The sequence below is a fragment of the Ascaphus truei genome, chromosome 16 (assembly GCF_040206685.1).
Source record: "Ascaphus truei isolate aAscTru1 chromosome 16, aAscTru1.hap1, whole genome shotgun sequence".
Taxonomy (NCBI): domain Eukaryota; kingdom Metazoa; phylum Chordata; class Amphibia; order Anura; family Ascaphidae; genus Ascaphus; species Ascaphus truei.
The window spans coordinates 28,465,846-28,537,934 of record NC_134498.1 but is presented as its reverse complement, the minus strand read 5'-3'; positions in this window follow the sequence as shown (position 1 = coordinate 28,537,934).

Genomic DNA, 72,089 nt, shown 5'->3' with positions numbered 1-72,089 from the left:
TCCATGTTTCTCTCTCCCCCCATCCTCCCTCCATGTTTCTCTCTCCCCCATGCTTCTCTCCCCCCATCCTCCCTCCATGCTTCTCTCCCCCCATGCTTCTCTCCCCCCCATGCTTCTCTCCATGTTTCTCTCCCCCCATGCTTCTCTCTCTCCCCCATGCTTCTCTCTCCCCCCCATGCTTCTCTCCCCCTCATCCTCCCTCCATGTTTCACTCTCACCCCATGCTTCTCTCCCCCAAAACTTATCTCTCTCCTCCCACCATGTTTCTCTTTCCCTCCCCATGTCTTTTTCATCCTCTGTAACAAACATGATTCTCTCTCCAGCATTTTCCTTTCATATCTTTCTAATTTCCTTCACCCCTCTTAAATATTGCTCTTTTCTCCTTTATTTTACCTTTCTATATATATTTCTCCCCTCTCATGTCGGTCTTCCTCCCCCCTGATCTGAGCCTCACTGCTCAACTCCCTGAGGCCCCGCCCCCACCGACGAGGCCCGATTTTCACTGCGCTACTCTAGGAGAACCCCACCCACTGTCTGAGGCCCCGCCCACTGTCTGAGACCCCGCTCCTCACTGCTCTACTCCAGGTGTCCCCGCCCACTGACTGAGGCCCCGCCCACTGATGGAGGCCCCGCCCATTCCATGTTCAGGAGACAGGAAGTGATTTCTCCCTGTGCTTCCTGCAGATAAGTGACTGTGGGAAGGGTCTTTAGGGGTTTGTCATATCGTATCGCAGGCAGTATAGTGGGTTCCTTGGGGGGACTGCACATTTATTAAAGCCCCAAACTCCACCTTAACATGAGGGGTATCGCTGTCACATATAGCTGGAGCTTTAGTCTGATGAGCAGACAATAAGATGTATTCACGGAAGAAATCTTTTCTAGCAGGGGCTGCTCAATGTACAAAAGGCTGGGAGTCCCTGGTCTAAGGCTGCGCTTATTGTGACGGCGACGTCAGGCTACGGTTGCTGGAAAAATCAAATTGAGATGACTTCCAGCGATCACGACCAAGCCGTCACGCCATCGCATCGCGCTTACTATAAGGGCACGCGATGGCGGCACTGCGTTTGTTTTGACACGGCGTCGCCGGCACTATAAGTGCAGCCTAAGCCAAGCCCTTTCATGCTGTCCATGCATACTGTGCATTTTACACGTACAAATGCTCACTGCTTTTGCAAGGCTGGTTTAGAATGTGACATTTTCCACATTTCAGCCATCGCCAATGAATCATACAATTACAAATCTGTTCCTATCTGAACCGTCTCACATAATTCCCTAACCAACTGTGAACAAAGTACTTACACACTTACAGTACTGCACTTTTTGTAAAGCTCTGATGTTGATGTTTTTCTAGGGTAACAATTTTAAAGTGACATTTACATAAGTGCCTAACTTGGGTTACTGGTGATAGGTTTAGTACACACCAGGTTCAAATCTGTAGCCATTTATTTGTGTCTGGAACTATTTCTATTACTTAACATACATCCAAAATCAACAGTGACCCCCCACAGCTGGTTTAGTTGTAATCCATGCTGGAAAGTTTTCCATGCCATAAAATGAAAACCGATAGAGAAATGGTAGTTTAGCAGTTAGCATACAGTAATAGTCACTTCTGATTTATTTATATGTATGCTTTTTTCCCCTCAATCCTATTCCATGTTTAGTGTTTGCAGCCTGAAGGTCCAGCAATAAATTGCTTTGTGCTGAGGACTCCGGAGGCTGAAACCAAGTGCAAAGCTCCTGCTGTGTTGACACTTTTGTTTTCTTTTTGGTTAGAACTTACTTTTATGATCTTTGTGGAAATATATAGTCTTAATAACCCCCTGCACAAGCAGAACGATTAAGAAGGGATGTGATGTATAATTCCAATCGATACTTCATCATTCAATCATTTACTTACAGAGTTGGGGCTCTGTGCATCAATAAGTGCGTCTGCCTTGACCCAGTTGCGTAATATTTTTTGCATATTCTGTCTGAAACGTGACATATTTATAAAGTGTATTTCTACTGAATTTGACGCTTGCTGCGCTTGTATACTGCGATAAAAAAGACTTACGCCATCTTTAAGGTGACGGAGAAAACCAACGCAGAAAACGCCAAGAAAAGTAACGCAAGCCGCAGATTTTTTAATGCATAGATCTGCCCTATATGTAAATGTAACCTAGCCCTAACTCTTCCCACTTGCTCCATAAATCCCTCATCTCATTGCAGGTGTCCCTGAAAATGGCACAACTAAGATTAATGCACAAACGCTGCCTGGCACAGGTATATTTCAGCGCACATTGCAAAATAGCTAATTTGTGCCAACATTTTGCCTTTGATACATAGAGGCCTTGTTATTTAGACTGGTTGGGTTATTTAATTATTTCTAAGGGACAAATAAACTAAAGTAAGTATCGTGTGAGAGGACACAGTTAAAATCAGATCAAATAAAAATGTTAGGCAAAGGAATGTGAATAGAGAAAGACAGAAGATATGCAGGATATTTGGACTTAATCTGTTTCCTATTTCGTCCCATTTGTTCCTATAGAAGTAATAACAATGTATCCTGTAGCATTAAATGCTCCTTTGGGTAAAATTCTTTTTAGGTGCTTGGAGATCCTGTTAAAAAAACAACTCATATCTACTGTAGGTTTTTTTATTCTAATAAAGAGAAAAGGTCCCTCTTCTATATGCACTCATTTATAGAACCTCCTTCTAAAATGTAACCTTTAATAATATAAAATATTGAGAAAACCAAAGAAAGGATTTAAAAAAAAAAACCTGTCTCAGAGGATCAAACAAGAGCTAGATCTCTTGACCGCAGAAGAAGTTCAGTTTGAGCGAAACGCGCGTCGGGTTTGTGATGTCACAAGCATGATCTATAGGCCACCCCACCTTGCTGCTAGTGTATGCATGATCTGACATTTCTGCAGCACTGTGAATGATTACTGACATTTAGAAATGTACCTCTCACACACTTTTTCTCTGACACAATTGGATGTTAACTTAAAATGTTATTAACTTTTTGGGGTCTAGGTCCAGTACATATGGATCTTGGGCTGTCTCTAGTCTATTCCTGTGGGTATTCCTGTTTTTTCGTCTTCATCTCAGGCGTGGCTGCCCCTGGGGAACATAGAATCTGGTTGAAATATTTTTGGTATCCCTCAAAGTCAGACAAGAGAAACAGATTAACAGAAGGTAAAAAGCAGGTAATCGTTTTGGAAATGGGATGCAAGGCTTTGGGATTTTGGCAAGCATAATTAGTGAGAGACACACACGTGCTCTCTCTTAAGCATTTGGACACCATTTCATCCGCTTTTAAATCATTCGGAGGAGCTTCATGGTGGCATTACGACAAGGCTTATTATCATGAGTTTTACATCCTCCACTTCATTGTGACCACAATGATATGGTCCTGCAGTTATCTGTAATGATGCCACAGTGTCAGTCATCGTTTCCTCGTGTGGACAGTGGCCTTCTGCAGTCAACGGAGCCGGGCAGTGTTAAAAATCCTACTGTATGTTCATGAAACGGGATACACGATGTCAGAGGATGACAATGTTTTTCTTAATGCTTGATGAGTGATGTCATAATATGGACAGTTTCCGGCATATAGCTGACAGCCTTTTCATGTTTCCAGCTAGTTTTCTTTTTTAAAGATCCCATTCAAATTCTTCATTGTATTTAGAACAGTATGTTAAAGCAACTCTTAACAGAAATAACCTTGCAGTTGCCCTCCTGCTGCACTGTTATGCATACAATCATCAAGTTAGATGAACAGGTGTTAAAACTGTGAAAAAAATATATTAAATGTAATGAAAAAATGTCATTCTCAATACAGTTACCGTTTTCCGTGTAACATGTCATCATTTGACATATAGTAAGAAACCTTACCTACCTCTCTCATCACAAACATCCATCTCATCCAGAGATGCTAGCGATTGTTTAATGAAACACTATGTTCAAGCCAAGCTGTGCAGAGTTACAGAACACTAACGCTCACATTACTCGTGCTCATATTCAAAGCCTCTCTGAGTAGAGGACTGAAAGGGCGAGACTGTGGGAACGATTTACATTGGTCTTTAAAGTAAAATATTTAAGCACTAAGTTTTCTTTTTTTTTTAATCTTTGGAAGTGGAAGGATTCTCATTCCTCAGTATGCAACAGTAAGGATTCCGACAAAAGGAAAATATTGCAAAGCAAACTCTGCAGGTAGCGAGTACCTAGAATACAAAGGTGTGTGATAATGTTTAATGGACCGATTAGTCGTTTGTTACAAATGTTTGTTGATTTGGGACAAATCCCATTCTTTTTGATAATTCCTTTAGGAATGTTCTTGTGGATATTTATGGATATCTTCACGTTCAGCAGCTTTGGAAAACAATGGTTGCCTCATGGGGCATCTAATATTTTTTTCACATTGCTGTATATGGGAAGTATACGTCACAAACACATACAGATGTAACAGGTATTATTTACCTTGTTAATGTGGGTTAACACACAAACACAGCAATAGATATCACGTGTTAGGGAGAGCGCTCGTGGTGCCAATGGCGCTGCGGTAAATCTTGCGGTAAATAATGTGTTTGCGTTAACGGGTGCAGTAATGTCTGCTACATCTGCAGCAGTTCTCTATACGAGCCTGATTAGCAGAATTATTATTAGTGTACAATTATATACAATATGCTCGCTGTCCCCAGTATGTGGTGGCTTTTCTGTGTTAGTCAATGAACGACTTGCATAAATCCCCTCTCTCACTGTGAACACAGGACACAATGATCTGTTCATAATTACCCATAAACCGGAATCATTCATGTTGTCTCAATATTAAGAAGGGAGCATAATGACACGGTTCAATGGTTCAATCCCTGGTATCGGCTCCTTGTGACCTTGGGCAAGTCACTTTATCTCCCTGTGCCTCAGGCACCAACAAATAGATTGTAAGCTCCACAGGGCAGGGACTGTGCCTGCAAAATGTCTCTGTAAAGCGCTACGTAAAACTAGCAACACTATACAAGAACATGCAATTATTATTATTAATGGTTAAAGTTCATCAAAATGGAATCCAAGTCAACTTTAGACAACTTTATTGCAGTCTGTGGCGCGCTACAGCGCGTGAAATAACACGATAACCCTGCCCCCCTCTCGTGCGATCCTATGGGTGCAGTGTATATGCGCCGCTGCAGCGCACCCACGAGTCGAATAACGTTAGCTACATCTGTACTTAAAATTGACCCGTTTGTGGCTGCAAAGATGCTTTGTAAACTTTTATTAAAAATATTTATTCAAGCAATATACTGTTACAATTGTAACTCTCCTTTCCCGGTTCATATATATATATATATATATATACACACACTGTACATTGCTTAGCTCGGTCTGTTGCCTCGTCGGGGTGTTGGTCCGCGCAGGCTGGGGGTGTATGCAGATGGAAATGAGGGGCGCCAGGAACTTTATAGTTGCAGAACAGGTATAATTTATTTACAGGAAGGAATGAAGGGGTTAATGGATTAACCAAGATTCCTATGTGCACTCTCTATGACCAATTCAGGGTTGGGAAATATTCAATCCTAGGGTGACCCCTAAATAGCCTCTCACTAATGTGTTAAAAACTTGCTTTATTAAACATGTATACAATGGACAACAATTACTCCATTAAAATAAACGGAGAAATTACTACAGTGGAGGATACAGTACCAACTCTTGTCTGTGAGCTAGTCTATGTCCTCTGTGCTGAGCTGTAAAGGGAGGAAGTAACCATTTACATAGGTACATGTACCTTGGAGGTATAATCTATTCCACTATCTCCTTCCCGTATGCACCCGATTGACATATACAATCCATTCATATATTAGGAGAGCGGCAGTATCTCTAATTTCTACATAATTTATTTACAGTCTGGGCATATACAGTATCTTCCCCAGATACATGCATTCCTAGGGAGGGGCTTTTCCAGAAACTTGGTTTGGTGCTATACTGTTACCTGCATTGGTGACCATCTTTAACGTCAAGTCCATGCCTCTCTGTACTTCCAGGGTCCCAGTTTGGGCTACCCTTCCTCACTAAATCTAGGGTATCATCATCCCTGCCCACTGGCCTGCGTTCCTGGTACTGTATAGTGCACTTCTTATCACTGTTAATCCAACTGTGTCCCATGGCAACTATTAAGCTACCCTTAACAGACACAGGCTTCCCCTATGGGAGCATATAATTTTCAATCCTGTCATGGCTATGGACTCTACCAATATGGGGATCTTCCCTGACTTCAAAACAACAAACAGGGATATCATTATATAATTCATCTATCCACTTACTGGGAACCTATTTACACTTCTGTACAAATGAGACTCCTCCACTCACACCTCCCAGGAACCTAACCTTCTAGAAGCCTCTTCCTTCTACATATACCCTGCCATGACATCACTATCGCTGCACAGAAAAGGGTGGGCTATGATTCTGCCTAGTTACCCAGCACCATGTGATGGGGAAGGGGTGTTACTCTGTGTGGGCCCACATAGTTAATCCCTTAAGGCCCCTAGTTATCCCAAAGGGGGTCACACAATTATAAAACATAGAAAGCCCCCCCCAAGCACCACTTCAAGAACCGTGCCCCCAAATGCCCCAAACTTTCAGGACCAAGCCCACAAACGCCACCGGACTTCTGAGACCGTGCACCATGGAAGTTCTGGAACCGAGCACCTGAATGGCGCCAGACTTCTGCAGTGATTACATGGTCGCAACGGCCTCCCCAGTAATGTGATTGGGGGGCTCTACTTCTGTTTCAATCCCATTCACCGCTGAACCAGATCAGCCCCTAGAAAACAAACTTTAATAACATGATTTACCCAGTATAGAAGTGGGAAAAGGATGGGCAGGTTCGCTGGTTTGGCATCCCAACTTTGAAGTCCAACTTCAGAAACAATTGTTCACATGTGTTTGATGAAGTGTTAAATGTTTGGCTTTATAAACAAAAAACCTGCGAACTATTGCTCAGAAGTTAGAATTTTTAATATTTTGAAAAAATAAATGATTACAAATGTCCTGCTTGGTGTTTTTATCCCAATCATTTTTTTTTAATAAATATAAACCAAGTTCTGGAAAAAAACCAACGCTAGACATATTTTAGAACCAAAACACCAGTGAAAGTGTGTTCCCTTCGTGAAAGCAGATATCAGTACAGTATTGTGAAGGGACATTCCAACAAAACATGCGGGGTAATCTGCTCCTTTATGGTTAGTTATTATTTTATTTATTATTAGTATAGTATTATCATTATTGTTATTATGTTAGCTGCTCATTAAATAGCTTGGATACAATTGACTTGTTTGTGTTTTTGCTGCAAAGATTAATTGTGTTTTTAGCTATGTACTAATTAATCTACATGGACAAATTAAGGGCTATTCTACTGAGAAATGCCTTGAATGTTCAAGGATAATAAAACATCCGTGGTTGGGAAATATATTGAGGTTAAAATAGGAAATTTCAGTTGCTGGCTTGGGTATTCATGTTGGTATACCCAAAACTCAATGGTATTCAGTTTTAACTATAAATACAATTTTTTTAAATGTGCTGAACTTGCTTAAAATAATTTTATTCACCAGCAGGCCAGTGATTGTATATTATAAATAGGGCATTGGGGCATAATCTATTTGGAACAATACATTTATATTGGGTAGTTACTATTTTTATTGAGTACAACAAAGACAGTTTGCTTGTTGATGCTAAGTGCATCTATTGCTAATTGTTCACTTCTACATGTAGCCCTCTTTCCCCCTGACTAGAGAGACTACTGGTACTGCCGTTACCTGATGGCTCACAGAAGGCCTATGCCTCCGCCTCTGTGAGCTTGGGGTATATATCGATCGCCTCGGTGCAGCGCCTCCACCTGTGAGGGATCCCAGCATAGTGGAAGGAGCCCCTCACAGGAACCAATCGTAATAGTAAACACACACAGTATATAATAACCACCTTTACTGACTGCACATGTAATGTAAAACTACCACACAGTATAGTGAACACCCCAACTCCACCAATGAGTGTCCCCGAAGTATATTGGGTGCTAGGCACCAATACCCTGATGTCCCTTTCCCAATGTCCGGGCCCACCCAAAAGTGTAGGGAGTAGTGCTACCCCGTGAGCTGCTAGTGCACTTTGTTGAGGTACCTGCCGAGTACTCCAGTACTCGGTGCGGCCGACTTAGCAATGAGGATCCGTCTGATCCAGCGACGTGGTCCTCCGCGATGGCGTCCGCCTCAGCTTTGCGTGGACTCCGGAAGGAGGGTCTCACCTTTTAAGAGTCTCTGATAACACTGTGGTGGTCTGGTCCCAGACCACAGGCCGCAATCACCGCATGGCGTCTGCCTTGTGTCCCTCACACTACAGTAAAATGGGGAAACGTCCCTATCTAGGGGCCTTCCCTGAAGCAGCACAAACTCCCTTGATTGGGGCCTAAGGGGGTTATCTGGCCTAGTCTGAGTGCCACTGACACTCAGACCCTACCTTCCCCTTCTCTGTCCTGGCTCCAACTGCCTACCTCGTGCTCTGTGCGCGCCAAATGTATCTTTCTCTGGTAGCCATGTTTCTCACAGCCCCATTGGCTGTGCTGCCCACATGATTCACTGCCCCTAAACAATATGGGGCTTGTAGTTCCCCTGCGGAGCATATTATAACAGCCCGGAGGTAAGAGGGGGACCTGGCTACATCCATTAAAACGTAGCATTTATTCCCTTCATGCCCCAACTGAAATACCCATTATATTGATAGAAGTGATATGTTCATATACCATGTTGTGCGTGGATTTGACATGACCTACCTGTATATGAAATCTGCACACCTTGCCAGGTACTTGAGCCTACAGTAAGTACGTCTCTAAATGTAGACACTGAGTGCTATCAGGTAACAGCTGCTGGCGAACATCTCAGACTTGGAAGAAGTCAGAGCAAACCAGTCTGAATAAATATAAGGTCCTGATGAAGGTGTAGGTTAATAAACCAAAACGTCAATTTGTTAAAAATAAATGCATTTTTATTTAGACTAGTGTGCTCCGATTTTTCATGAACACCAATGAAGCTGTATTCTACACTCAACTGGTAGCTCACTTTGATGCCTAAGTCTCCAAAAAGGATCTAAACTCTTAATACATCATACAATTGTATTTCAAATGTATTAACTGCTGTGCATTAGGCTTCTTAAAACAAAAACATTACCGTGCTTGGCAAAGGTCACTTCAAGGTGATGCATTCCTGAAATGAATTATTTGTAATCAGGTAGAGTGAAGGTGCAGGGTGCCCTGTTCTCACAGGTCAGCAAACTAACATTAACCATTTTTTTTCATTTATATGTTTGTCAATAATAACTAATGAAGAAAATATTACCCACAGATTCAGGAAAAAAACTTGCTCCCTTTTTGGGAGATTTCTATTATTTTGTATGGCCGCTCATCCCATGTGGAATAATCGCGAAAGATTAGCTTGGATAAGAGTTTAGAATTGGCCAGCCCTTAAGATTTTATTAACTTATATATACTTATACTGTACTACTGACATTGTATACAACGCATGCATACTTAAAATTATATTTAAAAAAGTGCATAATAAACTGATTTTAGATTACACTGTAAAATTATCTATTTAAAAAATCCACCAATCACTGATTCTCTGCTATTTGCAATTACCAAAACAGACAATATTTGTACGGTGACCACCCTTAATACACTGCCAAGCATAAGGGGAACATTTTTATTTTTTAACCATTTATTTTAGTTTGATTATGAGCCAAATGTTATCAAAGTACTGCACACCAGGTGAATGTTATAGTGAGCTTTAATAAGAATAGACTTATATATTTCCAAAAAAGAAGTTATTCACGGACACGCTACATGGAGTTAACTATAGCGCCTGCATGATGGACCACATGCAGCTAGAAACAGATATGCATACACATACAGAACTAATTATAATAGCTTCAGTGCTAGAGGGCCTTGCGTTGCAGGAATCTTCCGCAGTGGAGGGATTTAGGTCCTGCTATGAACAGTAGATTTGCTTTATAGAATATGTGAGCTTGATGTTTACAATTCCAGTACTTTCCATCCATATTGAGCACATCTATCCTTTAAGCAAATATTTTCTGCTGCTGACCAAATGCTGTGCGTGACATGTTTCCCCAGTCAAGATTAGTCTGCTAAATCCAGGCAAAGAAATCCATATGTTCTCATATTCCTGAGTCGCTGGCGGACTTACATTCTGACTGTAACCGTGGAGCTGCAGGATTTATCATTGTTACACAGCACAATGTAGATTTTTCATTCAATTTTAAATAGCTGAATTTGTTGTGTATCTGAATAGCAGATACCAAATGAAACATTAAAAGACCAACATTTCCGCAGTGTTTTGAAGGAAGTGTCCTTGTAAAAGCTCTCTAAATGAATTCACCCCGTTTACTCAACTTGTTCTTGTCGTGTCGCCAAAATATCAATTTCTCCTTTGAGTTTGTAAATGGTATTTTTTTTTTTAGCTTCACTGGAATGTGGAAAATACAGAATATGAGATATCAATGTATGCATCTTCCCTGCTCTTATTGGTTGCATTCTCTGATAATACTGAAATTCAGTCAATTCCAAAAGAGGAGCAGCATTTAATAGAACTACCACAATGTATCTCTCCAGCAGCACTTGTCGTGGTCTTAAAATCTCATGCACAACATTCTCGCTCCCTCTGAACTGGGGGTTCTTGTTGTGTAACTGTGTTCTTGGTTACGCTACCAAACATCCTGCCTTACCAAAAACTGGTTAGCGTCGGTTTTTAATGTGATGATATCTAGGACAAGCTAACAATATTTTATAGGGGGAGACACATCCTACATAGGACTGCAAAACATGAATGGGACCATTCTTTTAGTCTATGTCTCACGGTAGGGGGAAATTCACAGGATCCGATAAGGGGTACTGGAACTTGATTGGTGTTAACTATGGATCAAGCTCAGATATTCCCTAATCACTTCTTTGTGAATCCTGGCGTATGTCTCGTTCAAGTTCTAAGAAAAACAACCTTATCTCTGTATTTTTGCTGCAGAACAAAACCCATAAATCATAACTACAATGTATTTAATGTTCTATATAATCTGATATCAACCCACTCATTGAATCCTTGTGAATAACATGCATTAAATTGGCTTTAAAAGTTCCATGCAGAGTATCAATGGCTTAAAATTGAGTCATGCCAAATCACACCTGAGATTATTGGATGCTTAAACATTGGTGAAAAATAATATAGAAAAGACAAAATTGTTACATGCTATGGTAATATAGGCATTAAATATCTCCCCCTTAAATCTCCTTATTGTTCATTATAACCACTCCATGAGCCGCTTGCTGATGCATGTGAGATACTGTCAGAGACGAACTACTTAGTTTGATGTACTGACGTATTTTCACAAATACCAATCAACACCACGACCTTGGAGCAATCCCCCATCCCCTGTTAGCTCCCGAAATGTAACCCACATAGAACACTAGTTAGCCAATATTGGAGGTAAAATTGGGCAGCAGCTTTAATGATAAACAACAATTTGTTTAAACTAAATGGAGACAGAAACTGCCCCCCACCCTGCCAGCGTGTCATTACTGCCCCCACCCTGCCAGCGTGTCATTACTGCCCCCACCCTGCCAGCGTGTCCTTACCGCCCCCACCCTGCCAGGCTTCTTCTAGGCTTCTAGGCTTCTGGAGTACTCCACACACCCAGCCCAACCACCCCCACTCAAACTTAACCTCTCTCTACCACACCAGGAGTGGGAAAGAGGAGAAAAGGAGGGAAGGGGGTTGTCTGCGGGCCTAGGCCCGGCAGTAATGCTACCCGTTCCCTTATGGGTCACTGCTCCTAAATAGATAGTTTGGAACTTAGGGTTAAATCTGCAATAATATTTTCACATGCCCTTTTATTCAAGGAATATTTGACAGAAAGCCAGCTGAGTGTTTTCTTTTTGCATATATATATTAATAAGATATAATAATTTAGATGAATTATTAACATGTACATTGATTCTTGGGTTTAGACTGGACTCTTTCTACATTTATAGTGTAAAAACTTTTGTGTTTGCCGCCCGAGTTTATTTTGTTTATGATTATTTGTTTTTGGGTTTTTTTCAGATATTTTAGCTTTTCCTTTTCTGTCTGAACTAGTAGTTGTTTTCATTTTACTTTGAGAAAATGTATGTATATACATGCTTTATATATGCAAATACAGTTTTGTATAGAGCTATTAATGCACCTCTGATAATAACATATTATTAAATTGGGGATAACCTCCAGCTGTGAATCTGGTATTTTCTGCCTATGAGCTAGAAGAAGTGATTCCCTCGATGTCCGTATTACATTTCCATGTGGAGATGGTCCTGCCTGCTCACTACCCACATGCTGGGATTGTATATTTAATTAGGTACAATGCACAGCTCAGCTTTCATGTAAAAGATCCATGGAAAAATTACGTAACAAGTATTTAATTTTTTCTTCAATTAATTTTGAATAGAGATTGAAAGATCTGTTTCAAGTATGACTGTAATTTGAAGGAGTAAAACATCCAGGGGACTATCAGGCTGTCTTGTTTCCAATAATTATTAGCATATACTCAGCCCGGAATTGTAACTGTTTCACTCGCAGTACCTTGGTAATTGTGGATTGAAGTAGTGAGTAACTCATTTGCATTTACTATAATTGATGCAAATTTAGTTTTGTGGATATTATGCATATGAAACAGCTTATCTACATGGAAAACTAATTAATCCCTTTCCACTAACGTAAAAAGGATAATAGTTCTAGATATGTTTGTTTGGAGATGTTTTCCATTGATTGTAAGATGTACTACATTGTGAAAATGACCTTTATGTTCTACTTTCTGTACTTTGACCAAGTAGTGGTTGCCTTTGACTATTGCAAGGGTGCTCAACTCCAGTCCTCAAGACCCCCCCCCCCCCCCAACAGGTCAGATTTTCAGGATATCCCTGCTTCAGCACAGGTGGTGCAGTCGAAGACTGAGCCACTGATTAAGCCACCAGTGCTGAAGCAGGGATATCCTGAAAATCTGACCTGTTGGGGGGGGTCTTGAGGACTGGAGTTGAGCACCCATGTGCTACAGTATGTCTATGACCGATACGGTCATGTTATACAGATTAACCACAAACTGTCAGATATTTCTGCTGTGGCCAAAACAAGCCACAGAGGGTGATCGTGGCCATACTATACTATTGTGCCAGTGTCTGCTTCTCTCCTAAGGAAAGGGCAGACCACTTTTAAGCCTTCCTATCCCATTTGTCCTTATTTTCACTAGGGTTAGCTGGAATAACCCATAGTTGTTGTCACGCTGTGCTCACCACAAACGAGGCGGGACCACAGTGCTGAGGTGGGAATGGATATTATGCCACCCACAGCCACAAGGGCAAGTCTTGAGTGTAGAATACTCTGGATATCCGGGCCGGGGCAGGATAGGTACGGGTGGTAGAAGGTACTGTTAGCCAAGTCCGGGGTTAGAGAGAGGAACGTAGTCGTATTACCGTATGCCAACGTCAGGAGCGGAGAGAGCGCAGTAGTCGTATTGCCGTAAGCCAAGATCGGATGCCAGAGGTTCGGAGAAGTCGTATTGCAGTAAGCCAAGGTCGGGTGCAAGAGGTTCGAAGTAGTCGAGGAGGAAGCCGGTTCGGTACACAGGGTCAGGACTGAAAGACAAGACAGGACTAGGGAGGCAGAGAGTGATGAGAACAGCAACAGGTTCTATGCTCAGCCGAAGTGCCAGTGGCACAGCTGAGCATATGTAGGTGCAATGGTCCAATAGCAGAGCAGCAGTGTGGAGGTGTGTATCAGCGTGAGGCTGTGATAGGAGGCAGATTCCAGGTGAGCTCCCCGGGGTGGAGTTTGAGGGCAGAGTTAGCGCCTGTGCGCGCCTGATTTGCACGTGCCCGCCGCCCGGGACTTTGTGCCTTTAAGAGGCTGGAGCGGGTGCACGCGCGTGCGCGTGAGAGAGGCGTGCCGAGCGCCGGGGGAAGTGGCGGGACCCGCAGCGACAGGAGCGGGGATGGAGGCAGTGCAGGGAGCTGACGCTGGTGAGTGGGGAGCGCGCCGAGGGCGGCGTGGCTCCCCGAGCCTTACAGTTGCCTATTTTTTCGAAGCCTCGGTAATCTTCCCACTCGGACTGCTTCCTTGATTTGATATCACCTCTTTGGTAAGGTCACCTATCCGACTCCAGCTGAGACTGACCAAACATCAACAATAAGTATTCATTCCAATCCTATATTTGTAATGTAATTACCCCGGGACAATGCCGAACATGAGGTCAAAGTGCTCGCGAAGGTGTTTTTTTTAGTAGTTCTTGAGATATTTTCCGTTCAATCCAGGTAACATCTATATTTAAAGTCAAGACCCAAATGACTGTTACAATTAGCAAACTGGTGCAAGATCTTGATCTGCAGTATGAACTGTACGCTGAACCTGTGCTTTGTTTCATAGTCATATTTTTAAAATTGAGAATGAGAAGTTGGTGCATTAACCATTATACTCCTCACAAATATATAACACTTAACATATCAAACAATCATAAAAATCCATACATTGAACCAAATGCTTCAACTACAAAGCCACCAACATAATGAAAATAATACTGTTATTTAATAAACATGTTGTACTAAGGTTTTGCTCCACCATTAACCCATTCATTGTTTAACAAAAATTAGTTTCATTTTGTAAGGCACCGATGATGGTGGACTCGGCGACAGGGAGCGGATTTTGATGGCTGGATCAGGCAGAACTGGACGGAGCCCAAAGCATGGCCGTAGAGACGGGCTGAGCATCACAGAGTTGGTGAATGACAGGAAAATGCAAGACAAGAGGATAAGGCAGAAGCGAAGGTCAGGCAGGCTGTTATCAGGGCAGACGGCAGGCAGGCTCGAGGTTAAACAGGGCAGGCTGAGAGAGAGAGGAGACGACAGGTGGAGGGGGCGAGGATTATAGGGGTATGAGGCGGGAACAGGAGGGAGGGGGGAGGAAAAGAGTGAGGGGTAGGGAAGAAGGTGGGGTTGGAGAAGGGATCGGAGGGGTATGGTGGGACAGAGGGGGGGGGGAGAGAGAGAATAGAGAGGATGAATAGGTAAGAAGAGCCTGGGCAGAGGTTCAGCGGGCCTAAAGAGGGGAGAACATCCTGGCGAAAAAGAGAGCGGGCCTTACCTCTGCCAGGGGGACATGAGTGGAAGGGAGGTTGACAATATTCAGAGAGAGAGTTGAGTAGGAGGATAAGTAAGAAGACAAGACTGGAGGTGTTTCCCCCTCATGGAGTAATGCCATACATTTAACATGTCTCTCCAATCCCTACAGTCGAGATCTCCTGAGAGGAGGAGTGGGGGACTCGGGGCTGCACCGCTGAGAGGGGTGGTCGTCAGGAGGGTTATTGCCGCATACCGCCGCTGCTCTGGGACCGGAGACCATTCGCTCAAGGGTTCCAGACCAAGCTACACCCCCTTTATGGAGCCAAAGAGTCCGGTAGCAAGGGTTGGGAGGGGCGGGAGGGGGGGGGGGTAGGAGTGCTATGATTAAAAGATGTTTACAGGAGAGCTGGATGAGGCTACGGTCCGGGACTTATCTCAATCTTGACTCTCAGCTCTGGCAACACTAGGTTACACTTAATTTGAGGGGTTGTTTCCCCCCATGAGATGGTCCGTTGCAAAGGGGATAGGGGGGCTGCACACTGAGAACTCTGCTGAGACATTAAAATTTCCACCAAACATGTTGGGGGAAGGTACAAAGAAGGCCGGGGATGATGAAAAAGGCATGTTCAGTTTCACTGTTTCACTGTATATAGTTTCAGTAATATACACAATTTGGTTTGCTAAGGCACACAACTTATATATAAGAAAATTTTGCTTTGATGTATTTTGTAGAGGGTGCCGGTTTAGGGACCACCTGGGCCGGCCGCCTACGACTCAAGCTGTGCATGAATGGGTCATACCATCATGCACAGACAAGTCCCTCTGGCACCCAGCCACGGGAAGTGGTTGGGGTTTGGGAAGCCCCTTCTGGGCATTCCAGGGCACAAGGTTTGCCCGAGGGCCAAGGGAACGCTGCTGACCACGACCAGCTTCGGCCCCTCAAATGTTTTGTTTCCCCCTTTCCTTTCCTTCCTTTCCCATCCACCCCCCCCCTTGTGGTGTGGGCTCAAGCCCCGACTGAGGTAGCTGGGCCAGTGGGTTCACGGGTTCTAGGGGCCTACAATAGAGAGAGCAATTACAGCAGCAAAAACAACCCCGTTACCCAATGTCGTTGACCATAATCTCCCACAACACTAAAGGTTTAAATAGCCCGGGCAAACGTCGAGTAGCAATAGCGGATTACAAGCGCAAGCAGGCTGACGTAGTGTTTCTCCAGGAGACGCACTTTAGCAGCAAAAGTGCCCCCAAATACTGGGATAAGAGCTTTAAAAGGTTCTACCTTTCCTCAGCAAGGACGGAAAAGAAAAGAGGAGTGGCGATCCTGCTTCATAACAACATCCCCTTTATAGAAGAGGTGGTTAAGAGAGATAGGGAGGGTAGGTTCCTAGTCATAGTAGGCACTATACAAGCTCAGCCTATAACGTTGGCTACGATATATGCTCCGTGCGAGCAAGACCCCTCCTTCATTAAAAAGTTCTTCGATACACTGAGATCAGTTGCCAAAGGTGATATAATTGTGGCGGGCGATCTCAATGTGGCGATCAACCCAGGGATGGACAGGTCAGGCCCCCACAAATCTAACAAAAGATCATATATAGATGCCCTTCAGAAAGGTCTTCGGGATAGCCATCTAATAGACATTTGGAGGGAGATGCACCCGTTAGAAAGAGATTATACCTTCTTCTCGCACCCCCATTCATCTTATAGCAGAATCGATTACTTCTTTGTCTCTAGCAGACTGGTCCCGCAGATCCCCCATTCAGTGATCCATGATATTTCATGGTCGGATCATGCACCCATAGAGCTACGGTGTACCCAAAAATTTCTGGACAGGCCGGGAGCAAATTGGAAACTTAATGAGGCATTGCTGAAGGTACCAGGGACTGAACAGATAATTGGCAAGGAAATAGATCAATTCTTTCAAATTAATACTGGCAGTATACAGTCCCACTTAGTATTGTGGGAAGTGCACAAGGCAACCTTGAGAGGGACCCTAATTAAATTAGCAGCTAAAAGAAAAAGGGAAAGAAACAGGAAAATCACCACCCTACAAACAAAGCTTAGAGAACTCCTACTCAAGCATAAACGGGATCAGGGTCCGGCCCTACTTAAAGAAATCCAAAACACTAGAATCGAGCTTAATCTAGTCTTGGCCTCCCAGGCAGACAACACACTGAGTTGGTCCAAAAGGCTATTCTATGATAAGTCAAACAAACCAGATACCTTACTGGCTAACAAATTGAGGAATAGACAACCAAATTATAGTATCCGGGAGTTACGGCTAAAAACTGGAGCCAAGAGAGCTAATCCAAAACTTATAGTGGAGGAATTCAGGAGCTTTTATGAGGATCTTTATAATGGGGAAAAAGTGGCACATAATGGTAAAACCAAAAGAGTCATGAAGGATTTCCTGAAGGGCTCACACTTACCAAGATTGAATAGTTCGGAGAGGGAAGTTTTAGGAGCAGACTTCACTATAGAGGAACTTACCCAGATTATTCAGAGCCTCAAACCTTCCAAAGCACCTGGACCTGACGGGTTCTCCAACCTTAATTATAAAAAATAAATTGAACTCCTGGGGCCTCACCTCCTCAGAATGTTCAATGCGGTGCTGGATGGGGCCGTGTTCCCGGAACAGATGCTCCAAGCGTCCATCTCAGTAATCTATAAGCCTGGGAAAGACCCATTAGATTGTTCAAGCTACAGGCCCATTTCGCTCATCAACACTGATATCAAAATATATGCTAAATTACTGGCCAATAGATTAAGTCACATCCTGCCCAGACTCATACATCCAGATCCAGATCAAGTCGGGTTTATTAAGGGTCGACAAGCCGCAGACAACACACGACGGATCATTGATCTGATAGATATAGCCAATACACGTAAGATCCCAGTTATGATGCCAGTTATGATGCTGAGTCTGGATGCTGAAAAAGCTTTCGACAGGATTGACTGGCCGTACTTGAGGGCCACGCTTGGGGAGTTTGGACTGGGGGCGCGGGTGACCAATGCTATCCTGTCACTATACCAGGGTCCGGCCGCCAGGGTGATCCACCAGGGATTTCCGTTGGACCCTTTCCAAATTAGAAGTGGCACTAGACAGGGGTGCCCATTATCCCCCCTTTTATTTGCAATGTGCATGGAGCCCTTGGCAGCACAGATCAGAAATAATCCCGATGTTGGAGGCATTGAGACACATAAGATAGCGCTATACGCAGACGATGTCTTGCTAACAATCTCAAGGCCGCTCACTTCCTTACCGAACCTATTCAACTTGCTAGGGAAATTCCATGACATATAAGGCTTTAAGATCAACCAATCTAAGTCTGAAGCCCTGAATATAAGCCTCCCGAAAGAGACAGAAAAGTTGATACAGATCAATTTCAACTTTAATTGGCCAAAATATGGAGTGAAATACCTAGGGGTCATTATCCCCAAAGATTACAAAAGTATCTACCAAGCAAATTTCCCCAAATTGATCCACGATCTAAAGGAAGAGCTGAGAAAGTGGGCGTCTTTTAAAATTTCCTGGATCGGACGGATACATAGTATAAATGTATGTACATAGTATAAAGATGAATCTCCTCCCACGCATCCTTTATCTGTTTCAGACTTTGCCGGTGCCACTCAGACTGACGGACATACTCTCACTTCAGTCTGCTATATCCAAATTCATAAGGGAAGGGAAAAAGCCGAGAGTAAAGGGTATGATTCTAAAAAAAACAACATTGGAGGGGGGCCTGGCGGTACCTTGTCTGGTATCTTATTACAAAGCGGTACAATTACGCCAAATTTCCCAATGGCACATAAACCCGGATTCGAAAAGGTGGGTTGCATTGGAAAGTGAAGCTTGCTCCCCAATAGAGTTGAAAAGCTTGATATGGTTACCCAAAACAGCCTTGAAGCTGATGAATAAGCCGCTGGCCTCAGTGGCGAACTCACTGGCTATCTGGGAGGCCAATAAACTTAGGTGCAATCTGTTATCTAGAGGATCGCTGATGACCCCGCTCTGGGGCAACCCAGATTTTGCTCCAGGCCTGTAGAGAAAGGAATTTACAATTTGGAAGCAATTAGGCATACATAGGCTCCGAGATCTAGAGGGGGGCAAAGATATTAAGCCCTTTGCACAAATACGAGAGGAATCAAACATCCCCCCTCAGAAATATTTAGATTTCTCCAACTGCGAGCATTCTACATTAGCGTTACCCCACGACCCCCACTAACCAGGTTTGAAAAGCTCTGTCTAGTTGAGACGGATACCAGGGGACTCATATCGCTGTTGTACAGAGAAGTGATCGGTTCAGGAGTAAAGGTCGACCACAAACTGAGGTACATGGATCTATGGGAGAGAGATCTGGGTGAAATTTTAGTGGCAGAAGACTGGGCTAAAATAATTACGGCATCAGCTAAGAGCTCTATATGCACGACGTTAAGGGAAAACGCATATAAAGTTTTAATGCGATGGTATCACACTCCCATGAAATTATCTAAATTCGTACCAGTGTACTCCCCCCTGTGCCCTAGACAGTGCGGAGCAACAGCTGACCTGTTACATATGCTGTGGTCCTGCCCGAGGATTAGACCGCTTTGGCGAAAAATCAGAGATTGGCTTGAGAGGATTCTTAACCTCAAAATTCCTATGGACCCGTGGCGGTTTCTGTTGAACAGACCGTCTATGGGGTGGACTAAATCAAGTAATAAACTAGTTGCCTATTTCGCAACAGCAACTCGGGGCGAGATCACAGCATTATGGAAGCAACCCGAAATTCCCCCAATTTCCAAGATTCGGAACAGAATTTGGTTCGTATGCCAGATGGAAAAGTTAACGAGTTTAGTTAACGACACTGGCGAAATTTATCTAAAAACCTGGACACCTTGGCTGGCCCAGATGGACATCCCGGGAGTGGAAAGAGATACTATCCTTCTTTGATAGTAGTAGATGCGTTTTCCCTTGATTAATGCATAGTGTAGGAGTTACTAGGGACACGCGGTGACAAGAGCACCCTCGACAAGTACGCAGAGTGGGAGCCTAGAACCACGGCCAGACGAGATCGCCCGGAAGGGATTAGGACCTGGAAACCATCAGGAGATGAATCACCATGACACTATTAGTCCCGGTGGGAGTGAACCCCGCACCGCACCCCCCTCCCCCCCTTCTCTTTCCCCTCTTTCCCCTACGTTCCCCTTTTTTTCCCAATACCCGTTTTTGATAAATGTTAGTATGCAACAAAGTGTTTCTGTACAATGTATGCTGAAGTAATGGTTGTACATGTATTCTGCTGAAAAACTCAATAAAACTAAAGTTATAAAAAAACAAAACAGGGCAGGCTGAGGTCAACAGAGTATTCAGGCAGACCGGGGTCAGGGCAGGTGGGTGACCTGGCATGAAGCAGGTCAGATGAATTAGATACTCACACATAGCAAGGCTTGATACAATGGGAAAAACCACATTGATCTGGCAACCAGGAAGTGATCTGCTTATAAAGGAAGCCAGGGGAGTGTCCATGCATGGCAACAGGTGTGAGCAGTAAGAAGGTAGAGCTTCAAAAGTATCCTACTGCAGAGGAGTTATCCAGCAGCTGGTGTAAAAGTATCCTGCGGCAGAGGAGCTATCCAAGAGCTGGTGAAAAAGTATCCTGCGGCAGAGGATCTATCCTGCAGCTGGTATAAAAGTATGCTATGGCAGAGGAGCTCTACAGCAGCTGGTCTAAGTCACTAAATTCTGTTGGGCCTGACACATTTCCTAACCTGATTGTTATCCTTACTTTCTTTTCTTATTGCTCAGAAAGGGCAAGCACATGCAGGTGAGTTCACTTCTTCTCTGCTTCTGCTCTTCTAACATTCCCAGTCCCATTCAGCTCTATAAGATTCGGTACAGTTAGAGTCCATTATTAAAAGCAAACCGTTTATAATTTCGGTGAGCCTGGCGGGCCACTTTCTCTGATTGGCCTCGGACAGGTGTTGAGTGTCTTGGACGCTATGCCAATGGGGGAGCCACTAAGGCTGTGGGCCCACTAGGAATTTCCCAGTTGGGCCAGTCCAATCCTGTGTATTAATAATGTTATCTTATATCATTTTTATTCCTTCTTACATAGTGTTGACCATGTATGCAGCGCTGTACACAGCCATGGAGTTTATAATTAAAATTTGGTGCCGTAGGCACAGGAGATAAAGTGACATGCCTACGAGATTTGAAACATGGAAGTAGATTAACGTGACATTAAATCATGACATTAAATTGTTGATGTACTGTACATTATGGATAATTGTACAGTGTAATTAATGACTGTCACAGACACAGAAATCTCTATATCCCATCATAGTATGTGCAGTAAGAAACCCCTCTACAACTCCAAATTCCAGTTTAATGCACATGAGGCCAAATAGAAACTCCTTGACGTCAAATAAGAAGCACTTGGCCCACGTACCCTGGCCATTCTCCGCTCTGCTCTGAAATCTCACACCCTATAAGATCAGTTGGTTTCTTTCATATGTAGGAAGACCTTGTGTTTATGCCAAGCATTATTTTAATTCCATTACTATTTTAGTCTGTACCCCCTCCCCCCCAATTTGGTTATGGTTTCATGAATCCACCACCCTTTCTGTAAAGAATAACTTCTTCGCATGTCTCTGGCATCTCCAACTCTTTAGCTTCAAAACATGAAAATAGGTCAATAGTGCAGTGTAACTTGATACATTGATGCCAAAAGATACATGAGTAAATGCTACAAATCAAAAGGGCATTTAAGTCTCTTAAGTGCCCTCATAATAATAATAATAATAATAATAATAATAAATAAGTATATAAAGGATGGGCACTTTCACTTGTGTCTTCGTTTTAAGTAAATTATTGTTTTGGCTCTAAATGTTTTTTCATGTTTTGGTTATGGTACTGGTTTTGCCAAAATTCGATTTGTTTGGTTTGGAAATTCACCAATTTATGAAAACACTAACAATAAGCAAAAATATCATAATAATAATAAAGCATACTACTGATACATTAAAACCATAAAAATTAGGAAACTGAAAATCTTTTAATATAAATATATATTTATACATATATATTTTTTTAATGTCATGAACATCCCATGTTTTTATCGCCACTCCAAATAATTCTTGTGTGTTGGTTTTGTATTTGATTTTGGGATATTATGTTCTGGAAGGTTTCATTTCACACACCTGTTTTTTCCCATCTCTAGACTAAATAGTGTGATTTTAAATTCAGCAGCAGGTTCTAAAAAGCATTAGCACTAACATATGATAAGCTCTTTGACCGCCCTCAAATTTAGCACTTAATCAACTTGCCACATCAATTAAGTTCGCCTAGTTTTCTTCATCACATTGATTCTATCCAAAGGATATTACTTTCTTGTTAAACATCTCTTATGACCAGACCACATTAAACTCAATACTTATTCAAATGCACCTGAACACCTATTTCAGACATGACTAAACTATAAATAAGAGAAAAGAAATGCTTAACAAACCACAGTTTTAATGGATTGTTACCTAAACTAATACAATCTTTTTAATAAAACATTTTGAGCGAAGACGGGAATTGGGTTTTGCCATTTTAACATCCTTCTGTTCAGACTGGAAGGTGAGCCCGTGTTCTTTGTTACCAGCACAGATTTTGTTTATCTCCAGTACTAATTCACTTGTCAGCAAAACAAAGAAAAAGAACAAGGGGATCAGTCTATATTATCCAAAGCACCGAAAATCCCCTCCTTTGTACAAATGAAGGGGGGTATACAGAGGGTTGGGGTGTGATCAGACAATATAGAATTACCCCTGAGACTTTTTGTTTGTTTAATTTCAATTTGTTTTTAAAGTTTTAAATTATACTGAAAAGGTGAAGAAGAAGACACATACAGATGTAGCAGGCACCCGTTCCAGTGTGGCAAGACAATAAATGGTGACATTGGGCTCATAAATCACGCAAAGTTGTATTTCTTTGAATGGAGCTGTGGCTAATTCTATCACACAACTTGCAGCAACGGTAAAGTGTTATCGTGCGTGCAAAAAAAAATCTGCTTATCTGTATAAATACTGGTAAAACAGCCCTACTACATCAATGTTATTATAATAATATATGTTCTAATACAGTGTAATATTGTTCAATAATTACCATTGCATCCTATGGAAAATGTGGGTCATGTTTTACAGTATTATTCAATACATAGTGGCCACAGCCGACAGGTACAACACATCTCTGTTTATCCAACACTTTTGCAAAACTAAAAAACCTAACATGGAATACCAGGCAACTGAGTATGTGCAACAACAAAAAAGTAGTTTCTAATTTTTAATTGAAAACTATCCCCAGAGCTCTTCAATTAGTTTTCATAAGGGCCTGATGGGATAAAAAAAATTACTGGTAGAAGGGCAACAAGAATATTGTAATGTAATTTAAGATTATATTACAACACTCTTGTATTACATTTAAAAAGACTTCTAAATACTTGCAAAATATAAATACAGTATAGTCTTCTTTTAACATCCGTACCATATATATTGTGAGAGGAAATGTGGTGTTGTGGATGGCAGGTATATACTGTAAGGTCTGCTTTAGCAAATTCTACCTGTCCCTACGAAGAATTAAAAGTAAGGGGAGTATCCTGCTCCACAGCCTTACAAGCTGCCTTTAGGAATGCAGGCCAGGTCTTGCACAGAACAGTGGTGGTTCTGCAGGTGAAGCCAGTTGCAGATCACCTGGGCCTAATTAACAGTGTTTAAAAAGGCCAGGCTGGGCCAGTTCTCCACCTCTGCCATATAATAGCTAAGAGAGATGGATGCCACAAACAGACACTTGTCTGCAGCAATCTTGTTTGTGATACCTGTGTTTATATTGTTTGGTAAGTGGGGAAGACACCCAAAATATAGCTAGAGAACTTCTGTCTAGTTAGTGCTCAGATAGAGCAAGAATTTATTTTGATTCTTTTGTTGATCTTGTTTCATCTGCTGGAGTGTTAAAGAATATAAAAACACTTGAACTAGAGCTGGATCTGTCCTGTGTTGCGGTTTACCCTAGACGACAGTGGGTTTTAAGGATCCCAGACAAAAACCCTTCAGCCAAAAAGGGTATTTTGTCACAATATTTATATTAAGTTAGGTTAAATGTGAGCTGCAATATGAAAAATTTGTACCCGCCATTAAATGATCACATTGAGAAACTGGTGCACACACGGTACCCGGTATAACTGCCACCAGGGCTCAGAAACAGCAGTCCTGTATCCAAACATCAACCGCAGGCCATTCAGAAAACAAAAGCAGTGACACTCGCGTGGTCTTCAAAAAGAAGTTCAATGTCTGGATCTACTGTCCCTGGTGCTGAGTAAACCATTCAACGACCTACCCCCACCAATGAGTAGACTGGTCTCGGCAATTTTGACGGCGGCCAGATGCTCAAATAGCAGCAGCCTGGAAGCAGGTCAAAGCCCCGGCAAGAAACACGGTCATAAGATGGGTAGACGAGGTAATGTCAATGAAAAAACTAACCGCCATGCTATACAAAAAAATGCCGCAGTTCTGGAACACCTGGGACCCATGGATAGGCCCCTAAGGCGAGGGATAATGGGAGAATGCGAAAACTGGAATGAGGAGATGAGTCCAGAACCCAAAGGCGGGAGGACTGGATGAACCTCGGGGGACCACCCCCCTCAACTCCCCCACCCCCCATTTGTTTGTCTACCCCCCCCTATCTCCCACATTCACCCACACCCACCCACCTCTCTACCCTTACCCTACAATCTCAAAACAATAAGTTGGCCAATTTCCACTCAGTACAATCAAAGTTAAACAGTTATGTTGTTGACAAAAATGTACCTATACGTGTAAATGTCAATGCCAAAAAAAAAGATTGATACAAAAAAAAAGAAGTTCAATGTTATTGTGCAGAGGTTGACTTTCCATTCCGCTTACGAACCTTTATCAAGATGAAGAGAGTAAATAAAGCGTGCAATATATTCAGATTCATCTGGTACGCCCCATCATGTATGTTACCTAAAATACATAAGACCTTGATTAAACCACCTGGCAGGCCTATTATATTTGCGCGTGGGTTGTTGTGCCAGCAGCTGTCACAGTACATTGACTTCTGGCTAGAACTGCATGTCCTGACACTTAAAGGCTACCTTAGGGGTACTACCACCTTCCTAAATCTATGAGTCTTCGGCACTGTAAGCACCAACACTGAAGTTCCAACGACCATATTGGTTCCTGGCATCTTTTGCTCACTTCCACCCACACTGAAGCTACGTGTGTAGCCATCTTGGTTACTGGCGTCCTTCCTATAAAAAGGCCAGAAGTTGCCAGAGTGTGGTTTCAGTGAGAATCTTGCATTCCTGTTCATTTTCACCCTGGCTAGACCCCTGTAAGGATTCTGCTTGATCCGTGCCAGGTTTTACTGTGGATCAGGTTTTCCAAGTTGCCTGCCCTTTCTGCTCACTTTTCCATTTTGGGTACTGGCAGCCTGCTACAGTATATAAGGCTGCAGTTCCTAGTGGGAGTCGCCGAGCAAGGTTCTAACGTTTGCAGATTCTGTTGTCTACCCTGTCACGCCTTACCCTTGTGTCTGTTTGGATTCCCATGTTGCTGACCCCGACCTCTCTGCTTTCTGCCTGCCCTGACCTTTTGCCTGTTAACTGGACTTTGCATCAATGGCGCCAGCCCTGACCTCTGCCTGTTTCCTGGACTTTGCACCACTACCGCCAGTCTTGGCCTCTGCCTGCATACCAACTACGGATACTCTAACAGGACTCTGTCCCTGGGCTCTGGTCAGTTCATTTGCATCCCTACCTCAGCCCTCCATGTCCACTTCCTGATTGGAGATGAGCACCGTCACATTTTGCTCGGCCAAACATGGACACTGCTGACATAGCGTGAGCTTTATCTCTCCAAGGGAAACTACTCAGAGGTCATGAGACATGCCCCGCCCAGCAAAACCAACAGATTGCACTAATTTCTAGTCAACTTCAGGACATTATCATCTGGCTGGATACACTCCGGGTGAGTTCTTCCCCTGCACCGCCATTGCTGGCAGCATCTCCGGCGCTAGCTCCGTCATCCCCTATGCCCAGGGAACCATGGATCCCGATGCCTTTATGTTATGGAGGGGACCCTGTGACTTGTAGAGGATTTTTGAACCAATGTTTGATTCAGTTCGAACTCCAGCCCTCCATGTTCTGCACTTATCGATCCAGGGTAGCCTACGTAATTTCCCTACTCACAGACGAGACTTTGGCCTGGGCCTCCCCTCCCTGGGAAAAAGAATCCTCACTGGTAAACGACGCTGCTGCCTTTCTCCAAGCATGCATTCAAAAGAGTTTTTGGTGCCCCCAGTCGCAGGTCTTCTGCTTCGCTCCTTCGAATCCTGCAAGGAACCCGTACTGTTGGCCAGTATGCCATTGAATTCCGAACCCTTGCTGCTTAGACGGGCTGGAACAGTGAAGCTCTGCTGGCAGCATTTTGTCAGGGGCTTTCTGAGGGTTTAAAGGACAAACTGACTTGCCGGGACACCTCCAAGGATCTAGAAAAATTAATTTGTCTCTGTATCAGAATGGATCTCAGGATGCGAGAACGACAGACCGAGCGAGACCGGTCTTCAAAAACCCCAATAATCTGGCTTGCCGCCCACTTTCAGACCCCTCTTTCTACACCTCTTTCTGAGGAGGAACCGATGCAATTAGGTGATACCAAATTACCTGAGCAGGAGACAACTGGGAGACGTGTCAGGGGACTGTGTCTGTACTGTGGGCTCAAAGGTCATCTTGCCCAAAATTGTCCTAAATTGGGAAACTCCAATGCACAGTGAAGATAGAGAAATATTCTCTGGGCATTTCTTCTATTCCTTCTCCATGACAACCTTCATGGATGCTCCTGCCGGTTTCACTCTCCTGGGGACCAGCCTCCATTTTCACTCAGGCTTTTGTGGATTTAGGAGCTGCAGGGATTTTCATTGACCACGCATTTGCGGAACTCCACTCCCTTCCTCTCTGTACTAGGGAGATTCCATTAGCAGTAGTGGCCATTGATGGAAGACCTCTGATACCTGGAATCATCACCCTCGAGACTAATCCTTTGCTGGTTACGGTTGGGGCACTTCACAAAGAGACACTATCTCATTTGCCCACCCTCAACTCCAATGGTCCCAGGACTTCCCTGGTTGCGGCACCACAACCCAAAGATCGATTGGGCAACCAATCAAGTGACAGCCAGGGGACAACATTGCCATGGATCTTGTCTCGCACCATCTCCGAGGTTCGGCTACCTACTGAGATTCCTCGTCATGCCTTCCAGTTTCATACCAGAAGTTTGCCGATGTATTCGACAAAAAACAGGCAGAGGAGTTACCACCAAACTGACCTTATGATTCTGCAATCGATCTGCTCCCAGGGGCCATCCCTCCTCGAGGCCGCACTTACTCCCTTTCAGGAACCAGAAACCAAGGCTATGCGGCAATACATTTTGGAGAACCTTCAGAGTGGGTTTAGTCACAAATCAAGCTCTCCCGCTGGTACGGGTTTCTTCTTTGTTTCCAAAAAAGACGTCTCTCTCAGGCCATGTATCGACTACAGAGGCCTAAATAAAATCACAGTAAAAAATCAGTATCCTCTACCCCTCATTCCTGAACTGTTCGACCACTTACGAAAGGCTACGATCTGCACCAAACTGGATATTTGAGGAGCTTACAATTTAATTCGGATCAGAGAGGTGATGAGTGGAAGAAAGCCTTTAATACCCGTGACGGCCACTACGAATATCTAGTCATGCCATTCAGCTTATGCACCGCACCGGCTGTATTTCAAAATTTCCTCAATGAGATTTTCCGGGATCTACTTGACCAATTTCTCGTGGTATATCTAGATGATATCCTTATTTTCTCCAGTTCTTTGTCTGAACATTGGGCATAGGTTAAACTGGTCCTCCAAAGACTTCGGGACCACTCCCTCTTTGCCAAGCTTGAGAAATGTCAGTTTGAACAGAAGAAGATTTCCTTATTTCATCTCTTCTCTTGGCTTTGAGATGGATCGTGCAAAAGTATCGGCAGTGCTGGATTGGCCTTTACTGACAGGCATCAAACTAACTCAATGATTTCTTGGGTTTGCCAACAACTACCGACATTTTATCAGGAACTTCTCCAAGGTGGTTGCACTCATTACGACTCTTACTAAGAAAGGGCGAACCCTAAGATATGGCCCTCTGAGGTCTTCTAGCTTTTGAGAAGCTCAAGTCCGCACCTGTGGGTAATTCCAAGACATCCAGAAATTAGTCTTATTTTTTCATAGATATTAAAAGATATTAATAAGGAATTTTGAACATAACACTGAATCTTTAATTGGCACTGTACTTTAAGAGATAGACAAACAACACACACACACACACACACACACACACACACACACACACACACACACACACACACACACACACACACACACACACACACACACACACACACACACACACACACACACACACACACTTGTGTGAAAAAGAAAGTACACCCTCTTTGAATTCTCTGGTTTTACATATCAGGACATAATAACAATCATCTGTTCCTTAGCAGGTCTAAAAATTAGGTAAATACAACCTCAGATGAACAAAAACACATGACATATTGCACCGTGTCATGATTTATTTAACAAAAATAAAGCCAAAATGGAGAAGCTATGTGTGAAAAGCTAAGTACACCCTTACTGCTTCCATAGGAATAAGATGCTAAGTAGCAGACAGGTGCTGCTAATCAAATGCCCTTGATTAATTGATCACCAGCAAGTGTGACCACCTCTATGAAAGCCAAAGGTTTAGCAGTTTGCTGGTCTGGAGCATTCAGGTGTGTGTTAACACAATGCCAAGGAGGAAAGACATCAACAATGATCTAAGAGAAGCTATTGTTGCTGCCCATCAATCTGGGAAGGGTTATAAGGCCATTTACAAACAATTTAAAGTCCATCATTCTACAGTGAGAAAGATTATTCAAAAGTGGAAAACATTCAAGACAGTTGCCAATCTTCCCAGGAGTGGACGTCCCAGCAAATTCACCTCAAGGTCAGACCGTGCAATGCTCAGAGAAATTGCAAAAAAACAAGAGTTACATCTCAGACTCTACAGGCCTTAGTTAGCAGGTTAAATGTTAAAGTTCATGACAGTACAATTAGAAAAAGACTGAACAAGTATGGTTTGTTTGGAAGGGTTGCAAGGAGAAAACCTCTTCTCTCTAAAAGAACATGGCAGCACGGCTTAGGTTTGCAAAGTGGCATCAGAACAAACCACAGGACTTCTGGAACAAAGTCCTTTGGATAGACGAGACCAAAGTGGAGATGTTCGGCCATAATGCACAGCGCCACGTTTGGCGAAAACCAAACACAGCATATCAGCACAAACACCTCATACCAACTGTCAAGCACTGTGGTGGAGGGGTGATGATTTGGGCTTGTTTTGCAGCCACGGGACCTGGGAACCTTGCAGTCATTGAGTGGACCATGAACTCCTCTGTATACCAAAGTATTCTAGAGTCAAATGTGAGGCCATCTGTCCGACAGCTAAAGCTTGGCCGAAATTGGGTCATGCAACAGGACAATGATCCCAAGCACACCAGCAAATCTACAACAGAATGCCTGAAAAAGAAAAGAATCAAGGTGTTGCAATGGCCCAGTCAAAGTCCAGACCTCAACCCGATTGAAATGCTGTGGCTGGACCTTAAGAGAGCTGTGCATAAACAAATACCCAATGAACTGAAGCAACGTTGTAAAGAAGAGTGCGCCAAAATTCCTCCACAACGATGTGAGAGACTGATAAAGTCATACAGAAAACGATTACTTCAAGTTATTGCTGCTACAAGCTATTGAATCATAAGGTGTACTTAGTTTTTCACACATGGCTTCTCCATTTTGGCTTTATTTTTGTTAAATAAATCATGACACGGTGTAATATGTCGTGTTGTTCATCTGAGGTTGTATTTACCTAGTTTTAAGACCTGCTAAGGAACAGATGATGGTTATTATGGCCTGATATGTAAAACCATAAAATTCAAAGAAGGTGTACTTTCTTTTTCACACAACTGTATATATATATAGCACCACCCTGAGGAAGTTCCTACGGGGACCGAAACATTGGTCATGTTTGTGCTGGTTTTTCACATTTAATACAAGTTTTTTCACTTACCCTTGAGTGCTGTCCATTGTCTGCTCTTGCGAGGGTTGACTGCTTTGTGTATTTATCTCTATAGGATAAGCACCTCACATTTTTTCCTGTATTTGGAGTGCCAGCTGCCCCCCATTTCTGTATATATATATATATATATATATATATATATATATATATATGTGTGTGTGTGTGTTCAGGCTATAATACATTAAGCTATATTACTCTTAACTATTAATTATCAATGCCTATAAGCTGCATAGCTGTTTATAATCCTCAACTGAAGCTTATTCGTTATTCAGTGTTTTCAGTAGTTACCATATGTGTTTCCTTGCTGACTTTTGTATTTTTGGATGTCATTTTCCTGTGTTAGTTCCTTGCTTATTTTTTCTGCAGATGGGCCCCTCTCACTTACATACGTAGTGTCAGTCACGCATGATTTTGCATAATTTGTCACTGTTTAAAATATGCCTAATACTGCTCCGTATTTAGTTGCCTTTGGCTTGTTTGATCTGTTTGTAATATAGCTTATTATAAAGGCTAGAAAGGAGATAGATGACAAACACTTTAGTTTAATTTCTGATATAACATACAAAAAACTTATTGGGCCAAATTCATAACCATTTGGATTCCTCCAATGTGGAATATAACCCATTGGAAACATCTGTATGTATCTCCCTAAACTTTAGGTTAATACAGATTTGTATTTCTTGATAAATACAATTTTCCAATGAAAATGTCAAGTAAGTGCCACATGGATGAATAAATACATTTCTTTACTTGCCCATTGGCTGAAAGGTGCTTATGAAAAAACGACTTCGCTGTCTGTTTGTATTAAGTTTTGAGCACCACCTGTGAGTACTTCTGTTGTTATCCATGAGCATTGAAATGGGATCTTGTGCAGAGACTTTTGAAGTTCCTTCACATTTGCCTGTTCTTCCTCAAAGACACATGCAGTATGGAACTATGTAACCGTGAGTTCAAGACGATTAAAGTACATTCCCATGGGATTTCAGCATGAATGTTTTTGGATGCTCAGCTAAAGTACTGTAAGGCTCAGAGCTACATGCTGTCTAGTTTGTAGAGACCACAACCACTTCTAATCTTCTTGTCAACGCAATGGTGGTTGGCCGTCAATATTTTGGCAGTGCAGAAGCGAATACTGTAACATTGCCACCAGCAAATGACTTAGCCCAGGGGTTCCAAATGTCAGTCCTTTTCAGGATATTCCTGCTTCAGCACCGGTGGCTCAGTCAAAGACTAAGCCACTGACTGAGACACCTGTGCTGAAGCAGGGAGATCCTTAAAACCTGACCTGTTGGGGAGTCTCGAGGACTGGAGTTGAAATCCCTTGACTTAGCCCATTTAAATTCATCCAAGTGTTAAAGCAGCACTCCATGCTGCTCAATTTATTTTTTATATTTATATTTTATTTTATTTTTAACGCCCTTTAATCAGGAGGAGGGGGGGATCCCCTGAAGCTGCTCTGTTGTCCCCCATATCTGGGGACTTCCCGGTTTCCACAGTGGTGGCACAGGCAAAAATATTTGCCTGCCGGAAACAAAATGGCTGCGGGGTCAGAGCTCGCTTCAGGAGATAAAAGAAAGCCACAACACCATAGTCTTGCAATTGGTGACCTTGGCGGCCATGTTTGTTTAAGAAACGTCAAAAAAGTTTGGCCGAAATTCACAAACGCATGTGAAATGTTTGCGCGTCTCTAATACGGAGGTGGAACTAGCAGCAGTCAGTAAACTTGGGGTAGCAGGAAGCCTTGTTATTTAGTCGATCATACAGTATTTACCTAAACATATTCATGCTTTGTAATAGAAAGAAGTTAAAGTATTTATTCTATGGACTAGGATAGTTAATACCAATCATTTATTAAACTATCACATATATTATTGTGGCCCTTTTTTGTGCTGTGGACTGCTAAGTAGCACTTTGCTAAGAACTTTTTGGTGTGAATGGGTTTAATATGTATACAACATTATATTTCTTATTAAAATAAGCTTATTATGGATTTATACGTTTCAGTTCATGTGCCTTCAAACCGTTTTGCTCCAATTATGACATCACCTACTTAACCTATTTTAGTTCTAAATGTTGCTGGTACATAATATGTAATTGCATTCGACCTGTTAGTTGCGCATGTTCCATTTCAGGTATTTTGTGGCATTAAAACAGTGGATAAAGAGTTTAACTTTAATATGTGCAAATCAATATGTTTCAGCAAATGGGTTCGTGTAACATCGGGGCTGCAGCCAGCACGGTGGAAGACTTGCAATACTACACATTTCAGTAGACTTACTTCTGTTGGTAATCTGTGATTACTGCTCTTGCTCTATTTCTTCCCTCACATTATCCACTGTCATTCCCCAACCACACAGGCCCTGCATTATAATAACTGATCAAATCAATTTAGAAAGATAAAAGGTCACACTGTGATCCACACAATATTTAATTTATATATACTTTAAAAAGGTTAAGAATTATATTTGACTAAAATATACTCCAACCTCAACCTTTGTACCACGCAGATAAAATGCTGCAGGTTGACAAATCTTTTGAATTGCCCACAGCTAATTCAATCATAGAACGATAAAATATTAATCATATTTTCTTACTTTCACAAAATGAATAAGGCACCATAATGTGTCTTATGCAAATCTTGTTAAAATAACCAGGAAACAATTGAAAAGATATCTCTTTGGATATATTTCCATTTTTATTTTATTTTCTCAACACAGCTCGCCCTCCTGTTATATGAATACAGTACAGTAAGCCTCTGTCAGAAATACGAGGTAGGTACATGCAGCAAAACGACTTAAAGTCTTAACGTCTTTGGCTATTTATATAACAGAACAATTGTTCTGCAGTGCAGACAGAAGACTTGGTGGTGGGTTTGAGTTCTGAGCTTGCGTGTGTTTGAAAAGACATGCCTACATTCATTTGAATCTAATAGAGTGCATGGTAGGAATTTAATTTCACCCTCTATACTTCTATAACCTATATAGGTTGCTATTGATACATAAATTAAAAATATACACTACAGTACTACCAAAACTGTGCAATCTCTGTGATTTTCACTAGCTTGGGTTTCCAGCCTTAAGCTGTCAGAGGCAAGGCCATTTTTCAATGCCATACGCATTCTATTCAAACCCCAGTATGACCACGTTTTATACGCCATCCTGTACCGCTTCATTGCTGCAGATGTCCTTTACATCTGGCAAGAGCCATTTCTCTACATGTCAACAATAATTCAGTTTAACAGCTGTCTCTTTTGACAAGCTTAGTGTCAGACTCTAAAATGACAGGGTGACAGTTTTCCTTTTCTTTAACAGAACATAGTGCAAATTAACCATTTGAATGCAGGATTACTGAATAAATTTAAAGCAACACATTTTTTTCTCTCTGTTGAGCTGAATAGGATTAAGGACTTGTTTGTGTTTTAACTAGAGCTGGGAGCTATGGATTCTATCATCAGTCTCAGGCACTGTTCGCATTATGTAAATGCGCACCCACATTCACAAAGCTAAAGACCTTCTGCTTGAATTCAAATGTATTATATTTGCAGAGCACAGCGAGGCTTCAATATGTTATTTCACAAGCATACATTGATCTGCCTTAATACAAAAAAATAAATTAATATAAAATGCGTGGACGGCGCATTTCAAATAAGAGCAATTTCTCAGACCGTTGTAACAGTTTTCCCCTGTTGCAAAATGTACCATTATTTTAGCAAAGTAAACTCGTCTTTCGGTGAATTATCCTGCCATTCTACAATGGACCAACTGGCACAGCATTGAAGATAAGCATTCAGAAGCAAACGGGGACAAGTTAAACAAGTACGTGCATATGCACATTTCTATGCATCTGCTTCATGGAAACATATTTTCAATGAAAATAGAAATGCAATGTTGATATGTGCGTTCAGCAACATGGCAAAGTAAACTACATATGGAAGAGCCATCTTCATCCACACAGTGCTGGTATACTCCAGATAAGGTCAACCCTCGTATTTAGGTTGGGATATCATGGGCTATGGTGCGTAACGATAACGATGAGTAATCCAGGCAGTCCTCGCTTTTGAATTGAGAGGGGAGATTTAACATCCTGGAGAAGCCACCAGCTTAAGCTTTTATATTTACCAACCTCATTTAAAATAGATCTAGATCAGGGGATGCCAACTCCAGTCCTCAAGGGCCACCAACAGGTCTGGTTTTTAGGATATATCCCTGGTTCACCACAGGTGGCTCAATCAAAGACTGAGCCTCTTATTGAGCCACCTGTGCTGACGCAGGGACTGATTGACCCACCTGTGCTGGAGCAGGGATGTCCAGAAACCCTGTCCTGTTGATGGCCCTTGAGGACAGGAGTTGGCCATCCCTGCTCTAGATCCAGTTATGTCACAGTGACCAGTTGACAACTGTACCTTGAAAAGTAAGTGAAAACAAAAATGAGTATAGCCAGAGATAGTTCCCAGGTCACAGAAATACTCCGGATTACTTCACAGATCAGTTTGTAGTATTATCGCATCCCATGTAAGGTAAACTGCAAAGTGTAATCAGCGTGCCTATTTATTTTGATTAAACAAATTATTCTGTGATCAATGTAATTACATTTGTTATCATTAAGTGACTTGCATGCAATTCCTATTGAGTTTGGGGCATATTTTAGAGATTTGTAGCAAAATGGCGAAAATAACTTTTTTCCACTGAAAACATCGTATCATCACAGCCTTTTTATGGTGCTGAATCTCGATAGCAAGATGGGAAATACTGTATGACAAAGAAACATGATATCATTTGCCAGGCAATGATTTGCTAATCTTTACCTAAAATCCCTCCAGCAGAGAAGTTCAAAAAGGAGAGCTATTGAGAGTATACATATGCCACGCTCAATAGCTCTCCTTTTTGACACTTATATGCATATATATTTTGTGGGGGCTCAGGGGTTCCCAAAAAGAGCTTGCTGGGGTTTTGTGTGTTTTGTTAACCTAAAATCCTTCCACACAGATTAAGCAATCCAATGTTTTAGTTTTGGTTCTAAATTTTTTTGGAGGGTTTTGGTTCTGGTTTTTGCCACAACTCACTTTATCTTATGTTTTGTGATGTTTACCAAATTATGGGAAAAAAACTCAAATCAAGCAGGAACATTTTAAAATAGCATAACGAAGCATGACAGACCCTTAAAATAAGTACATCATACAAGCAACTAGGAAATGAAAATAACAATAACTGAAAAACTTAAAATAATGTAAATAGATCTGGTGAGAAACACTTGGACTGGTGTTCTGGTTTTGGTTCTTTGTAGTTTTGGGGTTTTTGGTGCTAAACATTTTAGGAGATCTGGTTTTGGAATGTTAGGTTCTGATGTCACACACCCGGTTCTGGAATGTTAGGTTCTGATGTCACACACCCGGTTTTAGAATGTTAGGTTCTGATGTCACACCACCGGTTTTGGAATGTTAGGTTCTGATGTCACACCACCGGTTTTGTCGACCATATATTTGAGTATGCTTTGGACTGTGTAATTGAGGCTGCTGAACCTCAACAGTACAATGCACCTTGTAGACAACAGTGTTTGTGCACAAAACATTTTCCAATAAGAACACAGTCACAGAGACATGAGCTGCCAAATGCAACCGATGGGATTGCTTGCAGACTCATTGTATTTGTAGGGAGATGTTACCATTTTAATTAATTCTCTTATTTACATTCATTTAAAACTCTACTGCTGATTTTGCTTAGATTTTTCTAAAAAAAAAAAAATTGTTACAAAATGCACCAATACATACCATGTTCAATAACTGTTTCACCTAACCACCGTGAGGACCAACATATTTGTGTCTGTTAAATGTAATTTATCAGCATGTATGGGCTGCATGTCTGTTTTGTGTTGAGTTCAGGTGATAATTACAATTCTTGCTAGCCCCTGTGATATGCAGCTAACCTATTTGGGTCGACAAAACATCAAAGATTTTTGGATGCAAAAAAAGATACTTAGCACATTAAAAACATTCTGTCACTGAGCAATAGTACTGGTATCTATCTAGCTAGGTGAGCTGTATATACAGTCTATGCTCAAATAGTAGGGTCGTTGCTAGATTTATACAGAGTGAGTCTTGCTATGGGGTTATAGTCTATCACAGTAGCCCCTATATTATAGACAGACTGAGAAGGTGAGTTTTCATCCGTGGTGCTGTAGTGTAGGATACAATTAGCACACTCCATGCTGAGTTGTAATAGTAAATAAGGTGTAGATACAATGTATCTGGAACCTTCCATGGGCTTGAACTGCGTCATTGGGAAACATTTCAGCTATAAGAGGTTTTCTTACTGACAAATCAAGGAAGTTCCTTAATAGGGTTTCAGATGAAAGGTGTAAATGATTAATAGTGCAGTTTGAATGTATTGCACCCAGGTAACAGTCACCAGATAACCATGTACAGACAGACTTGTAAATGTAACTTTTATTTGTATAGAATAAATCATTGTGGTCCAGATCCACAAAGTTCAGTTAAGTCACTTAAAGCAGCAATCCTGCCTTCCTATAAAAAAATGTTTGAAGCAGGGCGTCTCCGGAGCTGAACTGTGTTAATTTCAGCTCCCGGATCCCCTGCTTCCTGAGATATTCACTTCCGTAGAAGGTGCCGGTGGCAGCTCTGGCTGGCCTGTGTGGGGATAATAATGGCGGCTTTAATATCATGTGGGCCAGTAGGAAGCCGTGATGTCATCCCTTGCAGTTTCTTATTGGTCCACGTGACCAGGGTGTCAGCGTGTGTTGCTGTTCGCTGATGTTTGGTAATGTTAAAGCTGCTCTATTGCAATCCGAAACTCACCAGCCATCTCATCCCCTGTCCCCATTATTTCAACTTACCCTGCCTATAGATTGTATGCTCCTTGAGGCAGGGCTTCTTCTAACATATTGCAGGCCTATCCTAACTCTCTTCTAATACATTGCTGGCCTATCCTACCTCTCCTAACCCATTGCTGGCCTATCCTACATCTTCTAACACATTGCTGGCCTATCCTACCTCGTCTAACACATTGCTGGCCTGTCCTACCTCTTCTAACACATTGCAGGCCTATCCTACCTCTCCTAACACATTGCAGACCGATCCTACCTCTCTAACACATTGCTGGCCTATCCTACCTCTTCTAACACATTGCAGGCCTATCCTACCTCTCTAACACATTGCAGGTCTATCCTACCTCTTCTAACACATTGCTGGCCTATCCTACCTCCTCTAACACATTGCTGGCCTATCCTACCTCCTCTAACACATTGCTAGCCTACCCTACCTCCTCTAACACATTGTAGGCCTATCCTACCTCTTCTAACACATTGCTGGCATATCCTACCTCCTCTAACACATCGCAGGCCTATTCTACCTCTTCTAACACATTGCAGGCCTATCCTACCTCCTCTAACACATTGCTGGCCTATCCTACCTCTTCTAACACATTGCAGGCCTATCCTACCTCTTCTAACACATTGCTGGCCTATCCTACCTCTTCTAACACATTGCTAGCCTATCCTACCTCTTCTAACACATTGCTGGCCTGTCCTGCCTCTTCTAACACATTGCTGGCCTGTCCTACCTCTTCTAACACACTGCAGGTCTATCCTACCTCTCTAACACATTGCAGGCCTATCCTACCTCTTTTAACACATTACTGGCCTATCCTACCTCTCCTAACACTTTGATGGCCTATCCTACCTCTCCTAACACATCGCAGTCTATCCTACCTCTTTTAACACATTACTTGCCTATCCTACCTCTTCTAACACATCGCAGCCTATCCTACCTCCCCTAACACATTGCTGGCCTGTCCTACCTCTTCTAACACATTGCAGACCGATCCTACCTCTTCTAACACATTACAGGCCTATCCTACCTCTTCTAACACATTGCAGGCCTATCCTACCTCTCTAACACATTGCTGGTCTATCCTACCTCTTCTAACACATTGCAGACCGATCCCACCTCTTCTAACACATTGCAGGCCTATCCTACCTCTCTAACACATTGCTGGTCTATCCTACCTCTTCTAACACATTGCTAGCCTATCCTACCTCTTCTAACACATTGCTGGCCTGTCCTACCTCTTCTAACACACTGCAGGTCTATCCTACCTCTCTAACACATTGCAGGCCTATCCTACCTCTTTTAACACATTACTGGCCTATCCTACCTCTCCTAACACTTTGATGGCCTATCCTACCTCTCCTAACACATCGCAGTCTATCCTACCTCTTTTAACACATTACTTGCCTATCCTACCTCTTCTAACACATCGCAGCCTATCCTACCTCCCCTAACACATTGCTGGCCTGTCCTACCTCTTCTAACACATTGCAGACCGATCCTACCTCTTCTAACACATTACAGGCCTATCCTACCTCTTCTAACACATTGCAGGCCTATCCTACCTCTCTAACACATTGCTGGTCTATCCTACCTCTTCTAACACATTGCTAGCCTATCCTACCTCTTCTAACACATTGCTGGCCTGTCCTACCTCTTCTAACACACTGCAGGTCTATCCTACCTCTCTAACACATTGCAGGCCTATCCTACCTCTTTTAACACATTACTGGCCTATCCTACCTCTCCTAACACTTTGATGGCCTATCCTACCTCTCCTAACACATCGCAGTCTATCCTACCTCTTTTAACACATTACTTGCCTATCCTACCTCTTCTAACACATCGCAGCCTATCCTACCTCCCCTAACACATTGCTGGCCTGTCCTACCTCTTCTAACACATTGCAGACCGATCCTACCTCTTCTAACACATTACAGGCCTATCCTACCTCTTCTAACACATTGCAGGCCTATCCTACCTCTCTAACACATTGCTGGTCTATCCTACCTCTTCTAACACATTGCTAGCCTATCCTACCTCTTCTAACACATTGCTGGCCTGTCCTACCTCTTCTAACACACTGCAGGTCTATCCTACCTCTCTAACACATTGCAGGCCTATCCTACCTCTTTTAACACATTACTGGCCTATCCTACCTCTCCTAACACTTTGATGGCCTATCCTACCTCTCCTAACACATCGCAGTCTATCCTACCTCTTTTAACACATTACTTGCCTATCCTACCTCTCCTAACACATCGCAGCCTATCCTACCTCCCCTAACACATTGCTGGCCTGTCCTACCTCTTCTAACACATTGCAGACCGATCCTACCTCTTCTAACACATTACAGGCCTATCCTACCTCCCCTAACACATTGCAGGCCTATCCTACCTCTTCTAACACATTACTTGCCTATCCTACCTCTCCTAACACATCGCAGCCTATCCTACCTCTTTTCCTGTCTAATTCTTGTGTAACATAATAACTGGATTTTCATTGGAGATGTTCTCAAACTGCCGGTAAAGCATTGCGATGCCCCTTTAGGTGGAGGCGAGTTATTGCTTACACATAAAATGATAAGGACAATAACGTAATGCTGTCATGTTTTTATCCTGTAAAGAGCATTATGTGACTATAACAGCCATTAGTTGACGCCGTGTTGGTGACGTGACCAAAAGCCGTCTGAGTCCCAGTAAGTTGAGATTGCAGAGGCCTGGCACGGTCACCCGGCATTTAATTTAAATGCCTCAGGGAAGAGTGCGGGACCTCTGCAACCGCCTGCGCGACCTCCCCCCCCCCAGAAAAATCCTGGGCCCTCCCTGTTTGCGCACCCCATGATTAGTTCATTCAATATGGTTCATTCTTGTTATACAGCTTATTTCCCTCTCCTCATCGTGGGTTGGAGACTTTCTTCTCGGTCAGGATGGGAGTAACTCTAGGACGTACTTGACGTCATGTTATTGAAAGATAAAACAAGGTTGTGCCTAAATAACGTGCGGGTAAGCCCCTGCTAATAACATGGAGAATGACTGTAGTGGTTTTTGCATAGAATTCGCTTTGTAGACTCCACTCCGCAAGGGCCACCAACAGGTCAGGTTTTAAGGCTATCCCTGCTTCAGCACAGGTGGTGCAGTCTTCGACTGAGCCACCTGTGCATGAAGTAGGGATATCCATGTTGGCCCTTGAGGACTGGAGCTGCCCACCCCTGCATTATACTCAGGGAATATATACTGCAACCTAGCTCTAACGTTATGGAGCTTTGTGGATGTAAGTGTAACTCTGCACGGTTACATACGTGAACGTATATGTGTACATTTCTGTTACGGATTGTCACGCCAACTCTACACTAAAACGTGAACATACTCTTTTTGGCTTTCCACATTTGCGCAGAAATCTTCTCTGCTTCCTTAAACTTTCATCAAATCAGCATTGTACAAGCTGCTAAAATTCAGTGTGAAAAAGGTTTTCATGGAAGCAGCAGAATATTCCTCTTGTGATTGTGAAGGAGAGGTGGTAATGGGGATGCTTGTGCATTTCATGGAAATGCTTAAAGTATTCTGTTTAAATCATTTAAATAAAACACAAGCTTTGCTGATGTTTAATGTTCTTTTTTTTTTTACCCCATTACGATGTCTTCACTGCTTTACTTGATTAATTGATTAGTAGTTTTTCATTAGTATGTTTAATGATCGGTGCATACAGACTACATCATGAAATAAAACATGTTAAACTATTCTTAGCAATGTATTACAAGCCTGCGTGGCAGTGAACATTGCGTTGTTTGAAAGGTGCAATTTCCCTGCTTGATTTAAAAGAAAATGTTTTCTGAAAAGCTTCGTCGGTGGAAAAGAAAGTGTTGTTTACAGGGATTCTTTCCTTCCATGTGACCTTGGGCAAGTCACTTTATCTCCCTGTGCCTCAGGCACCAAAAACATAGATTGTAAGCTCCACGGGGCAGGGACCTGTCCCTGCAAAATGTCTCTAAAGCGCTAAGTAAAACTAGCAGCGCTATACAAGAATATGCTATTATTATTATTATTGCTGGACCACAGCAGAGAGGTCTACTTTGAAATTCGTATATTTTTAAAATTGGTGTATTTTCCAGAGATTGGCCAGCCATTAAATCTATGGCCCTTACACTATACAGTACATTGTGATAGAGCCGATCCAGCGCTGACTTCAATGGGGCTTTCCATGTGATAGCCCTGTATCAGTATTATGTCACGTTATACAATAAAGGACCACATTGATTTTTCAAAGAATTAAGCAAAGATCTTTAAAAGCACTAGATTCACTTTGTGACATTCTCTACAAATCGCTACTTTTGCATAGTGCGGATACTATAAGCAGGACACAGGCACCATGTCTCACTCACTGGCTGCCGATTATTTCACCGAAAGCTTATTGATTTGGGGACAATTATTAGCCATTTCAGGCTTTCCCAAAACACTTTGCAATTAATCGAATTTGGGAAAAATGCTAAAAAGTTTGTGACTGTATTGTGGACTGTTTAGCACATTTCTGGTCATTTCATCCCATTAGACGAATGATAATTGAAGTTTTTGTTGAGAACTGGAAAAACAAGAATTCTGTATACTATTAGGAGTTGTTTTCAGCATTTTCCAGATTTGTTGTAATAGATAACATCACTCTTATATGAACTGTGATTTATTTTCCCTTTTCAAACATGAACCTTTTATGGTCCGATGAACAGATTCATATTACATACCTCTAGTCTAAAACCAATACCAAATACACCCCAATTGCGCATGGTTTACACATCATGCAATTAAGGCCCATATTTACTGCTGTGCTATTGCAAGAAACCTATTGGAGCACAAAGACTTCATTCAAGAAATGAGTAAAGATGGCCCTTAATCTTTACCACGTCTTAAAAACTGAAATACTCTTGCTTCTCCGTTTCATTTCATAGTCTCTGGATGAAAAACGTTGTGCCCATTGTACCAATCAGCAGTTCATGTGGAACTTAAAGGGACAACAATTCTCCACAACATACAGTAACACAAAATCTATACTTTGTGGCAAAGATCACACAACAGGCACACTCATTTCTCTTTACATCTTCAGGGCTGCTGGGTGTGACCAATACACGCAAAGCCAGTGCAGCATTATGCTAATACTCCTTGCTATTTAGGAATGAAATAAAGACTGTAATCAACTGAAAATATTCACTTTTTCTGTTTCTTAAGTCACTGTAAAACAAAGCTATTTTAGTTACATCTTCTGGTCTTCTGGTTAAAGGCACCTCACCAAGAAAATAACCATTAAACAAGATTTATATTTTATGTTAAAAGTCTTGAATCCGAGTTTAGTAAAATCTTGAAGCAGAAACACTTGGTAATCGTTTGACATCCTTCTTTTACTGTGTTTTCCGGTAGGGCTTCCATGCGCTGCAATAATACATCAAATATTCACACTGCGTACAGAGAAGCCTAAAGTCATTACTTTATTACATACACATTGTTTCTGCATATAGAGTTTATAATGACCTTTCATCTGATATAAAATAATTAACCCCAGAAGTGAGAGGGGTTAAACCTTAGGCCTGGGACATAGTAAGCACTTTTGTGCTGCTGCTGCTCGCTCTCGCTTGCTGCCGCTCGCTCTACCAGGAGCTTTTTGCTGTCCTGACAGAGGAGACAGCAAGCGTGCTTGGGAGGCGGGTATCACTGTGTGTGTGTGTGTCACTTGGTAGCTGTCAGTGTGTGTGTGTGTGTGTCACTTTGAAGTGGTCTGAGTGTTTGTGTGTCACTGGGGAACCTGTGTGTGTGTATATGTGTGTGTGTGTGTATATTATATAATATTTAAAAAAAAGACATGTTGTGAGAATAAATTATTTATTAACATTGTGCAACTTTGATAAATATATTCACGCACGCGAACACACACACACACACACACACACACACACACACACACACACACACACACACACACACACACACACACACACACACATATATATAATCACACACACACACCACCTTGCTGCCACCACTGCTCCGGGACACAACCCCTTCCTCTCCACCCCCCTCCCCCCCAGCGGCCGTGCAACCCCCCTCCATCTCCCGCGTGGGCAGGGATGCAGCTACGGTGATCCGGGCAGAAGGGGGACAGATCACCCGCTCCCCCCTTCCCCCCCCCCCCCACAGGGGCAGCGCAAAACTCCTGCATCTCCCGCATGGGCAGGGAGACAGGCACAAGGATCGGGGGAGAAGGGGGACACATCACCCGCTCCCCCCCCCTCCAACATACACACACACACACCTCTGTGCTGCCTCTGTCTGGTCTGGTGGCTCTGTAGGACCGGCTGCAGCCCCATTGGATGGGAGCGGTCACGTGACCGCTCCTCCGCTTCCCCGAGCAGTAAATTTCAAACTTGCCTGTCTCGGGGAAGTTTCTCAGCCTCCGCACGCATCAGCAAGCATGCGGAGGGAGAAACTATAGCCGCGCTGATAACAGATGCAGGGGCTTTGTGCATCTGTTCAGCGCGGCTCAGCCCGGCTCAGCAACGCTGAGTGCACTATGTCCTAGGCCTTATTCGCAAAGCCAGGGAACTTTTTTAGTTGGACGCATTTTATATTCATTATATGATGGTTTGTGGGGGGTACAGAATGAAGAAGTCAGGGTGATGGGAATATGTGAAGTACATATTCATACATGTACAAGAGTCTACAACGCACTTGAGAGCAACATAGTACAGGAATTCCTTTGGTGTTTACTTTGTTTCCTATAGTCCTTAATCTAAGGCAGGGGTACTCAACACTAGCCCTCATGCCCCCACCAAAACGTCAGGTTTTCAGGATATCCTTGCTTCAGCACAGGTGGCTCAATCAGTCAATGCGTCAACACAGGTGGCTCAATCAGTGGTCTGATTGAGCCACTGGTGCTGAAGCAGGGATATCCTAAAAACCTGATCAGTTTGGGGGTATGAGGACTGGAGTTGAGCACCCCAGATCTAAGGGACAGCAGTTCAAATATATCGTTCCGTCTAGAGTCAGATACTAGCCTTTTGCTTTTTTTATTGCTGTGTGTGGGTCGTATCTGCCTTATTCTTTGACTGAGTATATGGACACACGTTATATTGTTGTTCTTAATTAATTTACATCCATTACAAAACATACTGTACAGTATATTTTCAAACCCGTAAACTATTTATATCCCTATTACTGCCCTCAGAATTGGATAAGCATGCAATGTATGACAATAGTGTTAATACTTTGCTAATACTCCCGTCTTCCTCTCTGTACTCCTCCCCCTTCATATGTACATTGCCTTTGTGAAGCGAGCATCAATAAATAGTAATCAGCACGATACGCACTAACTCCTTTTCTAATGCAGTAATCAGATATCTTAATGCTAAAGACTATTATTTCCTTTGCCTCTGTAAATAACATGGTTGTTTTTAACACGTGCATTCATTTCTTGAGCAGAACTAGGTTAGATTACAGCGATAAAACCCTCATTTTCACCTATACTTCAGCGAGAGACATTGGGTGTATTAACTAATATCAGACTTGCATTTTTGTTTTGTGCGTCAAATTTTCAGTGCTTAAAAATATCACGAACCTTTATAAAACGTGCATCGTAAGGAGTCATACATTTGACGCATAATTCATTGTTTGAAATGTATCTTGACGCATTGTATCTTGTTAAGCAGAGAACGTGGAAGGTAGAGCACTGCAGATAAAGGCAGGGGCTGGAGGCAAAAAACGTTAAACTATTTATTAGGCATATTAGCCAAAAATAAGGACACCGTTCTAAAAATACTCTGACGCGTTTCCCACCGTGGAGGCGCTTTATCAAATATCAGGTCAAAAAGAGTATATTGGTGAAGCAAAGACACTAAACTAACGTTTCGGTCCGCCAGAGGGACCTTTCTCAAGGTGTTTCACCAATATACTCTTTTTGACCTGATATTTGAGTGCTGCCCTTGTGATTTCGTCTAAACAACGGTATCGTATTTCCTATATATATTTGTTTTACATTTTCTGTTGGACCAAATTAAATCCCTAGCAGCACGCTTCCAGTGGGCACCATTATTAGGGTGTGAATAATGTATTTAGCCAATCCACCTGTAACTGCTTGTTGAGCAGCTTGTGGGAGGCCAGCCCCTCCTTTTCAAGCTATATAATCTCCCAGTAAGGTCCCTGTAAATTCACTTTTCACTTTACTTGCATACATGTAAGTATCTTCACTGGTATATACCAGTTTTTAACTGCACTTAGTTCCTTAACTTATGCTTAGTGTATTAACCCATTCAGGGTATATTTCACAGAACATTTGTATGCATTTAGCATAGGGACCTGCTACTGAGACTTACCTTGACGTTGGTTAGCAGGCTTGTCATTATTTGATCAAAGGATGTAACCAAAAGTCTCCTTTGTATTACAGACTTAGGTTTCACTATGTATATTTATTACCCCATTTATTGTTAGCCCAATGGGAGAAGTGCAGGGATTCACTTTCTGTTTTTTCACATATGTCTGGGCAATCTTTTCACCAGCAGCATGCTCCTTACACGGAGGAGCACGGTGAATATATATATATATATATATATATATATATATTTGTTAAATATCTGACTGATACAATTTAAATGAAAAGAGAACTATGTATATTTTTTATTTATAACTAGCATCAGTAAATATAAATCATTACTGTCATATTATTTATAATAGCCATACTGTGAAAATACTACATTTTGTTAACCACCTACTGTATTTCAGGGGTGACCAACTCCAGTCCTCGAGCCACCAACAGGTCAGGTATTAGGGATATCCCTGCTTCAGCACAGGTTGCTCAATCAGTGGCTCAGTCATAATGATGAAGCCACTGAATAGCCACCTGTGCTGAAGCAGGGATATCCTTCAAACGTGGCTCATTGGTGGCCCTTGAGGACTGCAGTTGGCCGCCCCTGCCCTATATAAAGAACATATCCGCGCTGCATCCAATACATTTTTGGTTGATAATTAGCAACTTCATCTCACGCTAACACTATTACAGACTTTTTAGGGTTTACGCGAAGGGGAACCTGGAGTCCGATTTTGAAGCGCGTTCTCTTTTTGGCGAACACGAACATTCTCCGATCTGTGTGGTTTGTTGGACTATTTTACCTGTCATTAATGTACATGGAATATAGGATATGTTTGCATTTTTTTTCTCAATATTATGTAGTCATAAATCACATTAGGAAATGAATAGAAAGTTATATTATAGTGTGTTTTGGAATTGGACCATGTAAAGGCATTCTCAATTTCTTTTTCTGTTTGAGACTTTATACTTATACGTTGTGTTCTTACAGTGGCTTTGTAGGTTCCTTGTCCCGCTAATATCCCAGCCTAGCACAAGTACTGTTATTAAAGGATTGGTGCAATATAATTGGTCAATTAAATGGATATCTGAAAAACCCTGTGTGTTATTTTTACTGTTCAGACTAATAGTCCTCTAATGCGGGGGGCGCAAACGGTGGGGGTCACAACATTTTCATGGGGAGCGCGGCGCTTACAGAGGCCCTGTGCTCTTCCCCACAACATTTACAGTAAATAAAATGCCGGGGGACTGCTCGAGGCCTCTGTATGTCTCTTACCTTCTCCCCGGCAGCTTCTGGCGACACGTCACCATGAGGACGTAGAGTCAAACGATGCTGCGGGGTCGCATGGCAACAGGGGGGGGGGAGGAGAGAAGGCAGGGGGGCGCAAAAAAACCCGTTTGTGCACCCCTGCACTAATGCATTCATGACATTTACAGCACACAAGGGGTTGATGTCACTTTATGGCTGACAGACAAAATATGTAATTAAATGTGTTGTGTGTAATCTTTTATCTCCTTTTCCATGTTGGTTTAGCTTATGTTGCCTACAGTATGTATGTAATGGCCATTATAGCCTTATCATAGTTTGACGACTCCAGGCCATCGCTTTAAAATCGTACAAGAAAAAAAGTGCGGACCTCGTCCTGTTACTATTGCATCTTTATTGCACTAAGTGGAACTGCACCATTAGTGTTTATTTTCTATACCAAGATACCATGCAGTGCAGGTCGCCCCATTAAAGATATGCCTGTGCTGTCTTTATAACAGTATAAAGATACATACAGAGCAATATTCTTTGTAGGGAAAAAGAAATAGGCATACAGTTACTGTGTGGCTAAACATTAAATACGTGATGTTGTTACATCATTCATGCCCCAACCTTCACATCAAATCAGGATATAACTTCATATTCTTCTAATTTCACTTATTAAGGTAAAAACCTCCCCCTACATTTTAGAATATACTTATTTCTACTTAAAAGAACTATATGCCACAAACTAGTGATGTACAATGACAGCATCATTAATCATCCTTATGCAGGGCACAGAACTAATTTTAAAATTAGACCAATATGTGCATACTCATTGAAATGAGATCTGCTTTTTTTATGTTACGGGAAATTTTGAATCATTCCTACATTTGACATTGAGGTTTCGGGCCATTTAGAAGGTTTTATAATCTGCTCTGGGCATAAAAGGTAACGTTATACTGTCAAGTTCCATATCTCTCATGAAATGCAAATACTTTGCTCTTTGGAGTTCAGTCAATCAGTCTGATTTATAAACCCTGGCTATCTTTGAAAGAGACTTTGGGGGAGATGTGTGAACAGCAGGAAAGTGGAAATAGAAGTTTGTTTTGACGCACGGCTCCATTTTCTGCTCGCGTTTGCGCCAAACGCATCAAAGTGTTTCTTACATCTGACGCAAATTGTTCGGCAGAAAAGTTTACGCCACCTTAGACCTGGCGGATTTTTTTGACACAAATACAAGATACAAAAGTGACGCACGGAGACGCAGAAGGAAAAACATCTCATTATAATCTGTGCGTCATGCAACGCCTCCCTAACTCCTCCTATTCTCAGTCCCCAAATCACAGGCTGGCGCAAATAGCGCAAAACTTGGATAAAAAAACATGATACATTGACGCAGAGAGACGCAAGATGGAAATGACGCAATTTGCGTAAATTTTGCACCACATTTACTATGATACATCTCCCCCTTTGTTGTGTTAAAAGCTGTGACGCACTCATTTCCTGTCCTGTCTATTAGAGCTGCGTGAAACTTTCGCATGAGATTGCGAATCACGTGAAATGTGACTTTTTTTACCAGCTAAACATTTTGCGGCTTAGTCAGAGTACGCAAGCAATATGCCAAATATTACGCCAATGTGCAGAGCAATTTTGTTGAATATGCTAATTTGCTAAATTGTCTAAAATCAGCATGTTATTTACAGTCTATATATCAAGTTCATGAGAAGGCACTAACGCCCCGTTTCAGTCTGCATTTAACCTATGAAATTATTAACAAGGTTTCTGGTACTTTGTGCAGCAAGACTCTCCTCACCCTGTGGTTATATTCAAGTCAGAGAAAAAGAAAAAATAGCACCATGATTATATATGGGTGTAATATAATTCTTCTCTCTGGCTTCCTTTTTACCATGTACCTGCTTCCCAAATCAATCATTGACATAATGGGGAAACATTGTTTGATTATTGCTCCTGAGATACACAATCAAAATGATTATTTTAGCATTCATTGAACTGCAAAAATGACTTTCTTAAATACATTATGAGCTTGGTATGAAAGCCCCAGAGGCAATTAGCCATAGGGCAACATGGGACTGGCGAGGGACTCCGATTCACCTCAGTCAGAGGGGCTGAAAGGTGATTGGTTAATGAGAAGCTGGTGAATTTAGTCAGGAAATGGTGTAGGTTGTCACCAGGCAGAGATAAGTCAGGTGTTTCGGGATTGGTTGAAGATGTGTTGCTAGGCTACGGGGAAGAGTGAAATCATTGGCTGAAGAGCGGTAGGCAGGGAGGAGTTACACTTGGTCAGGAATTTGGGGTATAAATAATGGACAGAAGCAAAGTATTATCACTCACCTGTGCGGAAGATTCACACCCTTTCCTCCCCTGCCTGCTTTGAATACATATGTTTATATGTTATATTTATACAAATAAAATAAAGTGATTTATTTGTTGCAGCACAAGGTTGGAAAATAATTATTTGTGAGCATGGTCTCAAGAACGGTTACATTGCTGGGGGGTTATTTCTGAGCACAGTCTCAGGAATGGTTACATTGTTGGTTTGGTTGTGAGAGTAATTTAGGTTCCTGGCTGGGGGGGCAGAGCCATTGTTATTTATGAAATGTTTCTCTGGCTGAGATGCAAAAGGTTAACTTCATTATATGGTTTGAGTGTCCAGGGGGTTAAAATGGGGCTCGCCTTAGAGCCCAGTGTGTCTAAAGGTTACCACGGTAACCTCAGAAGCCAAAGATTAAGAAAATAGTACTTTATAACACTAGAAATTGTTGTTGGTTTTTAAAAAAACAAAATACCAGGACATGCTCAGGGGGGCAAGATACAAACTTTATATGAGGTGAACCCATATTGGCGTCTGGGGGTACTGCTGCTTCAATACACCCCTTAGCTGATAAATATGTGAGACTTAGGGGCACAGGACTGGAAAAGTACATTTTAATATCACAATTCTATTAAACAAGCTTAATAGGCTGTTCGAATCTACATAAAAAGGTAAATAAATTAAACTGTTGTTAGGGACCAGAAGGGATGATGGATTTTACAGTATTGTTACAGTCGTGATGTACAGAGGATGAGAAAATATTAGTTGGAGCTAACACAACTAGAAAGTGTCCTCTTTCCTATACAGGACATTACATAAGACTACCTGGTGTGGGTTTTTCATCATGCTACAGCTGCCAAGACTGTGATGAACATGAGCTTTCAAGTGCAGAAAGTTCCACCACCTCCTGGCTCCCTCATATTGTGAAGTCATGGCCCAAATGTTACAATAACAGTTGTTGGAATATTTTGTGTGCATTTCATTCTAATTAATAACCACTCCTGATTATGGGGAACAGATGATGAGCGTTACATTTGGAAGCTAAAAAGAAAAACCTTGTGAAGTGTAAATAATCTCGTATGTTTCGGCTGCTCCAGTTTCCCCTGTTTATTTGTACTTGTATTCCTTCAATTTCTTGTTTTTATAACAAGAAATGTATGTTTTGCCCCCACCCCCAGAAGATGAACACACTGCTATTTAAAGTATTGTTACACCATTCCCAAAAGTCTGAAGTTGCTTACACAGATCAAAAAGAACCCCAACACATTGTGCGTGGCTTCCATCAACAGCATCTAATCCCTCCCTGCCAGGTGGCTTCTAAACCATTGCATTGGCTTTGCTGTTGCTTGTGGGTTAAAACATAGGATGAAGGGGCCAAAAATCAAAGACCCATTCTAAGAGACCTGTGCAGAGGTATACTCGGGAGAACGATTTTTGGGGGAAATTATACATGGCTTTATTTAGCCTGTCACTTTAAACAGCAGTTTAAGGCAAAACATAATACAAAGATTCAAACACCTATCCCTGTGTAAGGGCTAACTTACTTCCCCAGTCCCTATCTGCAAGGCTGGGGGGCGGGGGAAGCCCCTTACCCACCTATCACCGCAAAGTCTCAAGAGGTCTGGGTGGGTGTCTGTTGAGGGCCAGCATCTGGCAGGTTCCTGGGTCCTCTGTGTCCAGGAAAATAGGGCTGGTGCCTTGTTATCAGCACAGCTTTGTTCTCAAGACTTCATCTCCCTATGTCAGAACAGTATGTCTGTGCCAAGGAGTCTCCGGGTCTGTCCCCAGAAGGTGGGTTTTACCCTCCTCTGATTACCCAGGTGGAGCAGGTTAATTGACTGGCTGCAATTAACCAGCTCTCTGCTGGATTTCTCAGACCACTAGAGGCAGCTTTATTTAAACAGGGATAAGTCCCTGTTACAGCCATATTTACTAAACAGGGCTATTCCTATGTATAGTCAGAAACCCGCACACTGACAATTCAAGTGAATGGACCATAAATTGCCTTTTGGCACCGGAAGGTGCCATATGGAATAGCATTGCTTAGTAAATATGGCCCGAATCAGAATCTCAGTCAGGGTTCAGTTCCGCCCATTTTGTCTCCTTTAAGATTCTTTCAAGATGCAGGAAATGTGAGGGATTTGTTTGTGGAGAAATACCAAGGCCCAGAATGTATTTTTCCCCTTATGAGATATCATTGGATGATATGACTGGGGTATTTTGTTTGCCTTCCTCTGGATCAATAAGTAAGTATAGATATAGGATAAAGTATCTGTCGTCTAAATTTAGAATAGGTTGAACTTGATGGCCGTACGTCTTTTTTCAACTTCATCTACTATGTAACTATGTAACTAAGAGTACGAAGATTTAGCACACCCTTTGCATTCATTGGATTGAGACATAAAAGCGAAGCATCATTTAGTGAATCTGGGCCTAAGAATCATTATCATTTACCAAAGTGCAAATACATGGGCCTCCACAGGCTTGGTCTGAGAACTAGTTTATTTTAATCATGTTTTCTTCCTAATCAAATTATGCTGGAGTTTGGTAATCAATTTATATTAGTGTAAAGAAAGCTCCTTTAATTCAGCAGTCTGTTGAGCTCACGTTGAGCTCACGTGTCACTGGGTCATCTCGCGTCTCTGGGTCATTTATCAAGGTCTTTGTGCTTGAGCTTGCGACTTACGTACTAGCAATGGGAGGAGTTAAGCAAGAGTTGCATGTCATGGCAAATTCTGCATCTGTGTACATCACTTTTTATCTTCCTTTGTGTGTCTTACTTTGTGCTATGGAAAAGCCTCCGCACTGGGAGCCTGGGGTATATATATATATTGACAATACTCGTGGTGCAATGCCTCCACCTGAGAGGGATCCCGACAGAGCGGTATGGGCCCCTCACAGGACACCACCCAATAATACACACTTGGTATAATAAAACAAGAATAACCTTTACTAAACATATACTTATCACCAGTGGTTGACAAATCACCAAAAAATCTACTCGCCACACAAAAAAATCTACTCGCCACCTAGTACCAAACGTGTGCTGCTTGGGCCAATATTTACTCGCCCGGGGGTTAAATCCACTCGCCGGGGGCGAGCAAATGTATAGGTTTGTCGAACACTGCTTATCACTATATCATCTTATCACTGTAAGGTGCATGAGGATATATCAAACCCGTTCCCACTAATAGCACAACTAGCCAAAGCGCCACGCAGGGCGCGACCCTCCACCATGTTCCCACACCGTGTCCAATGTCCCACACCCAAATCCCAAGTTTGTGGTGACCGCGCGGCCCACTAGTAGGAGAATGTTATAGGTGGTGCACTTGTTGTAGGGTTACCTGCTGAGCGCTCCTAGTCCCAGACCTCTCCTCAGGGAGTGCAGAGTCCATTGTATCCCTAAACTATCTAGGCAGCTCTAATGGGGCAGGTTCCCTATCCTAGGGCCCGTCCCTACAGCAGCCAAAAACTGAAAGGTGTCTCAGGGCCCTAACTGGGGCCTAGGGGGATTCTGGCCTAGTGCAGCGGGTCACTGACCCCTGCACACTCACCACCTAGCCTCTCCTGTTGCCGACTGCCAAACATGCTCCCCTGTCAGCCCTTTCCTCACTTCCCTAAAGGAATCCTCACACCCTGGCATCAGGTGGTGTGTCCCTAAAGCTCATGGGACTTGTAGACCCTGCCCATAGCCTTCTCCCATTGGTCCTGCTTCGCGCCTTTGCTACCACGCATGCGTGACATGTAATGGCCGCCACAATCTTCTGCGCATGCGCAAGTGCCTACAAAATGGCGACGCCCTTAACAGGGAGCCACCGGGAGTCCTCGGCAACTCAATCGCCACCCCGCCACTTCGCCGGCATCCACCACCCACGCACCAGAAGACGCACGGCGCGAACACGCGCACGCACCCTCGCGTCCTCGCAACCGGCCGCAACTCTCCCGACCACCACGGAGGTGGGTACAGGGAGTGGGGTTGAGACACTCAGAGGGGGACCTGGCTACATCAATGTTTTAGGTTACAACTATAATTGTGGCTAAAATAAAGATCTCACTAGATGAAAAATGAAAAATATTTATTATATTCCAAATATACTAACTCATACACAATCTTAGCAAGCTCAAAACCCAGACCCACAGTGTGACAGTAGGGGCAATGTGATTCTTTAAATAAAGGTAAAGCCCAGCCATTGCCCCATCGTCTGGATGCATATACAGAGTAGCCCTGTATTTTCATCCTATCGGGGCTTATATAGCCAAGTATGTGTGTGTAAAATGATTGTACCAGTTATTATTGCTGCACTATAGGTGTTAGTTTATAACTGTGTGTTCTGGAGGCCATGGGCATGCTAGACTGGTAATACACTTTCTCAGCCTGCACACCCAGGGTTCCAAGCGCTTAGGGTCCCAGGAGGAGATTGTGGACAATTGAGGGTGGTGATGGGTAGTCCTCTGGTCTGGGAGCCATTGGTCTGATTAACAGGACCATTGTCGGCCCAGCCCGAGAGACGCCTATCTCATCAAAAGGTAGTGAGCCAGCCATGGGAACAGGAGGAGGTAGGCGCTGTTCCCATGGGCAGGTTCATAATTCCCACCCTCCTTCCCTTGGCCTCTACATCACGCCCTCTGTCCCTATTGGCCAACACAGACGAGCCCTCATCTTGTGATTGGTCCACCACTTAGCATCAGTGTGGTGATTGGTCACTGCCCCATTCCCCATGTTTGGCTGTGGAGATGGCACAAGGTGGTAGGAAAAAATAGGCACTAATACCCAAAATATTGCAACTTTATTAATCAAATGACACAAACACAACACAGAACACTATTAAAAAGAAACATCATAAATTCAAATGAATATCTCTAATAAAAGAAAGAAAATACCTAACAATAAGACGGACAAATTAAACAATGTATAAACACATATAGACCTATAAGAATAACAATCGGTGTATATATATACACATATGTGTAAAATGTCAACATCTATTGAAAAAAGAAATCGTGTAATGAACTGTAAAGGAACTGTAAAGGATGTTTCTTTTTAATTGTGTTCTTTTGGCTATTTGCTTTTCCATGTTGAAAGTTATACCGAGTACTCTAATGTTGTTTTTTTTTTCTTCCTTTTTTTTCAATTGTAATTGTGTTTGTGTCATTTGATTAATAACGTTGCAATATTTTGTATGCCCCACGGCACGCGCTGACGTCATCACGCCCACGTCACTCCTGATGGTTTCAGGAAGTGAACAGGGAGTGGACAGCAGCGCAGATCATGGTTATTTAAACCGACTGGTGAGTACATTTGATAGTCACCTTGAGAAAAAGCTCACGCTTGAAACGCGTTGGTGGGGGTTTGCATACCCCGTGATGTAGCTATTTTTTGGATGATCCATTAAATATTATTAGTTTTATGGGTACTCGCTCTCTTGGACCTCATTTATTTCTCTTGTTTCCTGGGTATTAGTGCCTATTTTTTCCTACCACCTTGTGTTACCTGCTTTAGAAAAAATGGAAGCACACCCCCTGCTGTGTAAGAAGGTCTGAAGCCAGGAAATCATCACCAACCCTAACGTGAGTTTATCATTTTATCACATTGCAAATCCTCCATTCCGATATTATATGTCTGGACACTTTATTGTGAGGTCTCTTACTGCATTGCTTGTGGGGACCCTAGCCTGCTAGTTGGATTACAATGGAGGAGTGATTATTACCACTTCTTCACCACGTGTGTATGGGTTGGTGAATCCCTATTTCATTATTCAGGGGTGTATACCACTGGAACTTTCATTGAACATCATTTTTTTGTTTATACGATTGATTGGCTTTTTTTTCAGAGCACCACACATTTTTTTCTTTTCTATGGCTGTGGAGATGGGACAGCTATAAAATTGGCAGCCGATTTCAGTACCGGGCTGGTTGGTGACCCTGTTGTACTAATCGACCGAGTACGGTTCTCCGAGGTTGTGCGGGAGCGGCCCGAAAGCGAAGCTGTTTGCTGCACTACAGCGGGAAATTTAAACTTGCTTCTCAGGGAATTGCAGCCAGTTATATAGTACTTATGGACTTCAAGCTGATACAAGAGTGGATCCTGCACTGGGAAAGGCATAAAATGGGGGAGCTTGAATTAATAGCTACAAGGGAGCAGTATGATATCATAGGCATTACTGAAACATGGTGGGATGAAACTCATGACTGGGCAGTTAATTTAGAGGGTTGTTCCCTTTTTCAGAAAGATTGAGCAAATAGAAGAGTAGGTGAAGTATGGTTATATGTTAAACCGGATCTAAACCCTGTTATAAGGGAAGATGTTTATGAAGGGAATTATGAAAATGTAGAGACCTTGTGGATAGAAATTAGCAGTGGAAGTAAAAGTACAAATAATTGTTGTTGTAGGGATATGCTATAAACCACCAAATACATATGGAGCCACCAGTATTAGATCACTTGCCTTGGAAAATCTGAGGGGGATTGCAGAGACCCCTGCTGTGTTAATCCGATGGACCATTAGTAATCTCATAGAAATGTTGAGGCATTTACTGTGAGATGCCTTAGTTTTTACCCAGGCAAGGGATCAGATACTGGTGGCTGCATCTGTGTGTGTGAGATAGAGGAAGCCAAAATACTTTGCAAATGGAGAAGGCATCAAAACTGGGTCATGTTTGTGTAATGGGTGATTTTAGTTATCCAGACATAAACTGGGACAATGAGATTAGCATTACAACATAAGGAAACAGGTTATTGGCGGTTCTTAAAGACAATTACATGACCCAAATTATTGAGGTACCACAAGATTGGCGTAAAGCAGATGTGGTGCATATAGATGTGGTGCCCAGATTTATTTATATTAGAAAAGAGGCGTCTAAGAGGGGATGTGATAACTATGTACAAATATATTCAGGGACAGAACAGGGAGCTTTCAAAAGAACTATTCATCCCAAGGGCAGTACAAAGGACTCGGGGGCATCCTTTAAGCTTGGAGGAAAGGAGATTTCACCAGCAACAAAGGAAAAGGTTCATTACAGTAAGGGCAGTTACAATGTGGAATTAATTACCCATGGAGACTGTGATGGCAGATACAATAGATTTGTTCAAAAAAAGGTTGGCCATCTTTTTAGAATGGAAAGGTATACAAGGATATACCAAATAAGTAAACATGGGAAGGATGTTGATCCAGGGAGTAATCTGATTGCCAATTCTTGGAGTCAGGAAGGAATTTATTTTTTCCCGTATGAGATATTATTCGATGATATGTCACTGGGGTTTTTTGTTTGACTTCCTCTGGATCAATATACTGTAAGTACGGATATAGGATAAAGTATCTGTCGTCTAAATTTAGCATAGGTTCAACTTGTGGACGCATGTCTTTTTTCAACCTCATCTACTATGTAACTATGTAATTTCGGTGTGGCCCGGCAACCAGACTGTTTAGGATTCTCCTTGTATGGGCCAGCTCTATTGTGATTTGTGTTGGGCCTGCTGGCAGAATAAAAATACTTTTATTGGACATCGGTGTCCTGTCTGGTGCTTGATCCTGTAGAATAGTCCTGGTCTCCTGTGGCACACAGAATTATATTTGTATATCTTTATTTGTGTCAATTGGAATGCTGCTGGGAAAGTGACCTTAAATATATAGCAGTAAGCAAAGAAGCCCCAATGCACATCCAATGTGACATATTATTTATAGTGAAATTAAATATAAAACAATTAAGGTCAAAGTTTACGGCTGGTTAAAGAGGCAATCCAAGCGGTTTATTTTTTTAAATACAGAATTGAAGCAGGGGGTCTCTGGAGTTGAACCCCATTAATTTCAGCTCTGGGGACCCCCTGCTTCCAGAGATACTTAAATCTGTAGGGGGTGCTGGTAGCCAATCCAGGGTTCACTATATGGCTGCTTTTCAAAGGTCCTGAGCTCTGCAGGGCAATAGGAAGCTGTGACATCATCAGGAGTGCTGCTTCCTATTGGCCCGTGTGACCGGGGCTTTAAAGCTGCAGTTCAAGCAATATCCTAAAAAATGTTCTCAATAAATCAGTTCTGTACTATGAGAAAATACTTGTAGCATTTAAAAAAATAAAATAAAAACTATTTTAAAGCCATTTTTAATGTATTATAATATAACAAGCATTTTTGTTCCTATAGCAACCATTTACAAAGTCACATCCCCTTCCCCTTCTGAAACAGCGTCACCTTTTTGAGCCCTGCAATCTCTAGCAGTGAACCAATTGAATCTAGTGCCTGCCTGCTCACAGAACTTTGTCTGTCAGTGCAGCAGAAGAAGACCCAAGATGCATTTAGTGAACCCCGAGCCGAATCTTCGCCGATCGATCACATGAGAACGGGTCGATCAGCAACTTAGCTATTCACTTGTCAGTGTGTAGATTGTATTGATGCACATATTGAATGAAAATTAAAAAAAAAGAAAGAAAACTGCAGGAGATACCGGCACCCCCTTCGGAGGTAAGTATTTCCGGAAGCAGGGGGTCCCCAAAGCTAAAATGAATGGGGTTTAGCTCAGGAGATCCCCTGCTTCAAACCTGTATTAAAAAATGAAGAAGAAAAACAAAAAACGGCTTGGATTGCTCCTTTAAGATTAAGTATGTCTAATTGTAAGAAGTTTGGGAGGTCTGTTCCCCCCCCCCCCCTCCTCAGTTTAAGCTCACCGGTCCCACCTCTATTTAATAAACAGGCCCAAGTACACAAGTGAATGTAATAGTCTGGGGAAAGGTGCTGCTGACCTTTGCTTTGGGAGTATACTGTATATATACTTCTTAGTTTACTGCAAATATAGTAACTCGTGTGACACTTACTGTATATATCAATCCTTTTTTAAGAAAGTGCTACAAAGAATACAAGGTTTATATTCTTATTTTGTCTACACATTTGTTCCACTTGTTTTGACCATCAAACTTGTCTTTCTGTAATCTTCCCAGGGTGATCTATTTCTACCTCCCACCGTGCCCAAGTTGTGAGAGAGCATCAATGAGTAAAGGGGGGAAGCTTGTTCCATTTCTCTTCCTGCTGGGAGCCATAATGCTGGAAATCTTCCCTTATTCCAGAATATCAGGATCCTGCAAATGACTTCACTGTACCCGACTCACCAGCATAAGCCGTCTTAGACAGGGAGTTTTTTCCACTTACATTTTCAATACAACATTCATACTCTCTCACCGCTGGGTTCCCTTGTTGGTGTTGTAGTCATTTTTTTCTTGCCCTGCCACATGCTGACATAATTAAACTCTCCATGAATAAAGAAAAGAATTGTACGCATGTATAGCATTTTTTTAAAACCGTTTACAGTAACCTCTTTCTTTTTACATATTGCTTTTAGCGTGCTGTGTATTTTGAAGACTGTTCAATTGTTTGGACCATTGAATATAATCTTTTGAAAAAAGGAAATCCCTCTTAATTTTATTTTAAGAAAAAAAAACCACAAAAATAGTTTTAACTACATTTACCGTCTTATTCTGTTTAGTTTCTTCTTAAAACTCCCATTGTCAGCACCGAGCACATGGGCAGCAAAGCTGTTATTCTACAGGGAAATTTGTAACAATGTATTTCTATACCCAATAACCCAGGTTTGCTGATACAGTCATAGTACCGATCATAAGAAGGGTTATTACCAGTGTTCGACAAACCTATACATTTGCACGCCCCGGGCGAGTGGATTTAACATCGTGGCGAGCTCCTATTGGCCCAAGCAGCACACGTGTGGTACTAGGTGGCGAGTAGATTTTTTTGTTCGGCGAGTAGATTTTTTGGTGATTTGTCGACCACTGGTTATTACAATGTGATATTAACAAACAAATGGGGATATCACAGGGGGCAACTTTAAAATAGACAAGAATATGACAAGACAGGCAAGCGACACGTGGCGATGAACGACAATCGGGTTTGTAGTCTCCTTGCTCCTTCATTGTCTCCCAAGTTACTCTTCTACTGTGTTGTAGATACCGTAGTAGGGTGGTCTGTGATTATAGAGGTTGGGAAATACCATTGGCCAACATGGTGCATTGGGAAATATTTAATGTATTCGTAAAAAGAGAAAGTCATACCTCAAACAGTATAAAGATAAACCCTGTTTGTTGTGGCACAGTGTTATTGTCCTGATGGCACTGAACATTTCTTCATTTCATCCAGAATTCATTTCAGATTTAAGTAAATGAGGTTATAGAGAGCTGACAATATTTTGTGAGAGAAAGTAAAAATTCAGTGGGAGCCATATACCAAGCATGGGGAATTTAAATTGTCATCAAGTCATGTATTATATCGAGAGTTCATACTGCCCTTTAGCTTATTATTCAAACATAATAGTGCGAAACAACCAACACCGCTTTCTTTGGCAAAGATAAATTGGGATAAATGTTCAAAATAGTGGAAATAGAAATTCAAATATATACTTATACATGTATACAGTTATTTAATTTTACAATATAGCCAATCCCCAAATATATACCCAACTCCAAGATAGCAAAGATAATTCTAATGAGCAGAACAATTCTTCAGATCTTACACTGGAGTTAGTTGGCACGTAAGCTGATTCCTTGTTTGCATACAGTACGTGACCACAGTAAGCACAGGTTTCAGACATGTTTTAAAATGACACTGATGTTTTGGGGTTTCAAATCATATTTAATGTTGGAACATGATGTATATTTTCTACTGAGTCAGTCAAAGTGCTACATTAATGGCATCTTGGTTGGAGCACCTTCAATGAACCAAAACTATTTTGAACGTTAAAGTAAGCGATACACGCATTGAATTAAAACCTTGTTGCGAAATCTTGGAAGTATTCTTTTGTCACTGTCACTATTGTTTTTTCATAGACTCCCTGTTTATACTGAAGACTACATTCAATTGTTAAAACCTTCCTAAAAAAAAGTGTAAGGCTGCCTCCAAGTTTTGGGAAGAAAAATAAAAACTAAGAAAAAAAGCAAATAGTCATCCAGTCTTTTGTTTTTTGCTTTTATTTCTCTATAAAAGGGGTAAGTAAAAGGAAAAGAAAGTTATTATTCTGGCATATTCAGATCTCGCACATCACTTGAACCACTACACAACCTATGCCTTTAACACACAAGCATACAACATAGAAAAAGCAGATGGGAATGTGATGAAGTTATTTTCATTTGAAATTACGGAAACTGTGTATGTGATAGAACCATATGCTAGGTCACCGAAGGTTTTGCAACACAGTATCAAGTCTTTCTGCTGATAACTAAATTAAATCTACCAAGGTGGTGAATAGCTTTGGACACAAAAAGAAGATACAAATCTTGTGTACAACTTGTTGACAGATTGTTTTATGCGATAAATAATTGCCAAAGATTCTGTAAATGTGATAAAGGCCAATCACTTTCCTTTTTGCTACTGTTTATGATCCATGCTTTTAGTTTTAACAGCCGTCTCCTTCTGGCACTAATGTTTCTCAACGCTGATTGAAGTCACAGCCGAAGAAAGGAGACAAAATATTGGAAAACGATTCAGGATGCTTATACATTTTATATGCGCGTATCATAAGCATGTATTTTGGCTGTAAGTAGGGATATACATCTTAACAGACATAACAACAGTATTAGATTTTGTCTTTGTGAAGGTAGAAATGAATGTTGAGCCATCAGCGTTAATCTAACCAAAAGATTCATTGCAATACCTGGGGGAGGTGAGAAATGGCCCACACCAGAGGCCTTGGTTTGAAAGCGTTTCAGCCCAATGGAATTTAACAGGAGGGGATATTTACTTCTCTGGGAAATGTTGACTCTGACAGCTAAAATGGGCTGATGCTGGAATACTGGAAATGTCTTCAGGTCATTACAAACTTTTTCACAGACACAATGGTGTATTAAGAAACAGAGAATAAGGAACTACCGATATATAAGTACGATTTGTTGGTAGTATGTTGTCTTTTTGTTTTGGGCATTAGAGAAATTCCCACTCTTGACATGAAATGAAAAATAAAAAATAATGGATGTAAGATGTTTATTTCTGCTACATTATCCAAGGACAAGACACTATCTAATCTACAGTCATTTATATAGAGACTCGCTCACTTAATGCTCTCACCTAATTAGTAAATAGCAGTAGCTTAAATAAGCCACCATGTTTATTAAAACAAAATAGTAGGAGGTTGTTCTTATGATATTTAAGATGTAATACGCGATCCTAAATAATTTCCTGGTCCTCAGTTTTTAGCAATTATCTTAATTTAACCACAAACTTTCTACAGTATGTGAATATCACCCATAACTGAATGGATTGATGATCATATCTTCTACCTTAGTCTAATGTAAAGAAGAAGAATCACTTTAAGGGGTACAAACAAAAACAAAAGGCCAGTGCATCATATAAAATGTCACAACATATAGTACAATACTTCAGTGCTTATCTGCTCATGAAAAAGGGTCATTTAGTTAAACCCTTTGGCCAAAAGATTATAAGCCTGCAGTAACTTCAAGGCATGGCCAATCTGCAGGTCCTAACACTACCTGGCACAATTCTCATGTACCTCTCTTTTCTGCTGGAGGGAGAAAGACTATACTGGGTCTTTAAGGGGTAATTCTAGTGACTACTTAGGATGGTTTCAGCTGAAAGCCCCCTTGACATCAATGGGGGTTTCAGGCCGAAAAGTGTCCAAACTGTTACTTTGTATTATATAGAATTACCCTCTTCGAGTTCTAGTTTGGACCATGAAAATTAGGAAAAGTAACGAAACGTATCAGAAAGGCCGGGACGGCTCTGTTTTGGCTGCTAAGTGCAATATAGTAAACAAAAGAGAAATAATATTTTTTACTGCTCAATTTTGTGATGGGAACAAAACGACTTAAACAATTAATGTGACTAGTTTTAATTGTTCATAGTCAAGTAAAAACTAAACGTCAGTACACGACAAGACAAATTAATTGATTTGTTTAACCCTATCAGTGCCGGCAAGGGACAGCAAGGTATTGTTCTGCATTGTGATGATGACCTGTCCATCACTTGTGAGATTGAAGAACAACTCCCCACCTATTAAGAATCCAAGAATCCAAGAAAGCTCTATGACCCTTGTACTGTGCAGCAGCAGCAGCACCTCCTGAAAAATGTAACACTTTATTAGATATATTGCTAAATTTGTAATGGTTTTTAAAATACAAAAGAAAAACACAGTACAGAGGAAATTAAAGGAAAAATGTTAGCAAGCTAAGGTTTGCCAATGCATTTCCTAAAATGCATTAAACCATAATAACTCTCAGTTCTTCCCACTTATTTTTTTTTTTACTACGCCAGGTTTTTGTAAAAATGTTATATTTTCCAGTTGGAAAAGTTTTTAATTTCTTAATAAACTGTTGCAATTTGGGAATATTAACGTTGTGATACCCGGGAAAGCAAAGCAGTAAAATCGAACCCACATTTTCACATTTTTGTATTTCATAAAACGCATTTTTAGGTTTACAGTTCCAGAAAGTCTCCACTAGAGGGTCACATTTTTATTCCAATTTGTAATTTGGCCTTAACTGTTTTGAGAAAAATTGGTGGTTGATTTCAAATAAAAGTTAACGTGCCCCAGAATTTAGGTAGAGTTTACTGTATACTGTATGTCTTTCCAATCTAAATTATAACTCAGGTAATAGGGCAAAGACATATTTCGATTTATGATTGGCCATGATCCCACAAGGTAGGATGTTTACAAAAAGACCAAGCTGATGGTACAGTCACAAAGACCTAGAGAAGTTCATTCAAATTGTCAGAACACTACAATCTCAAACTTCTTAAAGACATTAAAATGGGTTGGTGGTGTTTTTAATGTATGAAGCCATTGACATAAAGATTGTGCACTTGATTTGCCAAACACAAATGAATTCCAGTGAAACACCCCCTGTGTCTGCAAGCAGCGCAGGACATGGCCCCATTAAGAATTTCATTCCACTGAACCATGTGACTTTGCTTAGCCAGTGGAATGACAGTTGGAGAGGGAGAGGGGGCTGAGTAAGGCCTGTAATATACACTACCGACACGTTTAATTCGAGCACGGCTAGCACCGCAAGCCGGGAGATGCCCCGGCGTGCTAGCCGCACTCCCCAAGGGAGCCCTGGTGTCCCGCGATGTGGGGGACGGCGGCAGGGGGTTCCGGGGGACCCAGCAGACCCGGCAGCGGGAGGGAGAGTGCCCCGATCGGAGGGCGCTCTTCCGCTGCTTCGGCGCGCGCCCGGCACCCTCCGGCGCGCCAGGTTACTGCTGCGGCCGAGAACGGGCAAATGCTCGAATAAACTCGGCCGCAGCAGTAGTGTGCACGCGCGGCACTTATAATTAGTTGCGGTTAGCCAGCCATTGTATGCTAGGGCCGCGCACGGCAGTGAGCGTGGAGCCGGCCGATAGGGGTGACGACTGTGAAAAGTACGTTTTCGCGCCGCTACCACTCATCTGCAATGTATGTGTGTGTGTGTGTGTGTGTGTGTGCATGTATGTGTGGTGTGTGTGTATGTATGTGTGGTGTGTGTGTGTGTGTATGTGTGTGTCTATCTATCTATCTATCTATATATATATATATATATATATATATATATATATATATCAAAGTTTCACAATATTAATAAATAATTTATTCTCACAGCATGTCTTTATTTTTTAAATTTTAACACACACAAACACACACACATCTTCCCCAGTGACACACACACACACACACACACACACACACACACACACACACACACACACACACACACACACACACACACACACACACACACACACACACACACACACACACACTGACACACACACACTGACACACACACACACAGTGACACACACACACACACAGTGACACACACACACACACAGTATCCTTCCAAGCCTGTCGCTCACAGCATCACGGACAGTACACAGAAAAAGTGTGCGTCACGTGCACGAGCGTTTGCACAAGCACGCGTCCACTATATTACGGGTCTTAGAGCTGCATGGAGCCGAGACAGTGAGGGTGCAGGCAGAAGCCACCCTTCATATAGGAACCTGCATGTGCCTCACAGGTAGCTGATTGAGTGGTGAGCGACAGCAACAGGAAGCAGAGCAGTGAGGAGCTGGCAGCTAAGAGGAGAGACCAGAGGAGCTGATCTTTGCCTAAGCCCAGAGGCAGCAAAGCAGTTCAGGAGACAGACAATAGAAGCGAAGCAGGGAATCCCCCTGCCATCAGAGGAACTGTTACCACACTAAATATGTGTAACACTCCCCCTCCCCCGTGGGAGATTTTGTTGCTACTTGGTGTTGTGTGCTGCTCACATGAAGGTTCTCAGGAGCTCTGAGCATCCGCTGATGGTATTGGGGATCAACAGGTCAGGCTTTTGGATATTATCTTCTCTCTCTTTGGTGCAGCGCCTCCATCCTCCAGGGACTATCAAAGATAGGAGCTGTCCCTGCAGGAAAACTGTCTGCCCTGCCCCTGAATAACTGCATCCTCAGGCAGGAGTAAAACAACAATATCTTTATTTGGTCACTGCATACATCTTAATCTTGATCCCTGGAGCCAACCCAAGGAGCTTCAGGCCCCAAGAGTCTCTGCTTAGCTCCCTTACGGGGTATCAGCTCCCACTCCTCTGAGCGAGGGAAGAACATGAACCAGAGCCCTGGCTCACACTTCAACAAAGAACCACTATCATTTGAGCTGCAGTCCCTTTTATTACCAGTGGAGGGTCCCAGGTCATAGCATAGGTGGGCACTACCTCAACCGTGGACCCAGCCCCCTTGTAACTACTATGGAGTTACTACTGCAGCAAGAGCAATGACTAACCCTAACACTGCCTGCGCTGGTACCAGGACTTATATGTTAGGCAGAGGATTTTAGTAGCCAGGGGTTAAATGGCTGCATATGTCTTTATAAAAGCACAGGCCTGCAACTGGTATATCAACATAGCTCCAACGAGATACATGTATCACATAGTACTGCCTGCTCCCCCAGGAGTGTGAGGCTGGGTACAGTGACTCAAACACTGACCAACACGTGTGCAGCACTGGGTAGTTCTGGGGTGTTAGTAATTGTGGGGTGTATTATACCTGTTCCTCTTATTTATAAAACGGTTATATGTAAACTGCTGTGCTGCCCCCCTTATTACTGATCCCACTCAAGAGTGAGGGTTGCTATAGTAAACGGAATCAGGCACCCACCTCATATACTGAGGTACGGCCAAATATAGCGGGGTTACACCAGTAATAGTGAATCGGGGAAGCTTTCTAGGAAGCAGTTTATTCACTAACATTTGTAAACAGTGCATTAAAAATTAGATAACATTCCTTCATGCCTCAGATTTATAAAGAAAAATGATCTATGAAGATATGCAGCAAACGCGATCAGTTTTATGCAAGAAGCTTTCATCTTTCACAACCCAAAAATTGCATCATTACCTAGGAATGTAGGATGAACATCGAATGCTGAACGTTTTCTAGCCTTTCTTTAAGTGAACCCATTTACAGACAGATAATATCGTAGTAAACAGATGATTCAAGACATATGATTATGAATTATTTCTGGCTCTCTACTTGCCCAAGGCAAAATATCACTCCTCATGTGGTTTCAACAATTTGAAGAAAAATGTACGTATCGCATAGTCTGGGATTTGTTTTAATGTACACTTTTAGTGATAATGACTTTATATTTTCTCCAAAGAGCAAGTAAAAAACGCATAACCTGGCACTTTGCCTACAGATGTGACCTGTAACACTGACCGATATGATGTATCACAGTAGAACGCAAATTATCGCAAACGTAACACATGTTTAAATAGTAATGCTGTACCCATATATTATACTATGCCATTTTACAATGTCCAATTGGGATCATTGGGATCCATTCTTATTTTAAGTGTGTTGTACATGTCCATAGTGTACATATAAATTGTATTTTAATTGCCCAATTCTGTCTTTGTTTCTTCTCTTATGCGCCCCTCTATGGGTTTTTTTGCATTTGGATATTGCCCCGCTGATCTCAGGAGATTGGGAGCTGCAGGGAGAAATATACAGACTGTGAAGAGAGGGGAGTTTAAGGACAGCACGCATTGTTTTCTTTCTCTTACAATGTCCAATCGCAAGTGTCACAAAAAGAGTTCTGATATTGATGGTTTGCTTGATTTATATATAGAATAATAATAATAATGCATTTGTATTGTAGATCAGTTGTAAATTCCACAGGCCCTATGGGGAAAAAAACCCATTAAATAAAAGTAAAAATCACAAAACCATAAGCATTTAAAACAATCCACATGCCCGTTGGCCAACAGAAACAAACAAAAAATCAATCCAGGCCCGGTGACATACTTGTCATCCAAAGAGTCAATGACATGAAAAAATTCCAAAAGTCGGTGCTCAGCAATAATAAGACACATATGATATAATCATGTCTTGAAAGGTGCTAATTATTAGCATAAGGAAAAAACATAATTCAGCCTCGTGAGACTCATTTGATCCTGTGTGCCTTGTAACCTCCTATATGGGGACATAGGGTGTATATGGTACAATGAATGGGTATGATATTGGTAGTTGAAATCAAACGAGTCCTCTATATGTACACCAATATAATGATAGTCACCCTGGAGAATAGCATTCATATCACAGTCAATATCTTGAAGTCCATTTAGTTGAAGAGAGAGGAGTACTGACAGTTTGTAGGCAGTTAATCCATTGGCGTGCACCACGTCATGTCAAAGGGCTGCCGCCCGAAACGTGTCATAGTGCTTACCTGTAAGTTTACCACGATGTCTACCATGGATTAAATTGTTTTTAATCCTACATTTGCTGGTGTCTAGCCCCTAACTTTAACAGCTGTGCTCCGCTTCATTTCCATGTGAAATCGCTCTGCCACTTGTCATCCAAGGCAGTCCGTGGCATGGCGTGATACTCCCTCATCTTGATGATGCCCTCGATCATCCGTTCATTGAAGATTCTTTATCTGTAAGTATTTCTTCTGTAATATTATTTTCTTCTTTCTTCATCTGTTTTTCTAAACGTCTTCTATCTTCTTTCTTCAACCACCGGATGCGGCCTCTGCTACACCTTCCGGCTTTCTGTGAGAGCCCTGGCATTTAATAGTGGGTTGTCGTAGAAGATCTGTAATGACATCACACGGTACAGCAACCAATCAGCTTACTTGCGGTAAAGAGATTGCCGCCTATTAGTTATGACATCACGGATTTTGCCAGCCAGGGAATCCTGGTAGGCAAAATCTGTGATGTCATAAATGATGGCGACAATCACGTGTTACCGCAAGTAAGATGACTCAATCAATTTTACGCTTACGTGTTTGTTTGTTTTTACATTATTATCAGGAAGCATGGGCACGTTAACTAGGGTTTTGGTTTTATTTGGGGATTTAAAAAAAATGTTAAAATAAATAAAAGCTCAACCATTTCATTTATAAAACAAACAAAATTAAAACTGCGACAAACATGAATCCACGACAAACATGAATCCGAGATGTGATGAGTATCTCATTCAGATGCAAAGATTAGTTCTGAAATTTTACAAGAAGTTTGAATCAAAGGCCAAATTCTCAAAATATTAAATCTATGAAATTCTGATTTTGAACTCACAAAACTGCCCATCCTTACCTAGCAGGTATTTAAAAAGTCTCTAAAATATTTTATTACAGTACCATAGAAACACTTTTAACGTTAAAAACCTACTGTATTTAAATGAAATACTGTGTCTTGTTTTAGGATGACAGCTACTTACAATGAACCCATTAAACATGCCCCTGCCTTTGGTTTACTGAGTCCAGAATATTCCTTCATGTGACTGTGATTTTACATTTTGGATGGTACACATACTCATATTTCAAGGGTCTAATTAATCACTCCATAGTCTCACCAAACACCTCAGCATTGTTAAGCTTAACTAGACCTACCACATTATCTCAGTTAGCTTTTTAGGCAGGTATTTGCTGTTGAGAAAGGAGGTTTACAAATGGACTTGCAAACTCTGCATTGACCAGAAAAACACTTAAACATATTTAAGTCTTGAAGCATTATAAAGGATGTCTTCTTTCTACCCCCTTTGTATCTAAAGCCCTCTCCTGCCTTAAACCTTTTTCGTTTACTGCCCCGCACCTCTGGAATGCCCTTCCCCTCAATACCCGACTAGCACCCTCTCTATCCACCTTTAAGACCCACCTTAAAACACACTTGCTTAACGAAGCATATGAATAGCACTGGGAATAATACTAGACACATGATACATAAAGCTTGGCCCCCTGCAGACGCACTTACCAGAATGTAGAGAAAACGTGGTGTATGTGGTGCTCAATAATTGAACCAGGTTCCGTATGCATATGGTAATAACATCATAAGTCCATAATTGGTAGTCCAGTGGTAGTGGAGTGCCCCCCAAATGAATATAACACAACTGAAGGGGAATGTGACTGGTGGAGTCGGCTTAGACATCCACAGTGATGTACACAATATAACCACCCAATCAGTGATAGTATTAAGGAGGAACAATGTCCATTGGAGACAGGATTTTAATAAGGCACTGCGGCACTTTACCTGTACTGCCCAAGGGGCACTCACAAAATCTTCAGCGTGCAATCCATCTGATGTAGATACAGGAAGAAGATAGGTGTAGATAGAGCACAGCTCCAGACATCCTGTAGTAAGAATCCAGGAAAACAAACCAGGCCACTCCAAAATAGTAACAAAAAGAGGTTATTTAATGCTGGCTAGACATACAAGGAAAAGGGGGACTGAATGAACGCACCTACGCGTTTCGTACAGGGGTACTTTATCAAGGTACCCCTGTACGAAACGCGTAGGTGCGTTCATTCAGTCCCCCTTTTCCCTGTATGTCTAGCCAGCATTAAATACCCTCTTTTTGTTACTATTTTGGAGTGGCCTGGTTTGTTTTCCTGGATTCTTACTACAGGATGTCTGGAGCTGTGCTCTTTCTACGCCTATCTTCTTCCTGCACTTACCAGAATGCCCTCCTACTGTCTCTGTATGTTCTCCCTACCTACCAATTAGATTGTAAGCTCTTCAGAGCAGGGACTCCTCTTCCTTAATGTTACTTTTATGTCTGAAGCACTTATTCCCATGACCTGTTATTTATATTATCTGTTATTTATTTGATTACCACGTGTATTACTACTGTGAAGCGCTATGTACATTAATGGTGCTATATGAATAAAGACATACAATACAATACAATTTAGGGCCATATTTATTTCCTAAACCGTCTTCTGCCGTGAGGCAACTTCTGATGGTGGAAGAGACCTCACATCATGTTCAACTCAGTGTCTTGTGGCAGAAGACAGCTAAATACATTTTAGTTTATCACGAGACATTGTGCAGAAGTTACAACAGGTTAAAGCACTCAGCCCTGGACACATTTTTCTACAATCTTTAGTGTGTGTTTCAGGATTTAAGGTGTAAAGGGAAAGGGCAGTGGGAACAGCGCTTAATGCTTGAAATGCTAAAATTAGTGTATAATAACAACTAATAATATATAAACTCCTAAAATATTAGGCAAAGGCTGCCAGGCACAATAGGTGACACAAACCAAAAAATGACAATAGATAAAGATAAACCGGCGCCAAAAAGAAGGAAAATCTGACCAAATATAGTCCAATTCAAAGGGTTGGGATGAGTTCCATGGAAGTGTCCTCAATGCAATCTCAGACAAACAAACATATAAGACCACAACATAAAAGAGAAGAAAAGAGAAAAAAGATCATAGTGCAACTAAATACAAACAACAAATCACTGATAAAGTATACAGATATAGACAGTAATTTAATATATAATTAAAAATACACATAAAAAAAACAACAAACAATTGCTTGTTGGGCAGGGAACACACTAATAAAGTGATGGCGTCCAGTGGGGCTAAAACTGAAACCCTACTTACAGCACTGCTGAATAGTTAAAGCCTGTATATCAATCACACAGCCCTCCGTGGCCTGGGTATAGAAGGAGGATACACCACAACGTCCGTGTGCTGCTGCACCGCAGGGAAGCTCCTCTCCCGTGGTATCACACTGCCAGCTGCCTCACTCGTCTGCAGACGTATAGCCTCATACGGATGAACACCAGAGCTCTAACCGCCGAGGCCTCCCTGGGACAGTCACGCGGACCTCAGGTCTCGCGAGACCACGTGACGTCACCGCTGAGAGCCGAGACAGGGGAAGGAAGCTCGCAGATGCCAGGCAATGAAACAGCCAAAGCTGCTGGGGATGGGGAGGCAATTGAACAGGAGAAGAACGCCAAATAGTCCTTGCCAATAATAAAAGTCCACCCTACGCGTGACTTTTTAAACCAATGGGGTTCTGCTGATGATGGATTAAAAAATGATGGGACACACTATGCGTTGTAAGACCTCTCTATAACATTAAGAGAGTTATCCGGGTAATTGGAGAGGGGGAGATAAAATTAACGGTATTAGTAAGCGTGAGTCATATTGGATATATGAACTTAAAACGTTATCCCCCAATGGCCTTAATATCGAATTTGATTTAGCTGCATTTTTGGTTAAATAATGTGGGTTTTGTTATGCGACACCTGTGTGTTGTGTCCTCCTTTGTTTACTGGTACTGGTAGTCTTCCATGATTGTCTCTTGCTATATGCAATCCCATGAATGTATTTTGTGTGTACTGTTTCTTTAAGAGCAGGTTATTTGTTCTAAGTTTTTTATGTATATATTTTTTCCAGTTTGTACATATATATATTGTTCATTTTTATTTTTATTTTTATTATATGTATGTTTGTTCACTGATATTAGTATGCTTGTATATGAATGTGTTTTAATATTGTGTTATTAGACTATTTGTCAATAAGTGTTTTAGTATAAATGTACTGCCACTTTTACATGTCCCATCATGCCCCTGACGAAGTGACTGACGTCACGAAACGCGTAGGGTGGACTTTTATTATTGGCAAGGACTATTTGGCGTTCTTCTCCTGTTCAATTGCCTCCCCATCCCCAGCAGCTTTGGCTGTTTCATTGCCTGGCACCTGCGAGCTTCCTTCCCCTGTCTCGGCTCTCAGCGGTGACGTCACATGGTCTCGCGAGACCTGAGGTCCGCGTGACTGTCCCAGGGAGGCCTCGGCGGTTAGAGCTCTGGTGTTCATCCATATGAGCCTATACGTCTGCAGACGAGTGAGGCAGCTGGCGGTGTGGTACCACGGGAGAGGAGCTTCCCTGCGGTGCAGCAGCACACGGACATTGTGGTGTATCCTCCTTCTATACCCAGGCCATGGAGGGCTGTGTGATTGATATACAGGCTTTAACTATTCAGCAGTGCTGTAAGTAGGGTTTCAGTTTTAGCTCCACTGGACGCCATCACTTTATTAGTGTGTTCCCTGCCCAACAAGCAATTGTTTGTTGTTTTTTTATGTGTATTTTTAATTATATATTAAATTACTGTCTATATCTGTATACTTTATCAGTGATTTGTTGTTTGTATTTAGTTGCACTATGATCTTTTTTCTCTTTTCTTCTCTTTTATGTTGTGGTCTTATATGTTTGTTTGTCTGAGATTGCATTGAGGACACTTCCATGGAACTCATCCCAACCCTTTGAATTGGACTATATTTGGTCAGATTTTCCTTCTTTTTGGCGCCGTTTTATCTTTATCTATCAGGATTTAAGGTGTGCTTCATAGTTTTTCAAATTCTGGCCTGGAAAGCAAACACTAAACAGCACAATGAGAAAGACCATGGGCCTCATGCAGTAAGCGCCGATAAGCTGTTTATCGCCATTTTTTCACCAAATTTGTCCTCCCGATTCAGTAAGTGCCGATAAGTGGGAAAAATCGGCTATTTTTGTTGCCGATAAAAACTTATCGGCAGCCGGGTGCCGATAAGCCACTTATCGGCACTTTTTGAACTCGGCTGAATTCAAGTAGCCCCGATCAGCTTTTCGCTGCTGATCGGCATTCCAGAATGGAGAGTTTTTCGGGCAATTAGTCCCGCCAACTAAAGTTGGCAAGTTGGTGGAGGAGAAGCATCGGCAAGGCCGACACTTAGAAAAAATCAGGCCTT